The sequence below is a fragment of the Osmerus eperlanus genome, chromosome 14 (assembly GCF_963692335.1).
Source record: "Osmerus eperlanus chromosome 14, fOsmEpe2.1, whole genome shotgun sequence".
NCBI lineage: Eukaryota > Metazoa > Chordata > Actinopteri > Osmeriformes > Osmeridae > Osmerus > Osmerus eperlanus.
The window spans coordinates 2728360-2782533 of NC_085031.1; the positions used below are offsets into that span (position 1 = coordinate 2728360).

Here is a 54174-nt window from a genome sequence, read left to right on the forward strand (position 1 = left end):
GACAGGGGAGAGAAAGAGTTAAGGCATTTAGTTGGGTCAGTCATAGAGGGTGAGTGGGTAGGAACGGTGGGCACAGGGAACTGGCTGCTAATGTCAGCGACTTTTTCCTCAAAGAAGGAGAAGTCGTCTGCTGCAGGGTGGACCGTTCTTCACGAATAACATCCGTGAGCCACGGGCAGGGGGGAGAAGATCATGCAGGCCTGGTTGACAGGGGACATAGAGTGTCAAGTGATGCAGTTAATATGGACAACAGGGTGTTGGTGGCAGTGTCAGTGGTGTGGGACGTGAACTTGTCAATGGGAGGGAGGATGTTACAATGGAGGAGAAATGGGAGGGGGATAGGGAGTGGAGGTTTGCGATGGAAGGTTACGAGGGGAGTGGAGACAGGAGGAGTTGGGGGGAGAGAGACAGAGAACTGGATAAAGAAGTGATCAGAGATGTGTAGTGGGGTTACAGAGGTTAAGTCAGTGATACAGTTACGTGTCAGGATGAGGTAGAGCTGTTTGCCTGCCCTGTGGGTCACCGGTGTGTTCAGCAGCGTCAGGTCGAAGGAAGTCAGGAGAGACATGAAGTCGACGGCCTGCGTTCCTTCGAGGTGGATGTTGAAGTCCCCAAGGATTATGAGTGGGGTTCCATCATCCAGGAGAACGCTGAGGAGCATGTCCAGCTCCTCCACAAAGTGGAGTTATAAATCAGTGCCTATGATAAGCCCTTAATGCTTCACTGTTTTGACTCATAGTTGTGCTTTGGTAATGACACATTATTGAAGAGTACATAAAACAGCACTTGAGTCGAGCGTTCTGCAATTTCAGAACTGGGTTCACTGCTGCATGCCCGTGAGTGAGTCACTTAGCTCTAAGTGCCTGCTGGAATTATCTATCTGAATTAGTGGATAACTTGTCAAACCGGGTGCCATGTAAGTCACCCCCTGCGGTCTCCAATAATGAGACAATATTCAGCGTTTGACTGAACCTGAAAAGGTCCTTGTAATCTGAACCTGTGAGACATTCATTATTCATGGTAATGAAGCGGTCGCCAGGTCTGGCAGACGACTTGGTGAGGACATTTACGTGGTTTGGCGTGGTTCCTTGAGCAGCCTTGTTTCTTCCCCCCTCCTCCCCATCCCTCCTCTTGGCGGGTACACTTGCATTATCGGCAACAGCAGAGACCGCAGCCTGTTTCGCAAGCTCCAGTTAGATTGTGCTGTGTAGACGAGGGCCACATGCTGAAGAACATGAGATTGCTGCATTACCGCCACCTCATGGCCATGTCAGTGCACCTTGCTCTTTCTTCTTGTTGCATTTGTGTTGGCCACCTTGTTTGATAATGGCCACTATTGATTAAACTAAACAATGATTTGGAGATAAGCATCAGCTGTCCTGTATTTTGCCTCTGTGTGTTACGTGCATGCCTAGTGGCAGGGTGAGAGAGAGGTTCATAATCCTTTCTCGGGAGTAACTTTTAACACTTTAGTGGAGCGGCGGCCTTGCACATGGTGGTGATTGGAAAGGGGAGTGGAACAGTGTCCTGATTGGGGCCCAGGGAATTAAGGGGAGGAGTTTATTATTTTTGGTTTCTACTCTCAAGGTGTAGGGTGGTTAGAGAAGAGAGGTATAACTACTACTACTGATGATAGTGACGGAAAATGTTATTGGACTCCTCTAGGGTTAGGGGAGTGGAAATGCGAAAAGTAAAAAATAAAAAAGTGGTGTTATGGTATAATTTTTGTTGTCCTTTTCTCTTGAAGGGGGGAGGACTGTTACGCGCACGCCTAGTGGCGGGGTGAGAGAGAGGTTCATAATCCTTTCTCGGGAGTAACTTTTAAATATAACACTTTAGTGGCGCGGCGGCCTTGCACATGGTGGTGATTGGAAAGGGGAGTGGAACAGTGTCCTGATTGGGGCCCAGGGAATTAAGGGGAGGAGTGTATTATTTTTGAACTCCCGGATGTCAGAAAGACGGGGGGAACCTCAGAGTTGTGGTGAGAGAACAACATCATCGATGTCGACCGGTTGTCCCCCTGGGTTTCTGTTTCCCCACTGTTGCCGATCTTTCTGTCTTGTACAAACGCCGTTCTTAATGTACCGGATATACAAATAACCTGATCAACACTACCAACCGCGAGCGAGCTGTCCACCGAACCGAACGGCGGCTTGGGCTGTCCTGGAGACCGGGGTGGGAGTCTACCTGGCTGGGGTGAGTGTTCCAGTTTCTCCTTCCACTTTTCACCTGTCTGGGCCTGCCGCTGGTAGCTTTAGCGTCAGTGACGGTCTTAATATTCCCCCTAGACAACGACGACCGTAACACTGTGTCTCAGGTTAGGCATCGGCTTCTACGCACTGGAACCCCTCTCCAGAACAACCTCCTGGAGCTCATGTCTCTATCAGACATGTTCTCCATTGTAAAGCTAAAACCAGAAGGCACATAAAAAATAGAAAATCCCAATAGGAACAACAGCTTAAAAAAGCTGTCATGAATTCCTCTGATTTCTGTATTTTCCTGTCAGAAATCTTCAGAGGAAGACTCTTTTGAGGAGGAGAGAGGATATCTCACACCAAGCTCATAATCAAACCTTTCATCCTCAGGAGGGTCAAGAATTAGGTTAAGATTTGTAGTTAACAACTTCCTATGCCCCTGTTAATGGTCAGGTCTCTAATAATGCTATAATAAATTAAAAAATCTAGATTTGTTACTATTTGGCTTTTAAATAGAGCAACTTCATTGATCCCTGAGGGGAAATCCACAGGTGAGAACAACTGCTGTTTACATGTGGATACCTTAACCACACTACACAATCAGTAGATTTGTATTTAGATATATTTTCTTTTTGTTCAACTCAGGTGCTAAAACAGCTCCCAACCAAAGAGGAGAATGTGGAGTTTTGTCCAATGAGTGAGAAGCAGCAGCAGCTGTACAACAACTTGCTTCAGAAGCTCAAAGGATCCAGCAATGTCTAGAGTATGTTTGGCTACAGGATGTGAGGTTGGGGGTCGATAGGTTTAAAGAAGGAACTGTTGAGACTTATATACACATCGGTAACACACACACACACACACATATATATATATATATATATATATATATATATATATATATATATATATATATATATATATATATATATATATATATATATATATATATATATATATATATATATATATATATATATATATATATATATATATATATATATATATATATATATATATATATATATATATATATATATATATATATATATATATATATATAGAGAATCGGGCTAGTAATCAGAAGGTCGCTGGTTCGATTCCCGGCCGTGTCAAATGACGTTGTGTCCTTGGGCAAGGCACTTCACCCTACTTGCCTCGGGGGAATGTCCCTGTACTTACTGTAAGTCGCTCTGGATAAGAGCGTCTGCTAAATGACTAAATGTATATATATACAGATATTTTGGCTCTGTACTGTATTTTTTATGATAAAAAAGTGTCATATATATATAATTGTTGTTGTTGTTGCAATAGATAATTAATACATTAATAAAATTATTAAATTAAATGATGGAAAAAATAATAAATAAATTACTAAATAATTAGGACATTAACAAATCCAGAAATTGTTGGATTAACATCAATATTAATAATCCTTTCTTTTGGGTGTTTTGTTCAGAGTGGGAAATGACCAATCCAGAAATTGTTGGATTAACATCAATATTAATAATCCTTTCTTTTAGGTGTTTTGTTCAGAGTGGGAAATGACCAATGTGATGATGCAGTTGAGAAGGATGGCCAATCACCCTCTGATGCACTGGCAACATTACACTACCATCAAACTGGCAGCAATTAGTCGACTCATAAGACATTCGTAAGAATGGCTGAGGACCATGCTTGGTCTTGATTCATTAGAAGAAGGAACAGATACAGATGCGGCTTTATTCACAAATGGGGTTTGACCCCTGACCTATACAGGAGCGTCAAACCAGCACTGATCCAGGAAGACATGGAGGTCATGACAGACTTTGAGCTGCATCAGTCCATAAAGGATTATCAGATGAACACAGACAATCTCCTGGACTCTTGCAAACTCAACCAGCTTACTGAGCAACTAGCCTCACATAAAAGCAAGGTATGAGTACTGGATGTAGGCACATGCACAGACAAAATCAACAGCGGATCATTTATTTGACCGTTTCTCCCAAGGCTTCTCCCTATCCTTCTACCTCCCCTCCCCGAGGTCTCTCTTCTCTGCCCATAAAACCAGTCATCCTTGCACTCCTTGTCCCCTGCATGTCCCACAGCTCTCAATTATAATCACTCTTACTGTCACCCTCGTAAGCCCTGAACCAAATCTATTTATATATTTTCTCTGTTTCTGTCCCATTGTCTTATTTCTCTCTCTCTCTCTCTCTCTCTCTCTCTCTCTCTCAGGGAGATAGGGTAGTGCTCTTTATTCAGTCCACCATGATGCTGGACATCCTTCAGGTCTTCCTGCAGCATCACAATCATCGTTTCATCAATTGGATGGTTCTACACCACTGTCTGATAGGTTTGTTGTTCAGGGGCCGTATAACACAACATTTTATATTACTACTAAGAGTTCTCATAATAACATATTTGTATGTTATGCCTTTTTAAAATGTTTATATTAAGCCTTCTCAATGGCAGCTTATTCCGTTCTTTTGAATGACAACAGTTTAAAGTTGAATTGCTCCCATTTTTTGTAACATATTTTTTTATAAGTCATTGTTTTGTTGGGGATGCAATTGATATATAAAATATATTAAAATGCCATACACGTGTCCCCTTGATGTTGTATGTATTTCCTATTTAGGTGTGTGTTAGGCCTACTTGTCTGTTACTGCACAATGCACATGGGAACCATTGTATTCTGGGTGTTCGCCGACGGATTAGGTTGTGAGTTGCACCGTCATAACAAACAAACAAACCACACGGCTTAAGAGATGAGGTTGGAAACATATTAACATTTCTTCCGCGTGTTTTTAAAATATTCACTTGTTTGTTGTTGTTCCTTTCACGACTAGCCATCTTAAATGATCTGGCAAATGTTAAACATCGATGCGAGTGGTTTGGTGGCCCGCTAGCAGCTGTAGCCTATTTGTGGTGCGGCTCATTGCCGGACAACTTTCTATTGGCTAAACTTTATCCATGTATTTGGCTAAACGGCAATTTTTCCCCAACAGGTGAGCCTTGTTGCTCTCATCTCTATCTGTGAGGGTGGTGATGAGTGTCAGCCTAGGGACCTTGCCTTGTCTTAAAAGGATATGAAGTATATGGTGAGAGAACAGCTTTTGGCAACATTTTGCATTAAGTTACATTAACTACCTTAAGTAACAACACTGTAGAAACTGCTAGTTACACTTAACAAAGGTTTAGTGGTACAAGTTATTGCACAAGTGAGACTTGGTATGGGGGATATTGGGTAAGTGGGTGTTAAAATGTATCCTATTTTGATTCCATAACCTTTAATTGCCACATTATAACACCCCATTATCCCTTACTGTCCCCCCCATACCTTTTCCCCTCCTCGTAAAATAGTATATATAGTTATCAATAGTAATAACTAGGGGCGTAACGATACACTCAGCTCACGATTCAATACATATCACGATACTGGGTGTACAATACAATACGTAGCACGATATTTTGAACAACATTTTAAATTAAACTGAAATGTACTCAATTTTTTTTGTACATATTTAGTTAACTACATTTCTGTGAATGCAATGAATGCATGCATGACACAGGTGCAGAGTAGGTCGCGTGCTGGTAGCTCAACCAATAGGATCAGACAGCCGTTGTATTGTAAAAATATTGCCATAACTCTACGATACATATTGTAACAATTTTGTATTGCGATATATTGTTCCACGATATAGTGTTACACCCCTAGTAATAACCTATACCACAAACACTTAATCCCTTTGAATTACAAAGCAGTTCCTTGTTTTTACAAAAGGGATTGCGATGTACATGGCAGTTCATTTAACATTAATGTGAAATGTTGCCCTGATTTCTTTTTTATTTGTTGCAATTTTTTCCAGCCTAAAGTACATTTTCATTAAGGTAACTAGTTCTCTAATCCCTCTCACAGAGGATCCGTTGGCTTTGTCTCGTCGTCATCAGCCTTTCTGTGTTGTTTTGGTATGGCCATTTGATCCACTCAGAAGGCTCCACTATAATGCCCAACACGGGACTCCAGGGGTACACTAAGATCAGTCCTGGCTTGATGCACCAGGTGGGCACATGGCGAGGGGCTGATTAAGAAGCAACAACATTCATTGTTCAATATCACAAGTGTGTCACAGGCACAGGGTGAAGGGTAATTCCATTTCAGAAAGTTGCTAGATTATGACATACAATATTATTATGACTGTCCTCAAATGTAATTGTTATTATGTAAATCTGTGTAATATCTATCCTATCTGTGCCTCTTTTTCTTTAGTTCCTTAACATGCACTGTAGCCAATGTGCCTTGGTGTCAAGCTCAGGGCAGATGCTGGGTGCTGGCATTGGCGAAGAGATCGACAAGACAGAATGTGTCATCCGCATGAACAACGCGCCCACATCCGGTTACGAGAGGGATGTTGGCAGCCGGACCAGCCTGCGTGTAGTGTCCCATACTAGTGTGCCCCTGCTACTTAAAAATGAGTCCTACTATTTCAAGCATTTGGCTGACACCACCTATGTATTCTGGGGTCCTGAGAGGAACATGAAGCAGGATGGAAAGGGACGCATCTTCAACATCCTACAGAAGGTTGCCAGGAAGTATCCAAAGGTGAAGCTGTACGTAGTGACCAGGGAGAAGATCCAGTACTGTGACAGTATATTTCAGAATGAGACTGGTAAAAACAGGTAGTGTGAGACCATGCACTTTATAATTTAATAGTCACTTTCTATGACTATTGCTCTCAGGTGTTTGTTCCAAACTCTGACAATTGCTGTCATGTTGGTTCTCTTTCAGGATGAAGTCGGGGGCTTTTCTCAGCACAGGTTTCTTCACCATAATCCTGGCCATGGATGTGTGTGACAGTATCCATGTTTACGGCATGATAGACGACAATTACTGCAGGTGACACATTTGTTTATAAATCAAATCAAATTCAAACTAATGCACATACTGTAGGCCTATATTTATTTAGCTACAGGAAATAGAAGAAAGACTAAGTGTTCACCACAACTCCTCCCTTTTCCCCTTGTCTCTGTGTAGCCGTGCCAATCATAGTGTTGTACCATACCACTACTACGAGCGGAGTCGGGTAGACGAGTGCCGAATGTACCGGGTGCACGAACGTGCACGCCACGGTGGCCATCGCTTCATCACAGAGAAGACCATCTATGCCAGGTGGGCATTGCACCACAAGATGGCGTTCAAACATCCATCTTGGAGACCACAGGACAAGGAGCACAGAGGATGGGGTGGCTAAATGTGTCAGTTGATCCTGACCTTTGATATACACATGGAAAGTACAGTATAATGGTGTACTGGTAATACTTTAGTTAGAATGGCCCTTTGTTTTGTTTGATCACATTACTGTATTGGTGTCCATGGTTATCTTGCTACCCTGCTTGGAAGCTTAATGATGTTGTTCCAAAGAACTTGCATCTATGGCTCTAAGCATAATAGAAGATTTCACTACCAACATTTCAAGAGGTCAGTATTTTGGTGATTGACTTGTGTCCTCTTTAAAGCCTCATAATGGCATCTTAACTATTTCAACCCCATTATTGGACATTACAATAATAATGAACTACATTTTAATATTTTCACAAAATCGATGGTGCCTTTATCGTCTTTTTCTATTGTTTTCTTTGTAGTGCTTCATTGCTCTATGACTCATTGACAGTGGCCATCCATTGACAACTGTTTTTCACACTGTACTCACACTGTGCTAACTTATTTTCTTTGGACTGAAGCTTATAGTTGGTTGCACCAGACATTTGTATGTATATTGTCTTATATGAATGCAAAATGTCTATAAACATTGTCTAAAATGAACTGAATGTCATACTCTTGTTTATGTGTGATTCACAAAAAACTGCAGTCCTGTTAACTGCTTAACTGCAAGACACAATGGTCCAGTGCTACATAGGGTAATTACGAATTATACATATCTAATTGTTTATTGATGAGATTTTGAAATCACACATGGTGGTGTTTGTGCCTTTTTGTTTATTTAATTTTATATCATGTTTTAACCTTGACTGAAGATCATGTCTTGTCTTTATAAATCTTGTTACAAAGATTGATTCTATACACAAATGAAACATCTCATGTTTGGTCATTGTGTTATGCCTAATCTATCTCGTCTCTGATGTGATCAGTGTTTTAAGATGCCACAGTCCATTTCAAAGAATACTTTGTGTGTGAACTTTCAAAGTTGTGGATAAATATAAAAAAATGTGTTGCTGCAGAAATTACTCTTGTAGAAACTTACAATGTGCTCTAAACATTTCATTTGAAATTCATGGTTGATTCCAAAGATTAGTCTTGTAAGATGTTTACATTGAGTGACTCAAAATACTGGAAATAAAAGTATTTATGTATCTTTATAAAGTAAAATGTGGTCCGTTTTAAATATAGCGTTACGTTTATACACAGCCAAGTCGCTTATTATTTGATCCTCGAAAATTCCCTTCAATTTGAGCTTGATTAGTCAAAAAACATAACATAAATATAATAGCATCAGGCCAGTAAGTTTTTTTTGTGGCCACTGTTTTTTTCACTGCAGTGAGGCTATTTTGCTGACGTAAGCGAGTTCCCTCCTACATGGACAAGATGGGAGAGCAGCCGATAGATCAGATTTCAAGAATGCAAGGAATACGTACAAATGCATCGCTGAATAGGTGAGCGATGCCATAGATTATGAAGTAACTAGATTTTAAACGCCTTTTTCTTTATACATAGAATAAAGAAATGATAGAATACATTGAGAATAAAGCTATTAATTGTGAATTGAGCTACATGACCAGCGAGACCAATAGAGAATCTGCGTCATTGTTCTACTTCAGCAATACAACTACAATCTTTAGCGTTTCGGACCGTTAAAAAATGCTAGGTTTCGGGGAGTTTGGATTTTGTACTCAATACTTTAATAATATGCACGTTTATTTTGTGTTTCCAATGTGTTAGTCAGCAACGCCAATTTTCTTTTGTCAATCTATAGGCTACTTGGCTGTTCGTGGCCTGTTATTGATGTAAAAATGCAGAAAACGTTTGTGTAATAGTATGACATGCCCGTGTGCATTGCCTGCTCAACACAGTTTCTCAATCATAAATTATTTGATGTTACCCAATGTCTAAACGGGTTTATGTTAATAAAACCATATTTCCTTTCAGGTGTGATGACACACTCACATACATTGGGATGTAGCTACATGTGATGTAAGCTTCATTTTCAAATATGGGGCAGAGGCTGGTTGATAAGGTAAGATGGACTTCTGGGAGTGGCTAATGGATCTATGTGTCTCTTTGACAGACAAGTTAAGATACTGTACTTACTGTAGCCTACTCTGAATATGATCAGTTGTGCCTCTGGGGTTAAGTTTCTCCTCTGACAGTAATAGTGTTTGCAATCGGTTATCTGCTCAGCAGGGGCAGCAGAGCCAGAGGATGGTGATATTTGGGGCCATCTTCCTCCTGATGACCCTCCTTATCCTCTACAGCTCCAACAGCGGGAGTGAGATAATCTATGGACCCTTCCACGTGGCCACCAACCACCACTCCATCAAGACCACTGACTTGAGGAAATGGGCTGGAAAAGACGGCTATGTGGCCGTGTATGGGAATAAGGTAGGACAGAAAGCACTTGTTTTCTTTTGTCTCTCTCTACTATTATATACTGTGGTGGGCTGCTAAATAATTAATTGAAGCATTGCAAGAGAATGCAACACAGTTGGTTGGGGTTGGAACTATTTTTAGAACATCCACAAGTACGTAACTCAACCCTGCTCATGCTGCTGTGGCTAGTGGATTAGAAATGGTTAGAAATTACAGAATGTAGACTGATTGACTGTAAATGTTAGACCAAGTGGTGGTCTATTTATTTGTTTAATTTTTTACTTGGTAGTAAAACATTCCTACCAAGTAAAAAAAAAAAAAAAAACATGTTAAATGATTGATCATGCAAAAAAAAAAGCGAGAATCACACAAAACTGGTTAATATCAGAGGCTTATGTTATATTTTACATTTGGGGAATTTGAAACATTATCGGAAACAAATGAATCATTTTCTATTGGATTTGACTTGAGAGGGGTTTCTCCTCTTCCTCACACTTCATCTGTGGTAGACAGTAGACACGGGCCCAACCTCCATGTTCATGAGATAACCCTAACCTGCAGTAAGATTGGGTAAATATGCCAGCATTTACAGTTGCAATCTAAATTATTCAACCCCCATTGCGTATTAGGCTTATTGGCAAATTGTACAATTTTTCTGATGTTTGCAATAAACAAAGTAGACAAGAACAGTTGAAACAGTTCAATAAAACTAATATTACCATGGTTTTCATCCAAATTCAACATGGAATGCTACTTTTAATCACTACTGCAGTCTCAAAATTATTCAACCCCTTCATGACAAGCATCTTCAGCACTTACTAGAGAACCCTTTGAAAGCACACCTGGTGCAACTAATCAAAGGCTTCATTAGTTCAGGTGTGCTTGAGATAGAACACATAAATACCTGGACTGGCTAGGGTTTTGTTGAGAGTGATGTTTGATTGCATGTTAGAAATATGGCTAAGTCAAAATTGTCCAAAAAGTTCAGAGAAGAGATCATTGCCTTGCACAAACAAGGAAAAGGATACAAAAAGATAGCAAAAGCACTGAATGTCCCTAAAGATACAGTTGGAAGCATAGTTCGCAAGTTCAAAGTTGAAGGAACAGTGGCTACACTACCTGGACGTGGCAGAAAGAGGAAGCTATCAGCGGCTGCCACCAGATTCCTGCGGAGGCAAGTGGTCAAAAACCCTCGAGTGACTGCAAAACACCTGCAGCAAGACTTGGTGGCAGCAGGCACTGAGGTTTCAGTTTGCACAGTAAGGCGCATACTAAACACTGAAGGGTTCCATGCCCGGACTCCAAGACACACACCACTACTGACCCAAAAGCACAAGAAAAGTCGGCTCCAATATGCTGAAAACCATATAAATAAGCCACCAAAGTTTTGGAATTCTGTTCTGTGGAGCGATGAGACAAAACTGGAAATATTCGGGCCTATGGATCAGCGGTATGTCTGGAGGAAGAAGAATGAAGCATATTCTGAAAAGATCACCCTGCCTACAGTGAAGCATGGCGGTGGCTCAGTGATGCTCTGGGGCTGCTTTGCTGCCTCTGGCACTGGAAACCTGCAGCGTGTGGAGGGCCCGATGGATTCAGTGTCTGGCTATGCATCACGTTTGCAGCAGGTCATAACAGCAAAAGGGTGCTCTACTAAGTACTGAAGATGCTTGTCATGAAGGGGTTGAAAAATTTTGAGACTGCAGTAAATTAATTAATGTCATTAAAAGTATCATTTTGTGTTGAATTTGGATAAAACCCTTGTAATATTAGTTTCATTAAACTACTTAAACAGTTCTTGTGTAATTTGTTTATTGCAAACAGCTGAGAAATTGTATATTTTGCCAATAAACCTAATGTGCAATGGGGGTTGAATCATTTAGATTGCAACTGTATAACGGAGTCAGGTGGCTGAGCGGTGAGGGAATGGGGCCTGTAATCATAAGGTTGCCAATTCGATTCCCGGCTGTGCAAAATGGCGTTGTGTCCTTGGGCAAGGCACTTCACCCTACTTGCCTCGGGGGGAATGTCCCTGTACTTACAGTAAGTCGCTCTGGATAAGAGCGTCTGCTAAATGTAAATGTAATGTATATCTGATAGGCATGAGTTCTAAAAAAGTATGTTGGCAGTTACTGTATGTGCACATGCCTGAGCTGAATATGTTATGCAATGTTATAAAACTGTATTGTTTTCTGAGGCAAGAAAACCCTACTGTTCCAGGTACAGTAACAAACTTTTGACACATAATTGTTTGATACAACTGGGGTTAGAGCAAAAATCTAAAGGATGAGGGTAGATCTTGGTTGGACCGCCCTGTTCTAAGGGGAGTTGTCCTCCATACCCCCTTTCTGTAGAACATGACCCTACACTGCCACCACTGTGCCCTGGTGACCAGCTCCAGCCACGTCCTCGGCACCCATTCTGGACCGGAAATTGACCGCACAGAGTGTGTGATCCGCATGAACGACGCCCCTACCTTTGGGTATGAGGCCGACGTAGGGAATCGGACCTCTCTCAGGGTGGTGGCCCACTCTAGCGTGTTCCGGGTGGCCCGGCGGCCAGGAGAGTTCCTGAACCGGATGGGAAACACGGTAGTCATATTCTGGGGTCCTCCTAACAAGATAGGAAAGGAAGCCAAAGGCACCTTGTATCGAGTGATCCAGAGGGTCAGCATGACTTACAGTAACCTATCCAGCTTCGCCATTGCACCCAATAAAATGCGAAAGTTTGACAACTTATTTCAGAAGGAGACGGGACGAGACAGGTGAGGAAAAACAACTAAATAGGGACAGTACGAAGATGATGAATCTGTATTAATTTATTTTTTATTATACACAAACATACTGTATAGATACACTATAAATGCAGAGACAACACTTGTTCTTGTAATGTACTTGAAATCATGTTTTTCATCAAATACAAATTTTCAGGGTTAAAACAAATGTATTCTTCAAAGGAATACATTTAAAACATGAGTCACAGACAGGACTTTCTCTGCACTTTAACAGACAAAAGTCTCAGTCATGGCTAAGCACCGGATGGTTCACCATGGTGATTGCCATAGAGATCTGTGACAACATTAAAGTCTATGGCATGGTCCCTTCTAGCCACTGTGGGTAAGTACATAGACAAAGGAACTCTTCTACATTAGTATGCTAATGCGGGATGTTGTATGAATGAGAAGCAATTACAGAGTCATTCGTTTTTTTGGTGTGTAATCATGAGTATGCTGCCATCTCTGAGCAATTGGTTAATCAGCCATGCTGATCGTTATAAAATAATCCCATCATGACAAGCATCACTTTCATTTTACACTCATCATAATCAGTCCCAGATTAGTGCTCCAGGTTATAGTACATGTATCAATTGAGTGAGTCTGGGGTGAGGGTTCTTTGAAAGAAGTACATGACTAGAGGTTGGTGTCTTGTGAAATGCCATACTTGCCTATCTACAGAGTATTACCAATGTGTCCATTTTTAATCTTTCCCCATCCAGACGGAAACCTCAGCCTAAGAAGATGCCCTACCACTATTACAAACCCAGAGGGCCAGACGAATGCATAATGTACCTCCAGAATGAAAGGAGTCGGAGGGGCCCCCACCATCGTTTCATCACAGAGAAACACGTGTTCGCTCGCTGGGCCAAGCAGTACAACATCACCTTCACTCACCCTACCTGGTGAGAGGAGCCGGAACAAAGGGATAGGCAGTTATAATCCCCGTTATGTAAAATAGCAGAGATGATCACACAAAAGTCTGGACATGCAGCTGTGGACTAATCGTGTTGAATCGAATCAGCTGTATTGCTTCTACCCCACAGCATGGGAGTAAGTGGCCATCTTTGTTGGGAACTACCTCCTGTGAGACAATTAAGGCGTTCTTCCTTTTCAAACTTGTAACGTAAAAGCTCTAACTGTGTAAACAGATACTTTTAATGTTTTCTTTCTCATGAAAGCTATAAAAACAAAGAGTACCAAGTTCAACTATTATTCACTGTATTCAACAAGGTAACGGGGATCTGACAAGTGAAGTGTTTTTGTAAATAGAATGAACATGAATTCATACTGTATGATTTCAAAATGAATTTATACGTTTCTAATGTTTGTTTTGTTTTTCTTGCCACAAAGCATTCAAGAATATTTAAGAAATGATTCCCACTTATCTCTGTGGTTTGTATAACCCAAGATGTCAAATTTTGAAATAGTTAATGCCAGAGCCCGTCGGGTGTACTAATAGTATAATTTAACTGATATGCCAGTCATGTGGAAACACAATGCCTGTTGAATGTCAATTAATTAATGTTTAGCTGCAATATATTTTGTCTCACTCAAAAGCCCCATATCATCTTCTCCACTCACATACATGTGTCTCTAGATACTGTTTCAACTAATTAAAGTTTGGAATGGGGCCTTGGGCATTTACACCACTGTGCTGAATTTAAATGTTTTATTAGGTATTTGCTGTTTGAAATCACAAAATGGAAGCACAAACATGTTGCCTCATCAGCTTGACTTGTGACTTGCTGTGTAGCATCCCAGGGCATGCAAATATTGAATGGTACAACTGAATGTTACATTATTTATTGGTGTATCTGTGTTGTTATATTCTGTTATTCTTTATAAATGTTATGTACCAATGCATTTAACTTATTTACATATTATCCTTAAAAAGTCTAAAGCATAGTACTATTAACAGCAGGTCTTTCTGTGATACAAAAAATTCCATCCCCATCCCATGAACAAGAGATACAATGCAACATGTTTTGGGCTTAAAGAAATACCACACTTCATGTATGAGATTGTTTTGACATGATAGGTATTCTGGTAATGTTCAGGCTAAATGATAGTAAATTCCAGAACACAATATTAGCCATTGCCCCTGGGGTCAGTTGCCGGTCATGACTCCCTTAGAGGAACTGTGACTAGGTTCATCTTGTCGAGGAATTCAGTTGTCACCTTCCTGTTATGAACTGATTGCGAATGCAATGCTGATTTTCTGTCTCAGTCCGGCCATAGAGATTAAGATGGCTTCCTGTGGATACAGACATTGTGGATCAGAACAGCGGGACAGACAAGTTTAGATCACAAGACACAAGATGACAGACATACATTGATCTATGAACTATACTAAAAGGTTTACATAGTCACACAAAACATGAGAAAGTCAGGGAATTGACAGTGATTTCCAGGCCTGGAAGGTAATGGAAATGTTAAAATCTGGGAATGTCCATGTAAATTCATGAAATAATAATCAAAACAGTGTATGCTATACTCACTTTTAATATGTACATATAGTAAAGTTATAGAAACTATTTTTTAAGTCATGGAAATACTTTTTCTCCTCAAATTTGACAACTGACTAGGAGTCAATAAAAAGCATTTTTGCAATGTATTCCAGATAAACTTGTCGTGGAGATGGGGGAAATGACCCGGAAAAAACCTTTCCGAAGCAACAAGCCATTTGAAACAATTGTGTCAAAGTCTCGCTTTTTCAAAGCATTTGATACGTCCTCTCCCCAGGTCAGTTCATGGTATGGTGACTATCGAGAGTTTGAAGGAATCAAGTGATTTCAAGTCCTCGAGACATTAGTCTCATAATCGTCATTGACAATTTGATAAAAGGTTGTGAGACATGTTTTGATGCGTACATGTAATACATATCATAAATCTTTTATTTTAAACAACGTAACATCATTGCTGTTTTACATTCATAAAGTTTATATTATGGTTCTTTTAGTATTATTCACATATTTGACTTGGTCGGGTATTGTTTAGTGGCAAGAGTGCTAACTTACAGAACAAGAAGCTGTGTATTAGGCAGCTTCTTAGCGCTAAACCAAAGAGGCCTAGCTCCGCTTCTACCTTCATCAGAGATGGGACTGTCACCAAGGATAAAAAGCAAAAAAAAGCGAGGCAGAAACTCTTCCCGCATCACCTCTCCCCCTGTCCCACTCAGAAACAGATTCGAACCACTGGGAACTCTCTCTCCCTTGTGTGTGGAATCCAAGGCGAAGAGGCACAGGAGTGCTAGCCACACAGCTGACAAACATGAAGGGCCCAGATCGCCGACACACCATGATGGTAGCTACTACACACATGCAAATCCAACACATTGTCTGCTGCGACCGGGAGTCCCCCATTTCACTCCAAGCCCCTCTCGGACCACTCGGGGCGCTGTTCGACCCCCTATCGAGCCTAATCAGACTACAATACCACAGGATTATCAAGATCCAAGGTATGCTAAGACTACCCACAGCCCATCAGCACTTAGAGGAGCTAACGCTGCTAGCACTATAGAATCTACTGCTAGCACTGACACAGTGGCTAACCTTGGTCTAGCACAAGGTCCTATCATGGCTAACCCAAATAAGCTAAGAACTGGCTACGCAGCTACTGATAAGGCAAATGTTAGAAATGCAAACACAACACCACATATGGCCACTATCTTGATTGGAGATGCCATGACAGCACGTTAAACTGGCAAAGACAGAAAATATTTGTCTTAGCAACACATCTGTCGAGGAACTGTCGTCAGAGGTACAAACAATCCTCAACAATAAACCAAACAACCCTAAGATTATCATCCACACTGGCTCGTTTGATATCCTACACAAGAAAACTGGCACTGAGATACTTAAAAAACATTTCACCCAGCTACTGAACACACTCAACAGATATCAAGATGTATTCATCAGTGGACCGATTGCATGCTTTCGCAGAGGAAAAGAAGCCTTCAGTCGACTACTATCTTTCAACACGGTTGGCATCTGTCTGTCTGGCACACAAACTGAGATTTATCGATAATTTCAATGTGTTCTGGAACTGTGCAGACCGTTTTCAAGCTGACGGACTCCACCCAAACCGTAGAGGATCTCGACTACTAACAGCAAACATCAGTCACGTGCTCCTGACCACAAATCAAGTTTCTCTCCCTATCCCTGTTGTGTCTAAGCTTACTGACGCATCCCAAACAACCTCCCATGGAACAGAACAGAACATTCAAACAGACTCCTGCAAGGACATGGGTCCTGCACAGATCTGCATCCCCCCGGATGAATTCCCTTGTGATGGAACAGCTCAGTGACATAGACTTTCCCAAAGAAAAGCTACGCTAGGACAGCCACCATGCTATTTCATTAGACATACCGGTCATCATCACAAACAGAAAAAATGGCATGGTAAAATGCATGGTTACAAACCTGAAACTAGTGTTAGAAGTCAAAGAACTATCCATATTCTTCCAACAGATTTATCTACCCCTGTTTTATCTGTTAATACCCCACAGATGAAACTTCTAAATGTTAGATCACTAAATAACAAAACATTTTAGTTTTACAACAACTTAGACTGCATCTGTCTAACAGAAACCTGGCTAAACAATGACACAGCAACAGAAACTTTAATAGAAGCGTGTCTGCCCGATTACAGCTTTCACCAAGTTTCTAGGAAATCAAAAAAAGGTGGAGGAGTCGCAGCTATTTTCTCCTCTGAACTGTTGTTCAAAATCACTGAGCTAGGTGAATTCACATCATATGAATATCTTGCTATAGAGCTCAAACCGAATCAATACTTTTTGTTATTATATATCGGCCACCCAAGCACTCGCCAATATTCATACAAGAATTCTCTGAACTATTATCACTATGTGTCACTAGATATGACAAAGTAGTTTTAAACAGAGACTTAAATATCCAAGTAAATTAAAAAGCAGACCCAAGAACTATTGAGCTCTTAAATCTCCTCGACAGTTTCAATCTAACTCAACACATAACAGACCCAACACACCGGCACGGAAACACACTAGATCTAGTGATAACAACTGGACTAAATATCAATAATATTTCAATAACTGATCTACCCCTCTCAGACCATCATTATATACTTTTTAATGTGGAAATTATCCTAACAAAAACCCAAAAAGAATTTAGTCCATAGAAGATATTTAGACGATACAGCTATGATGACATTTTCTGAACAATTTGCTCTATATGAGCCGACTACATTTAGTCATTTAGCAGACACTCTTATCCAGAGCGACTTACAGTAAGTACAGGGACATTCCCCCGAGGCAAGCAGGGTGAAGTGCCTTGCCCAAGGACACAATGTCAGTTGGCACGACCGGGAATCGAACTGGCAACCTTCGGATTACTAGCCCGATTCCCTCACCGCTCAGCCACCTGACTCCCATAAAACCAAAAATGAAATGGTAGAGAACCTCAATGATGCACTATTATCTGTGTTACACTCTGTTGCACCACTGAAAAACAAAAACTGCACAAGCAGAACCTCCCCATGCCTGAGAAATAAAAATGTTAGTGAAACGAAAAGAAAATGCCGTTCAGCAGAGAGAAAATGGAGGAAAACAAAGATCACTATCCACTACAATATCTAGTGGATCGACATCCTAATAAATAGACTGGAAAAGCTTATTGGGTTCACGGATAGTGTATTGAACTGGATGAAATCATATATCACAGGAAGGAAGTTTTATGTTAGTTTAGGAGACCATAGGTCCAAGAAACATGAGAACTGCTACGGGGTTGCTCAAGGAAGCTGCTTAGGTCCATTACTTTTTTCTCTTTATATGTTACCACTCGGCGACATAATCAGAGAACATAACATAGATTTCCATAACTATGCGGATGACACACAACTATATGTATATCCACTGAACCCAACGATGCAACGGCCATCAATTCCATTACCAACTGCCTGTTGGCAATAAACAAATGGATGAATGATAACTTTCTTAAATTAAATGAAGACAAAACCGAAGTCCTACTATGTGGACCCAAATCCAAAAGAGAGATGCTTACTAAGAATCTAGGAGGCTTAACCCCCTGTCTTAAACCAGAGGTGACGAGTCTCGGTGTAATCCTGGACTCAGATTTGAATTTCAACTCTCACATTAATAAAGTGACCAAAACGGCTTTCTTTCACCTGAGGAATATAGCAAAGGTACAACCATTCATAAACCAAAATGATGCAGAGAAGTTAATTCATGCGTTTATATCCAGCCGGCTGGACTACTGTCACACACTTTTCCCTGGTCTTCCCAAGAAAACCACTGAAAAGACTACAGCTCATTCAAAATTCTGCAGCTAGATTATTAACCAAAACAAAAAGGAGAGAACACATTTGTCCTGTCCTAGCTACTTTACACCGGCTCCCTGTTACCTTCAGAATTGACTTTAAGGTCCTTTTCCTCACATACAAAGCTCTACACGGACAAGGACCTAGCTACATTGATAACTCCCTTATAAACTACACACCAGCTAGAACACTGCGATCATCAAATGCAGGCCTATTAGAGGTCACCAGAAGCAGTCATAAGAAGATTGGTGATTCGGCCTTTGTCAATTACGCCCCAAAAATATGGAACAAATTAACCATAAATATTAGCGAAGCAAACACCCTAGACATTTTTAAAAGACAGCTTAAAACCTACCTTTTTACCAAAGCATTTAAGTAATTTTAGCTCAGAAGGGTTTACTACATTTATTTGTTATATTATTGTTTTTATAGATTTGCTATTTTAATTATTATTTTTATCACTTGTATTATTGTTTTTATTGATTTTATGTAAAGCACCTTGAGCTAAAATTATTGTATGAAATGTGCTATGTAAATAAAGTCTTACTTACTTACTTCTTGTCCTCAGACAAAATGGGCCAAAAAAGAGATTTACTGTATTCCTTTGAATAAACGCCACCCTCGAATAAACGCCGCCCTCGAATAAACGCCGCACCAAAAATGAACGTTGTGTAATAAACACCACCCTCGAATAAACGCCGCACCCAAAAAATCTGAAAACGGTTATTTAATTGGTTAAATTCAACCCCAGTATTTATTACACATGTACATAACTTTCTGCACAGCTTTCTGTTTGAAAGCTAACGTGTATGAACGTTTCGGCATGCTGCTTCAGATTTCTACATAATGTAAAACACTTGTATTTGAGACAGTTGTACTACCAATGCACAACTAATTGATAGCCAATGAGAAAGGGAGTTGCCGCACACAGACAATCAAAGAATAGACAAGGAGGTCAGCGGTAGTAAATTAAACCTGTGTTTTTAGCTGCATGATTCATTTGTCACAATGTCAGCAACGAAGTTGTCTATGGCTGCACTGCAGCTACAATTCACAAAATCTCTCTTACTAATTAAACGCTGCCCTCGAATGAACAAAAAAATGAACGTTATTTAATAAATGCAGCTGCGTTTATTCGAAGAAATACGGTAACTGACTCTGAAAAGTCAAATTGTTAAGTCTTTCAGAGGGATGCAGCACTCTTGAAATTGCTAAGATATTGGGGTGTGATCACAGACCAAACGTTTTGTTGGAAATGGTCAACAGGGTCGCAAGAAGCGTGCTGAGAAAAAAAGACGCAAATTAACTGCCAAAGATTTGAGAAGAATCAAACGTGAAGCTACCAGGAACCAATTATCCTCCAATGCTGTCATATTCCAGAACTGCAACCTACCTGGAGTGCCCAGAAGTACAAGGTGTTGAGTGCTCAGAGACATGAACAAGGTAAGGAAGGCTGAAACCCAACCACTACTGAACAAGACACATAAGTTGAAACGTCAAGACTGGGCCAATAACTATCTGAAGACAGATTTTTCAAAGGTTTTATGGACTGTTGAGATGAGTGACTCTTGACGGACCAAATGGATGGGCCCGTGGCTGGATCAGTAACGGGCACAGAGCTCCACTTCGACTCAGATGCCAGCAAGGTGGAGGTGGGATACTGGTATTATTATAGATAAGGTAAGTTGGACCTTTTCGGGTTGAACATGGACTAAAAATCAACTCCCAAACCTACTGCCAGTTTTTAGAAGACACTTTTATCCAAGCAGTGGTACAGGAAAAAGTCTGCATCTTTCAAGAACATGATTTTTATGCAGGACAATGCTCCATCCCATGCATCGAAGTACTCCACTGCGTGGCTAGCTAGTAAAGGCCTTAAAGATGAAAGGCCCCCTTCCTCACCTGACCTAAACCCTATTGAGAACTTGTGGAGCCTTCTTAAACAGAAGATTTACAGTGAAGGAAAACAGTACCCCTCTCTGAACAGTGTCTAGGAGACTGGTTGCTGCTGCACAAAACGTTGATCGTCAACAGATCAAGAAACTGACAGACTCCATGAATGGAAGGCTTATTACTGATATTGAAAAGAAGGGTGGCTATATTGGTCACTGATTTTTGGGGGAAATGTCATAAATTTGTATTTGTAAATTTGAGTTGTTTGTTTATTGTTCTCACTTTAACAGATGGAAATAAACAAGTTTTTCTTTTAGTTGCCCAATAATTGTGCATACATAGATATTCTCCTAAGAAAGCCAAAACCTCACTTTTACTTTCTTAAATATTCAGGTTTGGGGTTTATTGACATTTTGGATTGACTGAGAGCACTGTGGTTGTTCAATAATAAAATGAATCCTCAAAAATACAACTTGCCTAATAATTGTGCACAAAGTGCATGTCTCCACTTACACTTGCCAATTTGAAGCCACGCTTGACACGTTTGTATCAATACCCATCGTATCAAAAGGTCTATATCGTTTGTAAGCACAGCTTTGAGCGCAACACCACTACTAGTCGTCATCTCACACACACACATGCATACACACACACACCTCTGTGCGTATGGTCCTACTGCCCTGTGAAGGACAGGTGTTCAGGTAGAGGTCAAACAACAGGCTGGGGTCTGTCACGTCCAGGTTCTGGTCTGCGTCCACACTTGCCTCCAGGCCCTGCAGCCCTCCAAATACCACCAGTAAGTGCCTGAGAGGCAGACAGAATTGTAGACAGCCATCAAAACAGACAAGCATTTTAGAACCAGCCTAAACCCAGACCATAACATGTTCTTTGGACAATGCTTCTGGGGTTAAATGTAGAGGCGCATACGCATAAAAATGGGCACAGAAACATGTGTTCAGGTGCTTCTACACAGTTTCAGATTTATGAAAAAAACACAAGGCGTGAGAATCATGTTTACCTTTGTGCACTTTAGAGCCTGTGCGTACGCTATGTTTTGAGATGTGATACTGCAACAAAGTGACTCAAAAGGTGGAAAGAAAGTGCATGCATTACAAATGACAGTATTAGTTGATCTACAATGGGAGTAAATTGTATAGGCCATCTATAAATTATGCCAATGATCTTGCTTTAGCCTATTTAGCCAGAAAGAAAACAAGTGAATTTGCGCCACAAATGAGCTTTGCCAAATGTGATATTTGGCATATACTACTGGTGCATAATTGCTGCTTTAACACTGAGGACATCGCCAATGGGTGATTAAGGCGAGCAGGAGTTCAGGGATCGTGCAGATTTATTGTCCCACAATGATGACTGGTTGATAAATCGTAATAGATATCCGCAACAGCAGGCATGTTAGTATTATTCTAATCCTATTGCTGGTGAGCTATCAACAGCTGGCTGCAGTAACGTTAGCTAGATACAGTAAGTTATCAGTCAAGTGCAGGGGCAGAGTGCGTGCAAGTAGGTAGGTATATAGACTGGTAGACCGTCCAATCATTAGTCTCGGAACGGTCTTAATGATTTGTCTGTTTTACAGTCCTGCGGCACCCACAGATGTCGGATTTATGTCATATTACCGTCAAACCTTTAGATGCATTGGTTGCTATCAAGATGTGAAGTTTATTTAGTCAAAAATGACAAAAAGTGCTCCTCAACAACATTGCCTACACCATCTTATACCGTGTCCGATACTGTGACAGATATTAAAACGGTCGTCTTCTGATAACCGTCTGGTGGTCCCACCTCTCAAGAGCGCCCGCTCCCAACCCAAGCTCTTCTCCTGTCTGGCCCCCCAATGGTGGAATCATCTCCCCACCTCCATCAGAGATACTGACTGTCTCCTCACCTTCAAAAAAAGGCTAAAGACACATTTGTTCTGGGAGTACAACGGTACTTAAGAAAGATTTGTTGGATCAGATGTTAATTTCCTCCAGGAACACAATGACACCTATTGAGGGACTTGTTGTCTAGTTGTAACTGACTCAACTAACTGACTGTAACTGACTTTACTGGGGCACGTGCCCCAGTAAAATAAGCACAGAATCCCAATAAACGCTTGTAAAATCAACGCAGTTAAACCGAAAACACAAACTGATGCTGGCGCTCTTCCGTGCTTGCTATTAGCCTCTGCAGCACGCACACAGAAGTCAAGGTGTTGGCACGCAAGTCAGAATTAAGGTAGGCTAAGAAAACATTATGCAATCAAAGAAAGTTTCTAAATAATAGGCCTACCGATCATCTTATTTAGACTCAAACATAATAACAAGTCGAGTCCAACGTTTTACATGAAGCTCAAAAAACTATATTTGCGCTCAAATGAATGTGGAATTTTTTTTGTTGACGGGGTGACCAGGGGTCAAATTTATCAAACTCTGTAAATTCATCCGTAAAAGTATACATATGGAGAAAACTGGAAACAGTCGATTTGCTTGAGGGCATTCCAACACACAAAATTCTCGCCACCGTTTGGTCACTCTGTGTCACCGTATCACATCTAAAGATATAGCATAGGTGGTCTACGCATGGGTTCTAAAGTGCGCAGAGGTACATAGATTCTAATGCCACGTGCTTCTTCATAAATCTGAAACTGTAGAAACACCCAAACACGTTTCTGCGCCCATTTCATGCGTATGTCCCTTCGTACATTTGGCCCCTGGAATTTCATTAGGAAGCTTACTTGAAGGGTTTGATAGAAGCCTGGTCAATGTTGCATCCTTTCTCTGATGTGCCAATGGTCAGGTCATAGCCCTCTTTGTATGGACACTCAGTGAAAACAGTACCTGTAGTTACATTCAAAACAGATAGTGTGAAATGAACATTGTGTGCATACTGAGATAGTATCGCGTGTGTGATATGTCTGTATCTGTGTATGAGTGTATTCATTTGCAGTACGTGTGTGTTATACATACTGAGACCCGATGCTAGTCGAACACTGTATCCCCAGTACAGCCCTCCTTGTGAGCGTGGTACATGAGGGGCCACTACCACACCTTTGTATATACGGCTCTCTGTGGAAATCATGGAGGAATTAGAACTGGTAGAAACACACACCTCACATACAAATTGCAGTGTTTCCTCTATGTTGATTTTGCGTTTTTTTCGCAATTTTTCGTTGTTTGTATTATTCACCTGCTAGCTAAATTGCACACGTCTGTTGATTCGATAGCAGTTGCTGCCTTTGCGCACGTTTGTATTTTAGGCGCATTATTATGCTGAAGCAGTTTTAATTAATAAATGGTGGGTTTATTGTTATTATTTGCTACATATTGCTTAGCCTATCAAGATCAAATGAAGCAGACAGTGTACATGCTTTCGAGTGGCCTACCTTAATCGATAGGCTAGGCTACTGACCATTTACAATAAGTTGTTACGTCAATTATTGGCAGCCTTTATGCCATTTAAAACATACTTTATGAGTGGAAGGTGTCTTTAATTAGCCTAACTTTATTGCTTTAGGGGAAATAGGACGAAAATATGTGCAATATTACATTAGCTATTAGACTATTACATTAACCTGCTCCGAAAAATTATCTTAAAGGAAACACTGTACAATGCTCTTTACGTAAGTGTTTTTCACTCCAGAGATTACCATTATTCTGGTTCTTGTTCAGGTGGACAGTTACTCGTAGACCGGGCTGCAGCTGCTTGTCGATCTGCACTTCCTACAGAGGAAGACTGGCTTTAGTTCCTTCATCTACTGAGTGAAGACACCAACTAAGTGTGGTTCTCCTTGATGTGAATAACTGATCATGGTCAAATGTTATAATTTGAAATGCTTTTAAATACAGTTTGTGTAATTTTAGTTGTGTTTTTTTTTTTTTTTTTTTAAGAATAGCTAATTGTTTATGTCATGGCAGGCAAGATCAGCAACACAGATGTATTGGATGGTTCTTCAGTTATTCATCCTAGGTTAATTGTATGCTAGCCTACTTGCAGGTAAACTGTAAGGTGCATCCCTAACCTTCCACATTCCACAGTTGACAAAGGAGCCCTTTCCTGGTCTGCTGGGCCTGTCGAGGACCACCCCTTCCCGGTACTCTGACTCCTCATCTATCCTCATATGGTGTGGGCTGTCCAGAGGGTTGAGCAAGCCTGGATACACACAGACATTAACATTTATTCATTTGGCATATGCTTTTATCCGAAGCAATGTACAAAAGTGGTAAGTGCAGCAGTTTCTGTGCACAGTTTTAACAGTATTATATTTAACAGTATGCCAAGAAGTCTTGTGACAAGACAGTGCAACATCAAACGATTATTTCAAATAGAACATCGTAAAAAAGGTACATTTGCTTATACAAAACATTATCAGATAAGGGCACATGTGGGTTAGAGGCTGCAGTGTTTCCCCTACCATTGTTTTTGAGGGGCAGCCCCCCCAGCTGTTTTCACACACTTCTTGCTTCTTGCTGATCACCTCAAATTAAATTCATTTGTGACTAAAGTTTGCGCAACGTTGCCCACTTGCCCTTGTTATTTACACCTGATTGCCTGTTGATGAATACACTATATTCACTGGCAGCGACTAAATTCGTGTGAATTCGCCTATTTGCTCCCCGCGAGCGGCTCCATGTGGTGCTTGGAATAGCATTTACTCCCTTGCATATACTGTGCTAACTGTGTTACACCTGGAACACACTGGCTGCGAAGTGCCACGATTGGCTGTGAAAGCGCAGCCTTTTTTCTTTCGGCGCCCGTGTTATAGCCTATATTAAGTCTCCAAAATATAGGCTAGCCTATGCCATGTGTATGTACCATGTCAGCTTTAAATGTGAAAAAGGAAAGCTCAGAGGTGAAAGGTGACCGGCGCAGAGAAATGCGCGTCTAGTGTGAACAGCCTCGCGCCATTCGTTGCCGATCGTAGCGCTTCACAGCCTGTGTTCCAGGCGTAAGGTTGTTGTCAAACTCACCAGCATACTGTAGATCCTGATGTTTTGGGAAAAAACATTTACGTAGATACCTTGTGGATAAACAAGCAGAAAGAGGGGGGGGGAAATCCTCTCAAAAATAAATACTCAGACGGCCTTGTATAGATTTGACTGTCATCTAATAGGATACTTCTTACTGTGGACATTCCAAGAACTGAAGGATTCTAGCAAGCTGAATGCAGGCTTGGCCCTTCTTCTTAACACCTGTGAATTCTCCTTCCACACTCCTGGAAAGAACAAAATACACCAGCATTGTTTTACGTCAAGTTGTCATGACTTATAGGTCTTTAGTGAAATGACTACATCTAAAGATGTACCTGACATCCTCTCCATGCTCGTCAAACACGACAATCTCATCAATACAGAAGACACCGCAGGCTCTAGCAATCTGTCCAGCCAGGTACGTACGGAGTTCTGTTGACTGGGCATTGTCCATGACAGACCCAGGCAGGGCTACAGTCACAGTGTATTGTCGCCCTGAGAATATAATAGTATGTATTGACAAGGATTACAGGCAAGACACCAAAAACACTGGTCTGCTATTTTAGCGTCAAAATGAATGGGTTTTGAAGAGATAGAAATCCCATGAGAAGAAATTTGCTAGCAACCGTAAACCACCATCCACTTGTACCATGTTTATCATTAGTTAAACATGCATGAGCGATATATAATGGTTTAAACAATTCACAAACTACCTTTGGTTTGCTGCAAGTCTGTCCCCTTGGCCTTATCGGCTTCCTCCTCTTGCTGCTGCTGCTGCTGCTGCTTCTCGAGCTGTTGGATGAGCTTTGACTCCTTAATACGCTTCTTCGACTCCTTACCTGCCATACAGGACAGTGGAACTTCATTATTGGTTTGCAGTCAGAGTAGGAAGTGTATCATGTGCATACATTATGTAGGCTTGCATTCCACATAACACATGATCACTAAATTTATGTGAGAAAGTAAATACTGCTGTTTTCATACTAACAGACCTTAATGGAAGTGAAAGCAGGAAGCAGATGCTCTTTTCAGACATCGACACACACGCACGCGCATACATATGTAGTTATATGCTAGGTGGTAGCTAATTAGACAGAAAACCACTGATTAATCCTTATGCTTTAGGTAGGTAGAGCTAGCTAACTGGGGGACACTCACGTTCAGCTTTAATTTTTTTCCAGTCAACTTTCTCGTCACCCTGTAAAGACAGATACGTGAATACATGATGCTGCTAATAATACATGAACAAAGTCCTCAAGTTTCTTGAAACATACCTCAGATGAGGCACGTTTATAGGCTACGTTCTCAGTCATCTCTCCACGCCACATTTCGAACTATCTTTTTTTCTTATTTTTCTTTTCTTTTAGGCAACACTGAGGGAGTACTTCCGGGTCAGGATCTTTTCAATATAAAGGCGCAACTTAACGCCTGGGACACACTGGCTGCGAAGCGCTTGGACGCGCCGCGCCACGATCGGCTACGACTGAGCAAAAGCTGTTCACACCAGACGCGCATTTCTCCGCGCCGGTCACCAAGCCTTTCTGCTACTCTGAGCTTTCCTTTACGCTGACATGGTACATAAACATGGCATTGGCTATATCCCAGCATTGATCCTTATCTACGTTGTCCTTGTAAAATTGTTGCTGGGGGGTCATACAACAACTCCCTGTGCTTTTCAACTTCGAGAATTCATTTGATGCTGATTTTAGAAATCGACTTGGGGGTTCTCTCTCGGTAGGCTATGTCTGCAGGCGTGTGTGTTGTGTTCAACGCGTGACAACTCGTTTCTCACAAACAAAACAACTACGGGCATGCTAGCTCAACGGATCAATCCGTTTATTTTCATTCGTTTTCATCAGGGTAACCACATGTAAAGGACGTTCGTTACCAACATTGTGTAATTATAAAGTCTACTTTACAAATGTTCACCGTAGTCTACAATTAATGGAGTAAAATCTTAATAACATGTTTTTTTATTCAAATATATCAACTAATATGGTGTATTTCATCATCCTGCAGCCGATTTCGCAAGCGTCTCGCGAAAAAAATCGACCATCTGCCGAAACGATCGCTGCAGATCGCAGGCAATCGCAGCCAGTGTGGTCGGTCCCATTTGATAACATGGGCGCCGAAAGAAAAAAAGAGGCGCTTCCAGGCGCGTCGCAGCCGATCGCAGGCAGTGTGTCCCAGGCGTAACTGGTTTCCATAGTAGGTGGTAGTGATGTGTCGTTCATTTTGAACGAATCCTTACAAGGACTCGGGAGTAACGAGTCCTCTCAAAGAGTGATTTGTTCATTTTCTCGTGGCCGCCCATCGGGACTGTTGCATAGGCTCGTCCAAGTAAACATAAATGATTAGTTCATTTCCCGACTCGGTCTTCGGGTACGAGTATTTGGATCATTTTTCACGTGACCTGCATAGGCTCTGTAGTGGTAGCTAGAGGAAACGCTAGAGGGAACGATTCGTTCATTTCCCGACTCGGTCTTTCTACGAGTCTTTGGATCATTTTTCACGTGACCTGCATAGGCTCTGTAGTGGTAGCTAGAGGAAACGAACGATTTGTTCATTTCCCGACTCGGTCTTTCTACGAGTCTTGGGATCATTTTTCACGTGACCTGCATAGGCTCGGTAGTGGTAGCTAGAGGAAACGAACGATTCGTTCATTTCCTGACTCGGTCTTTCTACGAGTCTTTGGATCATTTTTCATGTGACCTGCATAGGCTCTGTAGTGGTAGGTAGAGGAAACGAACGATTCGTTCATTTTCCGACTCGGTCTTTCTACGAGTCTTTGGATCATTTTTCACGTGACCTGCATAGGCTCGGTAGTGGTAGCTAGAGGAAACGAACGATTCGTTCATTTCCCGACTCGGTCTTTCTACGAGTCTTTGGATCATTTTTCACGTGACCTGCATAGGCTCTGTACTGGAGGAAACGAACAATTCGTTCATTTCCCGACTCGGTCTTTTTACGAGTCTTTGGATCCTTTTTTCACGTGACCCGCATTATATTTTTTAGTAGAGGAAACAGTTTCCTCATTCCCTTTCGCGTGGCCGCTGTTTTAGTAAGACGTGAATGATATTCGCTCCAGTCATCATACTGACTGGTTTTGTTATTTTCACTTTACATTTACACTTACAGTTTAGTGCAGTGTAATTGTTTGCCGTGATTATTTTTATGTATCATATTTTAACTCTTTTAAAATAGTATCTGCTGGTGCACATGTCATGCACTAACCTACATGAGAATATGATACGTGTTTGCAGTGGACGGATAGCCCCCCCCCCCCCCCCCGTTGAAATGAACGAATGACTCGAAAAAAGATTTGTTCATTTTACTGAACGAGATTCAAAGAACCGAATCAGTAAAATGATCCGAACTTCCCATCACTAGTAGGTGAGCCCGCGTATCTGCTTTAGTTTTTTAAATGACCTGTCTCCGTCGATGGAGTAGCTGGATTTTTGATATTATCAACGTGTTTTTTTTCTTAAAACATTTTCGTTTGTTGGCACATCCAATTCTTGCAAATTTTTTCTGTAGCTTAGTTCAAAGTTAGCAACTTTATCAGGCAATCGTCTCAACTACCTAAACTCTCCAACCAACCAGAACTCGTGTATCATCTTGTTAGCTAATTGAATGGTTCGTAACAGGATCAGCTGATACTAAAAACAACGTGCGTCAAGTAGCTAGCCTATACTAGTAAGACTACAAGTCTCGGCACCACAATGGTAGCTCGGTTGAGTTTTAATTAAATACTTGCTTTCCGTGTCACTGTCTGTCTTTAATTTACCATATTATCTTCATTTTTAAAATCTGTGGCGGTGATTAAAACTGTCACTCACTGACACTCGAGATTTAGCTGGCTGTGCTCAGGATAGCCAAAAAACACAAAGAAATATGAGAACATTATTGAGACGTTTTTATACAATGAATACCATAATATGTAGCAAGTTGAAAGTGTTTATGTAGTCTTGGCTCTTCCTCTTGTTGTGTTTAGTGGAGACTTAAAATCGACACTGGCTGACCCTGAATGAGGAAGCCCTTGCAAGTGATCCCCAAAAACCCTGTAAAAAGTAATACACAACATCCGAGTTGGACTGTTTTTAAACATCTGATGCTATAATGTGTTCCTGGTGTAAGCTGTCTTGTGTCTTCCTCTTGTCGAGTGTACTGTAGACTGAGCTGGCTGGTGAAAGGATCCTGAGCTGACTGGAGATAGTAGACTGAGCTGGCTGGTGAAGGGACCCTGACCTGACTGGAGATGGTAGACTGAGCTGGCTGGTGAAGGGACCCTGAGCTGACTGGAGATAGTAAACTGAGCTGGCTGTTGAAGCGACCCTGAGCTGACTGGAGATAGTAGACTGAGCTGGCTGGTGATGGGACCCTGAGCTGACTGGAGATAATAGACTGAGCTGGCTGAAGATGGGAGACTGAGCTGTGTCAACATAATCAAACGAGTGATAGGTCTCGGTCTGCTCTAAAAGTTATTTCCCGACCTTTAACCTTCGTCATTGTCTTTCTTGCTCTGTCCTTACACATCTAAAGATTATGTTCATGATGTTATGTGACTTTCTCCCTCCAATGTCTGGTCAAATGGGTTGATCATACATTTGATTGTTGACATGATGTTTTGAATATCCTTTTTATCTTTTCATGATTCATGCAGTTCACTGTTTTGGAGTGATGTGGTGCATCTATGCACTGCATCTTTGTTTAGGGAGAATCCAGTCAGTCCAACTTTAGTTTTGGAGTCTCTGTTGGCTGTTTGCTCTATGACTTGATCACAGGCAGTGTTTGCAAAACCATACAGAGACTCTGTTGTCTCTGAGCAACAAAATCCCCAGATTGTACCTGTAGGTATATGCAAAATGTGTGTCCTCTAGACTGTTCATCTCCAGCCAGTAAGAAGAAAGGCATCTTGCATAAATTACCTTATCATATGAAAAAGAAAACATGGGAGCAAACACTCGGACGACTAGAGGGGCATGGTATTCCACATCAGATTATAGGTCTTCTTTGTCCTGCCCATTCTCCTCTGCCCTGCTCGTCCTGTCTGTGCTTTCAATAAGCATGCAATGTATGTAAACTCATTTTAAAATAAAATGTGGTGCACTTAGATTGTAACAGCAAAATTGATTTTGCAGTAGGTTATTTGTATACACTGACCCCACAGTACATCTTGCCATACAAAATACAGAATTTCATACACACCTTCTGTTTGGAAAACCTTATCCAGATCTGCATTTTCACTCCTCTTATGTGCTTTAGCTATTATTGTTGTGTTGGTGAAGTTACTGTAACACCATTGTGAAATCCAGCATTACCTAGCATATGGTTCTGAGGTGCTGAATTTAAGTTACATCTTTCCACTGCTTTTTCTGCAAGAATGATGTCCTTGCTGTCCAATTTTTGCAATTGCAATGAACTCTGAACAAACTTGGACCAACTACCTTCAGTAAGTGGGTAGATTAAATCCCTTTGGTTTGCTACCTACATGCATACAGCATGATTGCAACTACTTGTGGCCTTGAATACACTGCTAGCAATACAATTAATTGTGCACATGCGTGTATTATGCTAATGAGGTTCGTTTTCCAACTGGCTAACTGTGCAGAGATGTCAATATGTAATGATGAGTGTTACGATGTGGTATACCTACTCTTGGCTAATTATAATTACGTATGTCATTGATTCATGTCATTATTATATGTTTAGGCGACACACACTTAAAACAGTACATTTATTTGAACAATGTTCTGGACATTTCATTATCACCTAACTGTTAACTTGCTCTGATGACTAATAGCAGCGCAATAATATAACAAATATGCTCGTTTAAGTGGAATGTTTCTTTAGAGAATACCTGAATTAGCCATTTGTTTTACTTTTTCCATACATTTGAAGCCCAGTCACCCACTGACAATATACCGGCTCACCAAAATGCACATGTGAATGTTTACTTCCTACTTTACTCGCCTTGAATTTCGGGGTATACGATTGGTGGATTTTATGAATTTATGATTGGAATGCGGACCATAGTTGTCCGGAAAACATGCCTGTGTCGATAAAGAAACAAAATGTTTGTTCCTTGAAAAATATGCAAGAACTGGACATGCCAACACATTTTTTAAGGGTTGTAGAAAAGTTTTAAAGCGATACAGAAAAATCTAGCTCCTCCATCGCCAGGGATCGTTCAATGCACGATTTTGAGCTTCGGCCCACCACCTATTAGCCTGGCTCTTCCCTCCTACGTACTTCCGCTCAATTTTATTTTTGCTTCTGTACATAGGTCTGGCCATGAGGTACGTAAGTCAGATTTTTTAGGTTGATTTTCTACCGGCGAATCAGCAAACAGAGGGAGTGGCTGAGAACGATGACGTTGATGTCGTGCGCTAATTTGTGTTGTAGTTCCGTAATGGCGGCGGAGAAAGATGCAAGCAAAGCCATTCAGTCCGTTGTGGCAACACTGCCGAATATCCAACAGCTAAAGCCGGAGCAAGAACAAGTTATGCTGAGTTTTGTTGGTGGCCATGATGTTGTGGCCCTCCTCCCCACAGGGTTCGGGAACAGTTTGATTTTCCAGCTACGGCAGCTAGCTCTGTTACAGTAGTGGTGAAGGAATTGGCTAAGGCGAACGCTAGCGATTGGTTATGGCAGATCAGAGTGGCTCTGGGCAGATCCAATAGTTTTAAACTTCAACAGAGTACCCGCCTACAAGGAAGTCAATGCTTGTCAATGGAGCGAGGCCAGACTCTCGGTACAAATGCAATGTACGAGAGTCTGGTTAGGACCAGGCTAACCATCTATAGGTAGCTAGCGAAAACAGAAATGATTCGTTCATTTTGACTGGGTCTTCGGATACGGATCTTTGGATAATTTTTCACGTGACCTGTATAGGCTCAGAAGAGGAAACAGAAAGGATTTGTTTACCTCGTTCACTTTTGCGTGACTAGGTTTGATGACAAATGATAGTTGTTCACAAGTAGCCTAATAATTACAGGTTTTGTTATTTTAACTTTTTTTGTACTTTATTTATAGTTCAGTGCAGCGTAATTGGGTGTGCTCAAGCCTTCGGCGAGAGCACAACCTTTGTTCTCTCACATATATATTTATTATTATTATTTATTTTTGCCCCCCTAAATCTTTGTCAATATTTGGCCTACATAGACAACCTAGGTGTCAAAAGTTTCGTCTTGGTAGCGATTGAGTTGCTTGTATTTTTATTTACGTTCCGTTGCATGGTTTAGGCTCAAGTTAAGTTTTTGTGGCGAAAAGTGAAGCTAACGGTGGCTAATTTGCTAGCCACAGTCACTGACGTTACTAACGTCACTACGTCACTAACATCACGAAAACACGCGTGACTACCTGTAGCAGAACATTCGTTTCGCATCTGTTAACTTGGGGGATAGCTAGGCTAACTATAGCTTTACTGCAAGGCAGCTGCAGAAACGCCACAAGCAAAGAGGCCAGGGTGATAACTATTTACTCATTTTACTTTGTGATGTGAAACACAATTGTGAAATGTAATGTACAATATTAGCTGATATTATTAAGGAAGTAGGCCCACATCTACTTTCGGAAACAGTAGTCTACTATTTCACTGAAGGATTAGCATGACATTAGCCTCTGTTGCCCGGGCAACACATAGCTACTACAGTGGTCTATGAGGCATCTGTTTTCAATCGTTAAAATAAACATTCCTCACAAATACATTTTCGTTGTAGGATTTATTATGACATTACATTACAAGTAAACGATTTGTTGGTGAAATTATCATTACCTGTGGTTTCAAACCAGTGTTGCTCACTGCAACGTGTAGCTTACGCGAGACACACTACAAAAACATCTACACAGCTGTTTAGGAAGTCAAACGGCGACAGAACATGTTCGGCACTCCCCTTACTTAAATCAAAAGTCTTTCAATAGGTGAAACTATCTGACTACTAACCTGAACTTCATTGCCACAGCCTAAACTTTGTCAATCTGTTCATGAAAATAATTAATTTCAGCCTAAACCGTACAACGGAACGTTCAATCCAATTCAACCAACGCAATCGCTACCAAGACGAACACAGCAGTAGTCTAGTGTACTGTAGTAGAATTTACCGGGGCAGCTTCTCCACACAGGGCTATATCGCATTTTGCGTTGTTACTGACAATGATCGCTACCAGCGAGCTTTTTATGAATGAGCGATTTTCCACTAAATAAATGTCAAGCTTATTTACGTTTTGGGGGGCATATTTTCAGTTAGCAGATGGTACTGTTTGAATCGCGATTCCATCTTCTACCTGCCGGTAACGTCTTAGAATAATCTTCAAAGGGGGTTCTTTGTTAATGACTGAATGCAACGAGTAGGCTAAATGCTTGAAAATATCACGAGAAGGGAAAAACTTCGTTTTAGTCATAGAGATTAGGTCAATTTTTACACCGGTCTGCCAAATTTATTCGTTTTGATTCAACGATGAGGCTGCCTCTTGCAGGGGAAATGAGAAGACATCTATTTCATTCTACACTTCACTCGTATTTTCAGTTGTAAATGAGCAGCAAAAAAATATGCTTTTAAATCTATGTAATCTTTATAAATAATAAGTATGCATTTTTATATAACATATACAGAAATATCAGTTGTAAAAATGTCATTCAAAAACGGACCCCTGTGCAACCGACGCAAGCAAGCACACCCTACAATTTCCCCAGAAATTGTACCCTCTCTAGTTGTTTGCTGTGATAATTAAATGCTAGTGTGATAATAAATGACCAAATCATACAAACTGTCATGATACATTATTTTAATGCAGGAATTTCTTTTAAAATAGTATCTGCTGGTGCACATGCACTAACCTACACGAGAATATGATACGTGTTTGCAGTGGACGTATAACCCCCCCCCCCCCCGTTGAAATGAACGAATGACTCGAAAAAAGATTTGTTCATTTTACTGAACGAGATTCAAAGAACCGAATCAGTAAAATGATCCGAACTTCCCATCACTAGTATGGAGGATTATAGGGGCCAAAACTAAATAAATACATAAATAATTGAATGGATAAATACTTGAATAAATAAATAATTATATAATAAAATAAATAAAACGAGACACTAAATATATAAATGTTACATGTAATTGTGTGTATATATATAGATTTACGTTTTCATTTGTTTCATGTTGCTAATGCTCTGACATTCTGGTTCCGCTTCGGATGCCATAAAGCGGGATCTCTGGTCGTAGTCAGTCCTTCACTAGCCAATCATTCATTCGCAGAATGCTAGCGTGTTATGGGCAACAACGACTCACCCTGTAAGAAATAAAAAGGACATAAGTTATCGTTCATTCAACTTTCGACCTAAGATCCCTGTGCAGTTCGACACTCAGTTACACATTTGCTCGAACCATTTCACCGAGGACAGTGTTGACAGGTAGGCTTATACCTTCTTCCTACCTGCACAGCGGAATAATGATTTAGAGAAGGGACGGACACTTAGACGTTTGTCTTGTTAGCCATCAATGCGTGGCATTATTTATTGATGCTTCTCTCCGTGAGAGTCAGGTAACAAGGGAAAGAATGAGAGGGTGAACATCCCCCTTTATAAGATCATCAGTCACACGTGACTGATGTCATATGAGGCGCAACAGTGCCTCCTCCTGGACAAATATAATTACATTCATACACTTATCCACTCTCAACACTCCCACTTATGAATGACATGTATACTGTACAACTTTTACATAATAAAATGAACAAAACAAACAAAAATGGCAGTGTCAAATGTCAACATTTTACAAACCAAACATGACTCCTGCAAATTTCCACAGCTTAAGTCTGGAGGCGGGTTTTGTCATAACATCCGCGACCATGTCGTCTGTGGGACAGTAAACAAGTGACATCTTGTCTTCCCTTATGGTAGACCTAATGAAGTGATATTTAATGTCCACATGCTTACATCTTTGTCTACACACAGGGTTCTTAACCAGCGCAATTGTCCCCTGGTTATCCTCATAAACAACAGTTTTCTTATACACATAGGTATCTATACCTCCCAGTAGTTGCTCCAAATAAATACACTCCTGTATTGTTAGAGCTAGAGCCATGTACTCGGCTTCGCATGTAGATAATGCTACTGTGGGTTGCTTCTTGGCTTTCCAAGAGACTAAGGAGCAGTCTTTACCCATACTCACACAATACCCCGTGGTACTGCGTCTGTCACTAGCGTCCGCAGCCCAGTCTGCGTCACTATACGCCTGTAGGCCTAGACTCTCTCTGCTCTTCCTGAAACAGAGTTGTTTGTCTGCAGTACCCCTGAGATAACGCAAAACATGTTTCACGGTAACCCAATGTTCATCTGTAGGGTCAGCAAAATGCTGTGATAACTTGCTCACCACGAAACATAGGTCAGGACGTGTACAGGTTGTCAAGTAAATGAGACTGCCGACAGCCTCCCTGTACTTCTTCACATCAGACATTTTAGGCGCATCTTCAGAGTAGTCTAACTTTGGGTCACATGGTGTTTCTCTGATTCTACACTCCTGCATGTCGAAACGTTCCAATATCTTTTCAACATACCTCTTTTGTGACACTTTTACATAGCCATCAGACTGGCTGAAGTCCATGCCCAGAAAATATTTCAACCTACCTAGGTCCTTCATCTTAAATCTGGTAGAAAACATGTTTTTCGCTTTCTCTAGACTCTCGTTGTTGCTGGCTGCAATGATAAGATCATCCACCCAGACAACTACTATTACCTTCCCTGTCTCTTTAGACTCTTTTGTGTAGACGCAGTGGTCTGTCGGGTTCTGAGTGAAGTTGTCATCTACTAGGGATGTGTGGAGCATCTCATTCCAATTACGCCCCGACTGCTTGAGGCCGTAAATTGACTTCTGTAGTTTACACACTAACTTCTCTCCCTCTTTTTCGTAACCTTCAGGTTGTTCCATGTATATATCTCGATCAATGGGGGCGTGCAGATAGGCTGTTTTCACATCCATTTGATGTAAGATCAAATCGTCTTGGGCTGCCTTCTGCATCACTACACGTATACTTGTAAGATTGGCTGTTGGTGAGAATGTCTCGCCATAATCTATCCCTGCTCTCTGACTGTATCCTTTTGCTACAAACCTAGCTTTGTACTGGTCATGTCCGTCAATGTCACCCTTGATCGAGTATACCCACCTTCCTCCCACTGTCTTCCTGCCCTCTGGTAACTTAGTCAGTGTAAAGGTCTGGTTGTCCTCTAAGGACTTCATCTCCTCGTCCATCGCTTTCTCCCACTTCCCTGACTCAGTTGATGTCATGGCCTCTTTAAAGGTCAGAGGTACACCACAAACTGCACGGTAGCAATAATCTACATTAATGAGTGTACTGTCATCATCAGTATCTTCCACAGTATAATCTCTCAGATACCCCGGGGGTTTACGCTCTCTGGTGGGGTATCTCCCACTGTCTGAGGCATGCGGCGTCACCCTAGGGTGTTTCTCGCCCTCATCCTCTGATGCTGACTGTGGACCGTCAGCCTGTACATCTGTGCTCAGTACACTAGGCTGTGGAGTCTCTATGCTTTTGTCACAAGCTACTTTGGGGTCCAGTGCTAGTTCCTGTGTCTGAGTCTCGTTTTCACAGGTTGTCTTCGTGATAAACTTTACCAGTCTGTGCTTCTGCACTTTTCCTTTACCGGGGTAGTAAACTAGATAGGCGGGACTGCCCTTGTCATGCCCTACAAAGAGTCCTCTCTCACACCTAGAATCTAGTTTCCCTCTGTCTTGCTGGTAGGCATAGCACACTGACCCGAATTTATGCATACTGCCTAGATTGCACCTTTTACCTGTCAGTGCTGTATATGGGGTAGTGCCTGTGTGTTTGTTAAAACACCGGTTCCTGGTATAGGCTGCTTCCTGGATGGCATAGTGCCAAAGACTCTTAGGTAGGCCACTGTCGATAAGTTTACATCTGGCCATCTCAAAAAGAGTGCGCCCTTCCCTTTCAGCTGTCCCGTTCTGGTGCGGGGAGTAAGGACAGGAAGTCTCGTGTCTAATTTTGTTCTTTCTCAGTAGTGTCTGGAACTCTCTGTTAATGAACTCGGTCCCGTTATCTGATCTGATGCATTTTACAGTGCCATAAGGCGCTACATCTGCCAGGTACTTCTCAGTGGCCTGAACTGCATCACTTTTTGCTTTCAGAAAGTAAACCAACACTGCCCCTGTACACACATTGGTGAAAGACTGCATGTACCTGAAACCATCTATGGACTCATTGTTTACTGGACCAGCTAGGTCTGTGTTCACCAGTTCAAGTGGTGTCTTTACCTTATCAGCCGGATCTCTGTTTCTCGTTTGAGTGAACTTTCCCTCTATGCACACTGTACATTCTTTATCAGGCCTAAGCTTTGCACCTTTAATGTGCATGCCTTCTGTTACATCCTGCAGCTTCAAGATATCCTCGTAATTGCAGTGACCCATTATCTCATGCCATGTTTGGATATCATAGCTGACATTACACACATCATCTACATCACATTCGGTTTGTAAGTAGTACATTCTCTTATATACATAAATATTATACCTTGTGCCATCCGGCGACAATATGACATTTTTACCTTCGTCGAAGAACACTTTGGCACCGTGAGCGGTAGCAGACTTCACTGAGAAGAGTTCTTGGGGGTACGAGGGGATGTAGAGAGCGTTCTTTAAAGTCACTGCACACCGGCGGCCCTCGCTGTTTATGAGGCATACCTGTGCGTCTCCCCTGCCTTGAGCCACCCCGACGGTACGCTTCCCGTCTGCCAGCTCCATGCTGTGTCTCTCCGGCTTGAAGGTGTTGTCGAAGCGCTTGAACTTGCTCCTGTCGTTGATGATGTGGGACGACGCGCCCGTGTCCACGCTCAGTCCCTTTCTCTGGATCTGCAGCCGTTGACCTGAGGGGCTGGCATCTTCTGTGTGTGCCCTGAAGGTACGGTCTTCTCCTCCCGCGGCTCCCCGGGCGCCATCTTGTTCACGACCTGCTCTCCAGCTACCGTCGCCGCCGCTATCTTGGACACACGCACACCGGGCGCTCCGTTCCCGCTCCTTCTTTGAGCATGCCATGTCTGTGTGTCCCCTGCTTTTGCAAAAACTACACCAAACTTTCTCTGTGCAGTCACCCCTTCTGTGGCCCTTTTCTCCGCACCGCCAACACACCATCTCCACTGGCCCGGTCTTTTTCCTTGGCGCCGCTTGGGCCCTCAGCACCCTTTCTCCCGCCTCTTCTGCGACTGGGTCTGAGTCTTCTGAAGCCTCGAAGTTCCTCAACTTTGCCTTGAACTCTCCCAGCGTCATGTCTGCTGAACCATGCGTCACCATCAGTGTGAACGGCTTGTACTTCTCCGGTAACCCCCTCATGATCATCGCCATCATCAGTCCCTCACTCGGTGCTTCACCTGCACCCCTGAGTGCCGTTATGATCTGCTCAGCTCGGATAACGTATTTGGTTACGGTCTCGTTGTCAGCTTTCTTCAGCGCAGTCATTGTTATGTACAGCGAGACAATCCGGGGTCTACCTTTTCCGATGTAGTGTTCTCTTAACACCTTGAGGCTCTCTCGGCCCTTGTCCTTCGTGTCTCTGAATATCAGTCCCAAGCTCGTATTGTCAAGTAGCGGCGCTAATGCACAATAGGCGTCAGCATTCAGGTTGTCATCATTAGCCTTTTCTTCAACCGTCAGTGGTCCACTGGGCTCTGTGAGGATCGTCTGCTTCAGCCCCACTCCGTGCATGCAGCACAGCATCCTTTCTTCCCAGAGCTCATACTCCTCTGCTCTCCCGTCAAACGTGGGCCACTTGTTTTTGTTCATGGCTTTTTCTGTTTATAGCTCAGTTTAGCTCCTTTTCAGCCTAGCTTTAGCTTCCCGGTACTCCCGATGCTAAACTAGCTCTTATGGTAATCCTACTTCTGTATGCTAGCTATCTACGCACGTGTCCGTCAAACTTTATCATCATTCTCCGTTAGCTGGGCCCATAACCTGTTGACAGGTAGGCTTATACCTTCTGCCTACCTGCACAGCGGAATAATGATTTAGAGAAGGGACGGACACTTAGACGTTTGTCTTGTTAGCCATCAATGCGTGGCATTATTTATTGATGCTTCTCTCCGTGAGAGTCAGGTAACAAGGGAAAGAATGAGAGGGTGAACATCCCCCTTTATAAGATCATCAGTCACACGTGACTGATGTCATATGAGGCGCAACAGTGCCTCCTCCTGGACAAATATAATTACATTCATACACTTATCCACTCTCAACAGACAGTTTTGAAAACCTGGGACAATGTAAAGCAGGATTTGCTATGATGCTGTTGCTGAAAAAAGATGCTGTTCTGACCTTATGTTCATCACAACCGCAAGCTGTAGTATGGTTTTTTCGCTAACAGTTATTAGCAATGCTAACGTATACTGCCTGTATCTAGCATAGGTAGAATGTGTGATGATTTAATTTATTGGCAATGGGGCTAACGTTATTACATGTCCCTGACTGTGTTTCATTCGAATAAATAACCTGTGTTGTCATGTAAATCTACAATTCACGATGTTTGTCAGGTTATTTTTAATTTTTCAGCAACATAGCTAGAGCTAACTGAAGCTGAGTTGAATCAAGATAGTTTGGTTGCTAGAGCTGTAATGTTACCCACCGAAGTCGATCCTGTTTGCTTTGACAACAGAAGTGAAAACAACTAACGTTATCATTGGGTGTGTCCACGCATTCGGCGAGCACAACCATTGTTCTCTCACATATATATTATTTTTATTCTTTTCCCACCCCTAAGGATCCCTCAATATTTGCACTACATAGACAACGCCGGTGTCAAAAGGTTTGTGTTGTTTGCGATTGTGTTGCTTGTATTTTTATTTACGTTCCGTTGCACGGTTTAGGCTTGAATTAAGTTTTTGTGGCAAAAGGTGCCTTTTGTCGCACAAGGGAACTCAGTGATAGCCTACGTCACAACGTCAGCACACGTGAGCAACGATGCATAGATACGACGTGCTAGTGTACTAGCAACATCATATATTTAGGCAATTCAAGACTTGCATGTACAGTAAGTAATGTCAAATTAAATAATGTATTTAAACTCAAGCTTGTGTGGTGCGTCGCTGTCTTCAATGACAGCATTTCCGGCATATTCAAACAATCCTGTCAGTGAAGTTTGGCTAGCAACAGCAGCTAGGCTAGCTTGCTCATAGCACAATTCAGCTTCTCCACACAGGGCTCTAGACTGAGACCAAAAGGTCGCTTTTTGCTTTGTTACTGACAATGATCGCTTCCAGCAAACTCCTTTTGAATTAGCCATTTCCCCCTAAATAAATATCAAGCTGTACGTGTTTGGGGGCATATTTTCAGTTAGCAGATGATACTGTTTGAATCGCGATTCCATCTGAAAATACTGCCGGTGACAATGATGTTAGAATAGCTTGTTTCAAAGGGGGTTCAGCTTGTTTCATAATAAACGGACCCATCTGCAACCGACGAAAGCAAGCACACCCTACAATTTCCCCAGAAATTGTACCCTCTAGTTTCAAATGATATCTAGTCAATCTGTTGAAAACAGTTTTGTGTAGACACAATAGATTTATTTGTACGTTTTTATTTCAAGTCTCCACCTTCAATGTTTCAGTGAGTGCTGTTGGCTGTCTTTCTAGTCATTGCGTCATAAGCAATCATATGAATAATTTACACTGCTTAAATGCCAGGCTAAGGTTACACACACATTTTCAGTCTTGGTCTGTGGACCCCCTGAAGTAGCCCTGGCCACCCCTTGGCCACCCCATATATAAAAGTCTGGTTCCGCCACTGGCGTGAGGAGAGAGTTCCGGCTTCAGGGGCCTGAGGAGAGAGTTCCGATTTAGAGGGGCCTGAGGAGGGAGTGCTGTAATTGGACCCTTCTCCAAAATCGTGCATTTAAACAATATCTGGCGATGGAGGAGCTGGATTTTTCTGTATAGCTTTAAAGCTTTTCTAAACCCCTAATAAAATGTAACGTACATTTTGTTTCTTTATCTACACAGGCATATTTGCAGGAAAAGTATCCCACATCCAGAGCTCATATAGCCTACTTCACACACAAGATGTGAGAGGTTACTTTCCTAATTTAAGTGTCCAGTTCTAATTCCACACTCTATTCAATTGCCGTATACTGTATGACAGACGACCACCTCTCTAAATAAATGTCCATCCTGAATTGTAATTTTGCTTTTATATTTTCAATACAATTGACAGCTTTGACTCTTTGGGTCCACTGGTCTAGGGTGGGTGGGGTTTAAGCCAGTTCCTCCTAATCATTTTATGGGCTACTAATACCAGAGCTCTGAGCATATACAATTTTTTTCCCCCAACCCTCATAAATGTGTGTTCTCTAAAATGAATCTCTGTGGTTCAACTAATATGTTCAACCCAAATATCTTTCCAATTACTCTCATTACCTCCTTCCAGTATACTTGTATTTTTGGGCAGTCCCAAAAGGTGTGAGAAATCCCCAATTACTCCACACCCTCTCCAGCAGAGGGGGCTAGACCTCTTGTCATAGCCATATATTACGAAGGGTGTTTTGAAATACCGCATTCTCAACTTCCAGGCAAATTCCCTCCAATTTGGACTATTTAGGCATTTATGCCAAGACACCCAGGACTGTTCCCACTACTCATCCGGGATCATGGCATTGGCCTCCAGTTCCCATTTATTTCTCACATCTAATGTATTATTTGTCAAATCCAAGCGAATTCTGTTGTATAGACTAGATATTATTTTACTTGTGTGCTTTTGATTCTCTACGGCTTTGATCCAATACTGTTAAACAGAGAATTTTTTATTTTGTCCCATTCCTTATGTGTCGTCAAATAGTGACGTATTTGAAAACACCTAAACAATTCATTAGGCGCAATTCCATATTGGGTTTGAAGTTGTGAAAAAGCCCTGAGTGTCATATCCTCAAATAGTTGGTTTACTGTGGTCAGACCTTTCCCCACCCATCCAACAAAACCCCTGTCCATTTTTGGCAGTAGGAAGTCACTAATGAAAGCTATATTGGTTGCCCTAGATAAAGATAGCGGCAAGTTAAAACAAATTCTTATCTTTGTCCAGACCCTTAAGGTGATGATACACGGGGCAACTTTTTGAGCAATGTTGCCGGGCAATGTTGCCGGGCAATGTTGCTTGGGCACTTTCTCATTGAAAATGGGCAACATATTTATATCAGGATACTTTCGATCGGTCATGGGCAACTTTTTGAGATCCTCCAATCAGAATGCTAGCCGCCGATCACGTGACCGGCTTGGAGATTTCAGAAAATTTTCAAACAAGATGGCGGCCTCTCAGCGGCAGTGAAGCGAAGAAAAGGAGCGTCAACTAATATCTTTTTATGCTGGTAAGTTGTCATGTGTAAACCCATAACAGAAAATGTGCTTAATTTAATGCTTAAAATACCAATAGATGTCAAATTTAATGTGTCCAGGCTGTCATTTATACATTGAATATTTAGTTTTGATAACTGCCGTTAGCTACCACTCCATAGACTTTCTATGGGATATAGCTAGCTAGCTAACTTGAGGTGAATTTGCTACATAGTTAGTCACCTGAAAGTTAATTAGATACCCTGACTTGTGTCTCGGCAATTCACTTGTAACAGTGGTTCTTAAATTGAGGCGACGGAGAAGGTACGCGAACAAAATTGGCCGTTTATTTAATTCTACCCCATAACATGTATTTTTAGCAGGTTAAATGCTGTAAATACATGACATCCAATCAAAACTGAGTCAAAAGCAAACGAAAATTGCACTAATTATATTACTGCTGTTCTCGACAATGTATCTTTGTAAAAGTGGAGATTTAGCACTTACTAGCATGAAGAACAAGTATAAACACAGACCGTGCATAGTGTATGAGAGGGGGTATGCAGAAGGATGTTAAATGCCTCAGGGGTACGCCACTCTAAAAAGTTTGAGAACCACTGACTTGTAATAAATGAAGGGCCGCTCATCCATAGTTTTTTTTGTTTTGTTTTTAAGTTGGAGCAGTGTTTGTCTAACATCACCGTCTCTTATTGTATCCTACAGAGCACGACTACTTGTGGAACCCAAAGGCAAAGCTATATAAACACCGGGACCTTAAAACAAGGGACTTCCAGACTCTGTCAGCAGCTGTCAGATGAGCAACAAGTTATAACCGGTACATCCTGTTGTGAAAATTGTTTTATGCATATTTTTGTAAGTTCTAATGGCTATTGCAATAATGTTGTTGTAGTAAGTTAGTAATTATCGACAACATGGTTTAAGAACAAAGGTTGAAAAAGGTTTAAGAACAGATCAAAATAATTTCTGATCTATCACTATGCTCAGAAGGAAAAAAGTACATTTTCTCAAGGGCAGTCTTAACTTGTGTCCATGACTTTAATTTCTACAGTTAATTCCACATTGCTTCATAATATAAACTGTGTGTAAATGCATAGTTAAGAAAAAAGTATGTGATATCACCTATACATTATTTATGTTATTATGATCCTTTTTTTCTCAGAGGAAGATATCAAGAGGAAATTTTAAAACCTTCGCACTGTATTTTCACGGGGGCATGGCCTGGTTCTGAAGAGCAGTAAATCGGGGGCCGGCGCTGAAGAGGTTTACCTCCCCAAGTGGAAGTATTATTACATCCTGTCTTTTCTCTGTGACCCCTGCACCCCTGAAGAAAGTTGTGACAATTTGTCAACAGTTTTGGCTGCTCCCTCAGCATCCCAGTTCCCAGAGAACATCTTATCTTCTCCTTCTCCTTCCACATACACTCCTACAACTCCACCTCAACCCCAACGCCAAAATGCTGTGTCTGAGCCCAAAAAGAAAGAAATGGATAAAGCTGCAGAGGCCATGCAGTATGCTATGGGTTTTCTGAAAAGAAAGGCCTCCTCACAGCACACTGGCTTTTTACAGTACTTAGAAAGTTGCCTAGAAAGTCTGCCAGACAACAAGGCGAATAAGCTGAAAAGACAGATAATCGAGTTGGCTCACTCTGTCCAAGATGAGGAGTAGTATGTATAGTGATTTAATTCAACAGTAATTTAACTTATTTGTGTATTTTATATTTTGCATTTTCCAGGGTAGCTGAATTGAAAATGAAAAACAAAACATGTATTTGATTGTAACATTTTATTTATTATCTTTTTGTATTCTAAATTTTAAACAAATGGAGTATGTATATTAGTATGTATAGTAATCTGTAATTTAACTTATTTAACTTATTTAATTGTGTATTTTATATTTTGCATTTGCCAGAGTGGCTGAACTGAAAAAACTAAATTTATTTGTTGCATTTCATTCATTATCGTCTTTTTGTATCCTGCATACTGTATTAATTAAACAGATGGGTAGAGGTTATAGAAGTGTGGAGGAAGAATAAGTATTCAAGACAATGCGTTCTCTTGCCAGCTTACTGCCCCGTTTGTGTTGAAGTAGCTGCAGTACTCCTCTCTCACTTGTTTTGCCTGCAAAGATGAATTTCTGTCTGAGGAGGCTGCAATAAGGCGCATACATTCTGGTTCTTCCCTCCAAGCTCCGTGAATAAGTAGACCTGTTTCTGTGTCCTCCTGATCCACCTGACTGTGAGGTGTGTAGGTGTAACGGGTGAGGGATTCAGTTCTTAGGTAATTGTGAAGAACACATGCTGCCTTTGTTATTATTACAGCCTTGGAAGGCTCCAGTGCAATTGCTTGGCAAAAAACTCTGAATCTGTTTTCCAAGATTCCAAAAACATTCTCAACACAACGACGTGCACGAGAGAGCCTGTAGTTAAAGTTTCGCTTGTTGTTATCCAGTTGTGTCCTTGGGTATGGTCTCATCGTCCATGGCTTCAAACCAAAGGCCTCATCTGCCACGACAACATAAGGGACAGGGGTTTGACGTCCAGGCAGGTCTTCTGGTGGTGGTATGTTCAGTGTGTTGTCTTCCAATGCCCGGCTCAGCCCACACTTGGCCCAAACTCCCCCGTCGCTAACTCTGCCATTTGTCCCTACATCAATATAAATACATTTCAGGTCTGCATCTACTAGAGCCATGAGAACTATTGAATTGAAACCTTTGTAGTTATAGTAATGAGACCCTGAATTTGGTGGCGGATTTTGACATGCTTGCCATCAAGGCACCAATGCAATGCGGAAAGTTCCACCTCTCTTCAAATCTGGTGGAAATGTGTTTCCACTCCTCTTCTGTGGATGGCACTTTGAGGTAATCCTGTTGTAATGCCTTGTAAAGAGCCTCACAGGTCTCAACTACTATCCTGGAAATGCTGTGCCTACTAACCCGGAATGTGTATTCCAGAGAGGAGAAGGTCTGTCCTGTGGCCAAGTACCTCAATGTTATTGCCAGTCTCTCCCCAACAGGTATTGCCTCCCTCATCACTGTGTCTTGCCTTCTCAATGATGGTTCCACCAGGCTCACCAGACTGTTAAATGTGTTTTGTGCCATTCTTAACCAGTTTCTGTAACCAGGAGCATCTTCGTCAGCCAGCTCCCTCAGTAGTTGGCTGTAACACCCCCTCTTCCTCCTGAGCAGCCATCTTCTGGTCCATGTCCTTTTTTCAGTTTTGCTGAGATGAATTAAATTGAAAGGTTACCCGATATATGCTATATATACACACACACACGACATTTAAGCAAAAAAAAAAAGAAGAAAATATGGAATGTATGTATTTATTTGTAATATGAATTAATTTATGTAATAAAATGGCAAATTATTTAAGTTGTGTTATAAGTGATACTTAAGTAAAATTATTGTTGAAGAAGCCAAGACAACAGTGACAGCTGCAAAAGTTTCAGCATCCATCTTTGTGGTGTGTCTCCATGGCAATAGATTTGCTCCTCTCTGATTGGCTGCTGCCAACTGTCCGTTGCCCTAATGAGTTGCCCTGTGTCTCATCTGGTTGCCCGTTGCCCAACATTGCCCGGCAACATTGCTCAAAAAGTTGCCCTGTGTATCATCACCTTAGTATAGGTTACCCATTCATTTTGTATCTTTAATTTTTGCTACACTTTTGCCTCCATAAAAGGGAGTGTCGAGATTGATACCTTGGTTACAGAGCTTCGTTCTATTTGTACCCATTTTGTTTCCATATCAAGCCTAATCCATGAGATCACTATTCGTAATTGTGATCCCCAGTAATAGCTTCATAGATGAGGCAAAGCCAAGCGATTTAGGTGATTGCAGGACTTTCAGTCGTACCCTGGGCCTTTTATTCTACCAGATGAATTTAGAAATAAGCCTATCCAGGAATTTAAATGTAGATATTGGGACCGTTATAGGAAGAGAGCAAAAGAAAAACAGTAGTCTCGGCAGTACATTCATCCTGGTAGTCTCCACCCTGCCTACTAAAGATAAGGGGAGCATTTCCCATCTTTCCAGGCTTTTTTATCTGAAAGATAAGTTTTCGTAATTAGCATTGTATAATTGAGAGGAGTTGGACGTCAGAGTAAGTACCTGAAGCCCGTTTTTGACCATCTGAAGCTTGTCTCCTTTTCTAACTGTTTATGCCTTTCACCTGATATCATCATTGCTTCAGATTTCCCTTTGTTAACCTTGTACCCTGAGACCTCCCCAAAGTTCCCTAGACATTGCATGAGCGCAGGAATAGATGATCTAATATCTAATTCTAATAAACAAAAGAACTTCATCCGCAAACAACAATATTTTGTGTATCCCACCCCCTCCATCTATTATCCCCTCAATTTGGTCATTTTTTCTAATCATTTCCGCCAATGGCTCTATACCCATTGCAAATAAGATAGGGGAGGCTGGGTTTCCTTGTCTAACACCTTTCTTAAGTCCAAAAAATTCAGAACAGTATCCATTCACCCTGACTCTTGAAATTGGGTCCTTGTTTATAGTGTTAATCCACCTAATAAAGGTTGCGTTAAATCTAGTGCTGTCAAACGATAAAAAATATGTAATCGCATTAATGTCACAGTCAACTCGCAATTAATCGCACATTTCTTTCTGTCCCATTATTTTTACTCATTTTAATGCTCTTATCAACATGGTAAAGTGGATCGGCTTGCTTAGTGCAAATGTTTTTTTTAAATTGAAAACAACATTGCAATCGCCTGGCTTGGACGAGGGGGCGGAGAATTAAGAACTAAAAAGTTTTCTAGGCCAAAAAGAACGTTAATCTCGCAATAAAAAAAATTATGCAGTTAAAATGGGTTTGCGTTAACGCCGTTAATAACGCGTTTAACTGACAGCACTAGTTAAATCCCATCTGTTCCATGGTCAAATTTAAATATGCCCAATCTACCCTGTCGAACGCTTACTCTCCGTCAAGGCTAAGAAGCTTTGATGGGTGGGTGGAGTCTCTTGCTAATGATTGTAAGTTTAAAGCCCTTCTAATATTATTTGCACTTTGCCGACCTGGTATGAATCCAGTCTGGTCAGGATTAATTAATTTATTTGGATATTTCTGCATTCTGTGTGCCAGTATGGAGCTAAGAATTTTGACATCAATACCTAGTAGGCTAATTGGCCTGTATGAGCCACACTCAATTGGTCCTTCCCCTCTTTATAAATTATGGTTATTATAGCCTCTGACCAGCTCTTGGGTGGGTCATTTTCACCTAAGGCATAGTTAAAAACCACACAAAGTTTTGATGTTATCTCGTTCATGAACGTCTTGTAGAATTTGCAGGGGAAGCCATCCGTCCCAGGTGACTTCTTGTTCTTCTTAAATTTGATGGTCTCTCTTATTTTACTTTCCATAATTGCAAGGAAGTAACCATGGTTAAGACATTGGGGGGGTCCAAATGAATACCCTTCCCCATAATTTTTTTTTTGTTAAGTGCATTGCCTACAATTCTATATTTAGCCTATGAAAATTCACATATTTAGAACATAGTTTCGAGGACTACATTGACCATTTGAATTCACATTTAAAGGAATAGTGTAATTTCTCGAGACTGCCTGCATTGTGACCACATTTGATCAGAAAAACAGCGACTCTTGCTTTTATGAGGCTACTCATTTTATTTGCTTACACATTTAGCTCGGTATCAAGTTACTTACTGGCCTAAAAAAAAACGCGTATGCTTGGCTGCTGGTCCAGTTTTCTCCGCTTTTTAGGTAACCTCAAATCCTCCATTACTGTACTTCCTCTCCAACAAGTTAACTAACTTTACTTTCTTTGCGCTCAACTGACTGACGAAAAAGTGTTAGGTAACCATGACAACGCAGAACGACGCAAGGTGGATTCAAACAAAATCACAGAAGTGTACAATTAGGAGGGGGGATTTTTGAAAATAAATAAGACATAACAAGAGACCGATCCATTGACAGGGTTCATAAAAGGAGAACAACACATTTGATATATTTTCTGCTGTATATTGGGGGGGACACGACTGGGGGGACACGACCCCCCCAAAGAATGCGTGGTTACGCCCTTGCATAATTGGGGCTGTTAGTTGTTTTGCCTCTGCCTCTGTAAGCTTTGACAGCTCAATCTTTTAAAATATTTCCCTCAATTTAGCCGTATTTTTAGACCCTTCCGGTGCGTCGTAAAGGTTTTGATAAAATGATTTAAATGCCTCCGCCACTTCCAGGGGCGGATTGGGGGGAAAAAGTGGCCCGGGAGTTACTGTCAGAGACCGGCCCACTCAATACACGGCGCGCGCCCCACTCAGTACACGGAGCGTTGCCCACTCAATACACGGCGCGTTGCCCACTCAATGCATCGCACGTATCGATCAGTCAGTGGCCTACTTGGAAAAATACCCATACACAACATTATTTTGGATGATTACAAAGAAAATACATCATATGTTTTTTTTTTAATAACATTTGGATCCACCAATTTGCCTGGATGGACACATGGAATAAAATGATACTGGCTATTGTAACACTCCAATGTAGGTATAGTTTGCTAGATGAATATGCTTAACTCTTGGCTAGTATCAGATGGTTATATGTATAACTACAAAGCCTTAAGGAATGAATGTCAGCAGAGAAAGACCACACAATAAAGAAACTGGAATCAGAGGGTAGAATTAGTATGAATAATATATTAGAAATGAACAGAACAGAACATACGATGGGGTGTGAACATCAGTGGTATCAGTAGTGTTGCATGCTGGGTGTGTGATTGTTTGTGTGTAGGGGTGTTGAAGGTGCTTAACAAAACAATAAGTTACGTAACAGAACCTAAACTAACTCTGCCGGCCCAGGTGCATTAAGGTCAAATGGTAATAGAAAACAATATCAGTATACTCTATATACTCTATACTATATCAGTGTTATTATTAGCTCACTACATGAGTAGTTTTTGCAGCAGCTCACTCTTTTCTGCAACATCGTCTATGATTTTCTCACTGTCCAGCATCTGCAAAACATCTGTCTGAGTAGCCATCAACATAAAAGCCTCCAGGTGCTGTTGACAGAGTGAGCTCCTGAGCCTGTTTTTGATGTATTTTAGCGTCGAAAAGCTTTGCTCACATGTTACCTGTGTGACAAAGAGGGTAAGCAGGAACCTGTATGCAAGGCCTATGATGTGGTATGCATCTGTCAGGACGTTGTACTGCTTCAGAACTCGGTAGCAACAGATTGGACACTCCTTGCAAGATGAGCAATTTTTGTATACTATCTCTGCCTTGTCTTCAGCATCCTCCGGCCCGGGTTCTGTTGTCTTGGTTGTGTACTCATCAAATACTGATGCCTTCAGCCTATCCCACTGTCGTGCCAGACTTTTGATTTCGCTTTGTAACTCGTCCTCTGTTGCTCTGTCATCAAATGGCAGCAAACACTTGCTCAACTCTTGGAGTGCTGTCTCTGGGAAACTTTCGCCGTAAGATGTAACCTGGCTGAATTTCGGGTCCAGAAGTGCCAGATCAGCATACAAAGTACCCTTCTTCAGGAAACGCTGATGCATGCTTCCTGCGACTGTGTCCATGATGCGATTGTGGACCTGAATCTTGTAAGATGTTTCGGCATCAGTTACAGCCTCATCTCGGGACATCTCTCCAGGCATGGATTTCTTCCTTCTTCCCGTTTCTGTGGCAGAGTGGTCTCCACCTCCAGCTCAGTCTCCTCACTCTGCTCCTGTAGTGTATTGTTGGCCCACTAGACGAATTTGTCGGCCGCTGTCTTGACACTCTGAAAATCTCGGGTCATATCCTTCAGCTCTGCTTCTGCAGTCGCAACCATCCGATGAGCTGTCAGGATGTCCATTCCACTTGTCTGAAGGTATTTTTAGACTGGTGACGTGACTTGAAAAATTCGCATTTACTCGTGCCGTGGCATTGATGGTCTCTCCATCTTGAATGGCTGAGAGGGTGTGGAGGACATCAAAATACAGGGCCCCTTCTGGCTTTCCAAAAGAGCCAAACACCTTTGTCATAGCTGCATCTTTGGACCACCAGCGCGCTTCTCCTATCGAGGTGAGACGTCTGCGTCTTGGGTCTTTGCTCTCCTTTTCCCAGATATTCATCCTCTGGTAGGACTCTCTGAAGAAGACAGCAATGTTGTTCATCAGGGAAAAAAGAGAGCCACTTGCCAGTACACACTGTGTTGTGTCTGACAGCACAAGGTTTAGGATGTGTGAATAGCACCACACATGGATTTGAGTCGGGCACTTTTCGGAGAACAGTACAGAGAAGCCTTTATATTGGCCTTGCATATTGGAGGCCCCATCAGTGGAATTTCCAATACACTGCTTCACATCCAGATCCATGGTCTCCAGCACGTCATTCACAAGTTGGGCAAAGTACTGCCCAGTGGAAGTCTCACATCTGATAACAGCAACTATTCTCTCATGAACAGTGTCTGTCACATACCGTATGACAACAGAGCACTGATCTTGGGCTGTGATGTCCGGACCGAGTACATTCCAGATTTCCGGACTTCAGCAGCGATGGTACTTTTCATTAGGCGTTGAATGGTGGTGATGGTCGATGGTCGTTTTGGATAGGAGAGTGACAAGGGCACCTCTACCTTTTCTTGAACCAGACTGGTGTATCTGCTTGCTCTTTTCAATGCAGAGAGTGAGGTGTTCATTGAGACAGACGTCATACTTTCCCAGTAAAACTGTAATTTCCATAAAGTTACCATGGTCAATGGTGTCGTCCTCAAGTGTGTATGCTGCCTCTTTCTGCCTGCCTTTGTAGCTCAAACCTCTTTTGCCGATGAGCTTCATCACATCTATAATGCGCTCAAACACTTGTCGCCTCCTGTGGACTTGCTCTCTGTGAAGCGACATCTGAGGTCCCATGAGAAGGTCCTGGATCGTGGTTCTTGAGGATCTGAGGAAATATGCCTCAGCGCAACCTCTGTGTAGGTGGATCTTCTCATGCTCTTCAACTCTCTGGTGTATGTGTGTGAGGTTGGACATGCCAGTGATGAAAGAGCTGCTTTCTGTGGGATTAGCAAAGGCCAGACAAAGGGAACAGAAGAGGGCTTCTTTTTCTTGACTGTATGATAGCCATTTTCTGTTTGTGCCGTCTTTGCAAAAAAAAGCTCTCTGCACTACAGCCTTGTCTGCCTTCTGCTGGGGATGAAAACTGAAGAAGAGCTCGGCCTGATGAAATAATCAAAATCTTGGCCTTCACTATCCCTGTCATCTTGGTCTTGACTTTCTCTGTCAATCTGGCTGCTTTCCCTGTCACTGTCATGTTCAGCCTACATGAGTGGTAAATAGGGATTATTATGTTAGTATGTTAAACCATTGACACAACACTATCAGCAAACTATGGTAGTATTTAGTATTAATGCCCCATGTGAAAAAAGTACACTTAAGTACATTACATTTAGGTGTACTAAGTATACTTTTTTGTACTTAACTTTCCACTATTGGTTAGTACTAGTGGTGGGCCATTATCGGCGTTAACGCGCTGCGTTAACGTGAGACTCTTATCAGGCGATATTGCCGTTAATCTATTCTCAAAGTTGGGTTTGGAGCTGGGTCTATACTACGCAAGCTATGATGACTTTCACCTTGATATTTTAGCGCGGATGTATACCTAGCCGAATTGCACTGTAGGGGGCGAGAACGAGTCTTCGAACCTGTGTGTATGCCTTGTGTATGAAATTATCACATCAAACGTGACGTGCTAACATGGATGCAGCTATGAAACCGCCTGGTTTGCTTCAGGGAAAATGTATTTTTAAGAAGCTTCCTAATGGAAACCTCGACAAGACTATGGTTATTTGCACCTTGTGCTATGCAGAATTAGTTTACTGTAGGAGTTCTTCCAGTCTCAAATACCACCTAAACGCAAAGCATCCCTTAGCTAATGCGGAAGATGCCGGGCCAAGCACTCATGTAGCGCAGGGGAAGAGTCGTCGTCAAACTACGATGTTTGAGTGCAACCGAGGCAAGCCTATGGAGTTAGATTGGTTTCATAATTCAAACAAACAAATGTAACACGATTCACAAATGTATTTCATGATTCACAAATAAATGTAACGCGATTCACAAATGTAACGCGATTCACAAATAAATGACCCCATTACATTTGTTTGCAACCTGACGAACACGAGTTACAAATCGGAGAACACGAGTTACAAATTGGAGAACACAAGTTACAAATCCCTGCATTTGTGTGTGTGGATTTTTGGAAATGCATACAAATGCATTTTTTTCAAAAAGATATTCTCTGCAGCCTATCAGATCGTCTCTTCAAATTTTAGCCAATCACATTAACGTGTCTATGTGGACTTCAACAACCTGCCATAATAACGGACAACATGTCTCCTTCAGATCACGAGCAATGTCGTCTGGTAGCATGTAGGTGAAATATTGCTTGTTAACCTTATGAAACCGATTATCATACGTGATTGAATATTCTTGAGAATAGCAGGATCCATGTTTAGTAATTTTAAGTGTTTCCTAGGCTAACGTTTAGCAAGCTAGCTGTGATTGGCTAAAATTGTGGGAGTCAGATGGCTGAGCGGTGAGGGAGTCGGGCTCGTAATCTGTAAATGTAATGTAAATGTAAATTGGAATAGACATCTGATAGGCTGCAGAGAATATCTTTTAGAAAAAATGCATTTGTGAATCTAAGCGCGTCAGGAAAGTTCCAAAAATCCACACACACAAATGCAGGGATTTGTAACTCGTGTTCTCCGATTTGTCACTCGTGTTTGTCAGGTTGCAAACAAATTTAATGGGGTAATTTATTTGTGAATCGCGTTACATTTGTGAATCACAAAATACATTTGTGAATCGCATTACCTTTATTTGTGGCCCTGCGCTGCATATCAAAAAACAGACTAGGCCTATATAAAAAAACATATATATAAAAAACAAGGAAAACACTTTGAGGGCACTCATTGAGAGCCCCAAGTTTCAACTGCCAGGTAAAGGAATTCCGTAATGTAGGCAACGTAACTGATTTTCATCCACTTCCATGGGCTAAATAGTCTAAAAATCCCTGAATCTGGCAACAATGGCTTTTGCGTATCTTCCGTGCCTTTTG

The 54174-nt window shown here is 41.6% G+C and overlaps 3 protein-coding genes across 7 annotated transcripts; 2 read left to right on the top strand and 1 right to left on the bottom strand.

Annotated features, from left to right (window-relative positions):
* Nucleotides 1-4866: 4866 nt before the first annotated feature.
* On the top strand, nt 4867-8057 carry st6galnac4 (ST6 (alpha-N-acetyl-neuraminyl-2,3-beta-galactosyl-1,3)-N-acetylgalactosaminide alpha-2,6-sialyltransferase 4). Of its 2 annotated transcripts, XM_062478502.1 has the most exons (6): nt 4867-4947; nt 5183-5275; nt 6094-6237; nt 6445-6854; nt 6964-7071; nt 7210-8057. In XM_062478502.1, exons 2-6 carry the CDS (start codon nt 5264-5266, stop codon nt 7424-7426), a joined length of 891 nt encoding a protein of 296 aa, XP_062334486.1. In that variant the 5' UTR covers nt 4867-4947; nt 5183-5263; the 3' UTR covers nt 7427-8057. The 2 variants fall into 2 exon arrangements, with proteins under 2 accessions (XP_062334486.1, XP_062334487.1); XM_062478503.1 differs by having other exon boundaries at nt 4900-5275.
* A 678-nt stretch (nt 8058-8735) lies between these two features.
* Nucleotides 8736-14637, top strand: st6galnac6 (ST6 (alpha-N-acetyl-neuraminyl-2,3-beta-galactosyl-1,3)-N-acetylgalactosaminide alpha-2,6-sialyltransferase 6). 4 transcript variants are annotated; one of them, XM_062478735.1, is made up of 6 exons: nt 8736-8846; nt 9340-9427; nt 9592-9792; nt 12135-12544; nt 12711-12896; nt 13276-14637. In XM_062478735.1, the coding sequence occupies exons 2-6, from the start codon at nt 9404-9406 to the stop codon at nt 13460-13462; spliced, it is 1008 nt and encodes a 335-aa protein (XP_062334719.1). In that variant the 5' UTR covers nt 8736-8846; nt 9340-9403; the 3' UTR covers nt 13463-14637. The 4 variants fall into 4 exon arrangements, with proteins under 4 accessions (XP_062334719.1, XP_062334721.1, XP_062334720.1 ...); XM_062478737.1 differs by having other exon boundaries at nt 12789-12896; XM_062478736.1 differs by having other exon boundaries at nt 9595-9792.
* spout1 (SPOUT domain containing methyltransferase 1) lies at nt 14595-27157 on the bottom strand. The gene is made up of 12 exons (XM_062478732.1): nt 27009-27157; nt 26893-26932; nt 26448-26573; nt 26070-26229; nt 25890-25979; nt 25735-25784; nt 24786-24916; nt 24414-24486; nt 23734-23832; nt 23502-23604; nt 21421-21568; nt 14595-14810 (listed from the first exon to the last, which is right to left on the bottom strand). The coding sequence occupies exons 1-12, from the start codon at nt 27060-27062 to the stop codon at nt 14742-14744; spliced, it is 1143 nt and encodes a 380-aa protein (XP_062334716.1). The 5' UTR covers nt 27063-27157; the 3' UTR covers nt 14595-14741.
* Between the last annotated feature and the right edge of the window lie 27017 nt (nt 27158-54174).

Excerpts from the sequence above, each read along its gene's own strand:
- st6galnac4 (XM_062478502.1), top strand. Across the intron at positions 6,238-6,444 it reads GTCCTGGCTTGATGCACCAG|TTCCTTAACATGCACTGTAG; the intron begins GTGGGCACATGG and ends CTTTTTCTTTAG. Across the intron at positions 7,072-7,209 it reads ATAGACGACAATTACTGCAG|CCGTGCCAATCATAGTGTTG; the intron begins GTGACACATTTG and ends GTCTCTGTGTAG.
- spout1 (XM_062478732.1), bottom strand. The coding sequence starts at position 27,062 with ATGTGGCGTGGAGAGATGACTGAGAACGTAGCCTATAAACGTGCCTCA. Across the intron at positions 26,933-27,008 it reads ATAAACGTGCCTCATCTGAG|GGTGACGAGAAAGTTGACTG; the intron begins GTATGTTTCAAG and ends CTGTCTTTACAG. Across the intron at positions 26,574-26,892 it reads GAAAAAAATTAAAGCTGAAC|GTAAGGAGTCGAAGAAGCGT; the intron begins GTGAGTGTCCCC and ends CCTGTATGGCAG.
- st6galnac6 (XM_062478735.1), top strand. The coding sequence starts at position 9,404 with ATGGGGCAGAGGCTGGTTGATAAG. Across the intron at positions 9,428-9,591 it reads GGCAGAGGCTGGTTGATAAG|CAGGGGCAGCAGAGCCAGAG; the intron begins GTAAGATGGACT and ends TTATCTGCTCAG. Across the intron at positions 9,793-12,134 it reads TGGCCGTGTATGGGAATAAG|AACATGACCCTACACTGCCA; the intron begins GTAGGACAGAAA and ends CCCTTTCTGTAG.